General features: G+C 45.6%; 1 protein-coding gene across 1 annotated transcript; it reads left to right on the forward strand.

Annotated features, from left to right (window-relative positions):
* Nucleotides 1–3,592: 3,592 nt before the first annotated feature.
* On the forward strand, nt 3,593–34,812 carry TMEM260 (transmembrane protein 260; the record flags this gene model as incomplete). The annotated part of the gene is made up of 16 exons (XM_082760499.1): nt 3,593–3,719; nt 7,414–7,445; nt 8,196–8,347; nt 19,232–19,409; nt 21,328–21,441; nt 23,651–23,830; nt 25,841–25,881; nt 26,246–26,329; nt 26,708–26,825; nt 27,192–27,364; nt 28,359–28,530; nt 28,694–28,842; nt 29,785–29,961; nt 30,523–30,576; nt 30,984–31,074; nt 32,141–34,812. 16 exons carry the CDS (start codon nt 3,593–3,595, stop codon nt 32,411–32,413), a joined length of 2,115 nt encoding a protein of 704 aa, XP_082616625.1. The 3' UTR covers nt 32,414–34,812.
* Nucleotides 34,813–71,326: the final 36,514 nt, after the last annotated feature.

Here is a 71,326-nt window from a genome sequence, read left to right on the forward strand (position 1 = left end):
ACAGGCACGGTGACAGCCCCGTGACGGGGCTCAGGGGCTGCTTGCTGGAGCACACGTGCTGCTTCGTCCCGCCGGGACGTGGCTGCACCACGTCCAGCCGTCCCAGCCCTGCCGTGATTAAATATGGGCACAAGCCTGATCTTCCCAACCCCCTGAAAGCAAGAAGTCATAAAATGCAGCTTATTCGAGCCACTCAAGAACAAATAAAAGTATCATAATCTGCCCCTTCGTGCTTTGCAGGCAGTATATCGGCAGTGGAAACACTGCCAAACTTCTTGTTTAAATACTTACTGGTATGGCTAATGTTCCCCGTGAGGACGAGCTTTTCTTCCAGAAGGACACTGTTTACGATTAAGACAAGGGCTGGCTACTTTGCCATTAAAATTCTGTGCCAGTCCGGCGCTGACAATATTGAGGCTTTGCTAAATGTGTATACACGCAAGTTCATTAAATGGATGCTGACTGTTGTTACACAAGTACAGCAGTTGAGTGCTTTCTGTATTAACCTTATCACCTGATGGGCAAAAGAAAAGGTTTAACTAAAGCTTAGGACTAATTGAACAGTATTTCAGTATTTTCTTATGTAAAACTGGTTCTGGTCTATTGTTTTTATTTATTTGCAATAACTGTGCTCATTCAAGTTTGTAATGACACTGCCATGGGTGAAGAGAATTTGCTTTAAGTATTATTCTCCCTTTTCCTATCTCCTGCTTCCTCTAAACTGCGTCTCTCAGGGGGAAATCTGCAACAGAGCCCAATACAAAGACAACTCTCTAAGTACACAGCCACTTGCGGAGATAGGTTCTCCAGCTCTGTTGTTAAATTACTTTAGAAGTTCCTGTTTATTTTCTCTGCCTGCCTTGGGTATTTCCTGTCAGGCTGAGCGGAGCACAAACCAGGAGGAGATAGCAGAGACTAAGCCTCCCCCTGAAAGGCAGCAGGCGTCTCACCAGCTACACCCAGCTCTCCAAACCACCAGCACTTTCTTTGCTTACTTACCACTAGAGTATGCTCTCGTGCTGCAAGTTCCAGGTGATGGCTGGTTTATTTATTTATTTATTTTTTCCAATAAATCAAAAAGCTTTCAAAAATTCAAGAGCTTTTCGCTTCCCCTAGCGCTTTTCCCCCCAGGAATACTTTTTTTTTCTTTTATAATTTATTATTATTATTGTTATTATTGTTGTTGTTAATGTTAATATTATGTTTATTATTTTATTAATAATATATCGTTATTATATATTATTGTATTTATTATTGTTATTAATGCCTTTGAGCCTACCCTCAAGGCTTTGAGGAAACCCAGAGAGTTGTTGTGGATTGCTGTGGTGGGGTGGCTCTGACTTGGGTTTGGGCAACTCTCAACTTTTAGAGCATGAATGAAAATGGTTTAAAATACCTGCCTGGCTCATGCTACCCCTAAGAAAAAAACAGAAAGAAAAAAAAAAAAAAGAGGGTTTGCATGTCCTTCATGCCTTGGACAGCCCTCTGGGTTACACCTGGAGAAGACGAAGAAGTCAAATCTCACGAATTGATAGATTTCTGCTTACAGAAGAAAAATGTAAATGCACTCTTCAAAGTGTTGGTGCCAACACGAAGTGTGTCTGTAATCCTGCCCTTTGAAACGGCGGTAGTTAGTTATTCAATAAGATAAAGGCTGTTGTGAGCCTGCCCTACCATATTAGAGCAAAGTACTTTGTCACTGGCACCCTAAAAGTTCCAGTTTCTGCATGACAAAGATATAAAACAACTTGTAGGACAATTAAAGAATAGTTTGTCCTCACCATATTATTACCAGACATTGTTCCACGTTTCAATATTCACGTTTAAATTGCTACCTCCCCCCCTCAATATAATTGCAATCAGTCACGGTTAACATTGTCTTTGGACGCCTTTTCCAAGTCAAATACAAAGAAGGAAAAACGCCGCAAAGAAAAAAGCCGCGCTCTGGATAAAGAGCCTCGCCACCAGCCTGCAGACTGCGCACTTTGCTGCTAAAATTACATTTTAGCAGCCCCAACGGGTGCGGGAACAATGACCCCTCTCATTACCACAGTGACAATGGCTGGCTGAGGATCGCAACGTATCTTTTTCTTCTCCCCGATGAACCTCAGCCAAGGAGGCGAGGAACCTGCCAACGAGCCCAGTGCTTTGAGGCTCGCTCGGTGCCGAGCAGCTTCCCTCACAGCCCCATTTGTGCCCCAAATACCCCAAACCACCGGCTCCTCCAGGCAGCCCCGTTAGCTTCTGAGCGGTTTCTTTTGCCGTCTCTGTACGTGCCAGCCGCGGGGTGTAAAGGGGCCTTCTCTAAATTCCCCTAATACCTTTCTTGGTTTCAGTTCATGCCTTTTTTTCTTGTGTGTGCGTGTGCTGGTTATGTTTCAAAAGGGCCCTCCAGCACCAGCTTTTCCATTCCTCGAAATCTGATGTGCTGTTTTTTCAGTCGTGTCGACCTTTAATCCTGCCTTTTTTTTTTTTTTTTCAATAAATGCAAACCTCATTTTCTAACGTCCCCACTTAGATCTAATCCATAAGGCCGTTTATTATCCTCGTTACCCTCTTCTATACCTTTTTCATTTGTATTCAAAAGCCTCTCTTTAATCTGTCTCAATTCTCCAGGTATGGCCTCGCTGCTCTTTTGTACAATCCCATAATGATTTCTATGGATGCGTTTTAGCCTTCCATCGATAGGTCTCAGGAAGCTATTTACCTTCTTTAACTACTCCCACGGCGCGAGAGCAGTTTTAATTCCTTTTTTTTTTTTTTTTTTTTTTTTTTTAACATCCCACACAGTCCCCTTCAATCCTTTCCATCACCAGCACCTTGCGTAACCCCACTAGGGGCGTAAAGCTTTATTTATTTGTTTATTTGTTTATTTATTTATGTATTTATGTATTTGTTTGTTTATTTGTTTATTATTTACACAATACACATCTGTACTTCGAGCACTACATGTGGAAGGATGATTTAGGATTTACATGTTGTGGGGAGCCGTCGGGCATTGCGTGTGCCACTTTTCGCAGAGCCTGGCTGCTTTCACTCTGGATTTACATCAGTTGCAAGAGGAAGCCCTCACTGGGCTGCATGTGAGGAATTAATATTTAAAATTTAGTGCGTGGAGGGGCTGTTGGGGCAGGGCAGCGCCGGCTCCGCCTCAGGACAACCTCGAGCCCTGTGGCTGCCGTCGCCTGAGGCGATGGCGGCGCGGGGGCACGGCGCCTGAGGCGGCCCCGCCCTTCCCGCCCACAGGTGCTCCCCCCCCCGCGCCGCTCCGCCGTGGTTTCACCCCGCACCCCCCCAAAGCCGCGCGGTGGTCGCGCCCCGCCGCACGGCTCTCCCCGCCTTCCCGACCGTACCAAGCCTCCCCAGAGGGGGAAAAAGAGTGACAGAGCAAAGCCTACAGGAGCCCTCCAAGACTCTAACTGCCGCTTATTTCCCACCGCCTCTCTGTTAAAGACGTCTTTTGGAGGGCAGGCGGAGGGAGCGAGGAGGAGGAGAAGGCGAAGTGGCGACTCACCCCCCCCACGAGGGGTGCGGAGTGGTGCGGCCCGCCCGGCGCGGCCGAAGCCGGAAGTGGCGGGCGCGGGGGCGCCGCATGGGCGCGGGTGGTGGGGCCGGGTGTGGGGTCGGGGCCGCCGCTGCCGCCGCCGGGGCCCTGGGCGCTGCTGTGGCGGCCGTGTATGGGGCCACGCTGCCGGCAGGGCTGCCCGGAGGGGACGCGGGTAACGTACCCAGCGCCGCCTGCCCGCCCGGGGGGGATTTTGGGGTCGTTTCGGGTCGTTTTGTGTCGTTTTGGGGTCGGGGCGGCCCCGTGGGGAGGTGGGACTGAGGGTTTGGGGTCGGTCAGCGTGAGGGGAGGGAGGGCAGTGCTGTCAGCCCATAGGGGTGGTCGTCGTATAGGGGCTGGTGCCTTGCTGTCGCCCTGTAAGGGGGGGTCACCCTCTTATAGGGTCTGGTGCATTGCTGCCACCCCGTAAGGGTGGTCACCCTATAGGGGCTGGTGCCTTGCTGTCAGCCCGTAGAGATGCTCACCCCATTATAGGGTCTGGTGCACTGCTGTCATTGCATAGGGGTACTCACCCTATAGGGTCTGGTTCATTGCTGTCACCCCATAGGGATTCTCACTCCATTATAGGGTCTGGTTTGTTGCTGTCACCCCATAAGGGTGGTCACCCTATAGGGTCTGGTGCATTGCTGCCACTCCATAGGGATGCTCGCCCTGTTATGGGGTCTGGTGCATTGCATTTGCCCTGTAAGGGTGATCACCCTGTTTTAGGGTCTGGTTCATTGCTGTCACCCCATATTGATGGTCATCCTGTTACAGGGTCTGGTACATTGCTGTCATCCCATAGGGATGTTCACCCCATTATAGGGTCTGGTGCCTTGCTGTCATTCCATAAGGGTGGTCATCCTATAGGGCCTGGTTCATTCCTGTCACCCCATAACGGTGGTCACCCTCTTATAGGGTCTGGTGCTTTACAGTCACCCTATAGGGTTGCTAGTCAGACATGGTCTGGTGCCTTGCTGTCACCCCATAAAGGTGGTCACCCTATAGGGTCTGGTGCATTGCTGCCACTCCATAGGGATGCTCTCCTTGTTATGGGGTCTGGTACGTTGCTGTCATCCCATAGGGGTGATCACCCTGTTATAGGGTCTGGTGTATTGCTGTCACCCCATAGGGATGCTTGCACTATTATTGGGTTTGGTGCACTGCTGTCACCCCATTGACACTCACCATATGGGTTTGGTGCATTGCTGTCACCCCATTGAGATGCTCACCCTGTTATAGGGTCTGGTGCATTGGTTTTGCCCTGTAAGGGTGGTCACCCTCTTATAGGGTTTGGTGCTTTGCAGTCAACCTGTGGGGGTGCTCATCAGATAGGGTCTGGTACCCAGACCTATTGTCCCTCTTTCATATCATAAAGAGTTGAATGGGTCCCTTAAACCCCATCCCAGATCCCTTAAACCCCGTCTTGGATCTCTTAAACCCTCTCCCAGCTCTGTCCGTGTCTCATTTAGGATCCAAGCTGTTCATAAAATTCCTTATAAATAAATCAGCGGGATTTTAATGTTTTTTAAGGGCTGCCTTTGCTCCCTCTGGTCCCACCAGTTAGTACCTGACAATCAATACCTCACAGTTCCTACCCTTTTCCCTGTCTGGGTGCTCCCTGATGGGCAGCACGATCCCATTAAAGCACGTGGTGCCCCTGCCCGGAGCTGTCAGCCCTGTGCTGAGCCAGAAACCCAGGTTGAGTTTGGGTTTTTCCTCTGGGATGCCAAAAAACACCTCAAATGGGATGGAGCAGGGCGCAGCCTGTCCCAGTCCCTATTTTTTTGCGCTTTTTTCCAAGCCTGCTGCCTGAATTTCATCCATTCACTGGAGCTGGACAGAGGTGGGCTCATCCCAGCTTGGGCTTAATATGGCTTTTGGGGTTATTTCCCTCATTTCTCATGGTCTGAGCAGCCCCTGTGCAATACGAGGGGGACCCAGCCCTGGAGGAGCTCTGCCCGCGGGCATGGCTTTGGCGCTGGTGCCACCGAAATCACCGAAGCTTCTTGTGTGGGTAAAGAGGTGCTTCAGGATTTGCTGTGTCTGCTTTCAGGCAGGGAGCTCGTTATTTATTATTTTTTTTGAGCTATCTGTATGTTTTTAATTGTTTGCGGTAATCCTAAAATGTGAAAGGCAAAAGTTTCCATTGGCAGCTTCCTCCCGTTACTTTTACAATAAAGGAATGAGAGCGAGTTTTTGAGCTCGTTTGGGAACATCCACAAATGTTAAAACAGCTTAAAAAGGGATCAAATAAACTCAAGTTCAAAAAAAAAAAAAAAAGGGAAGGGGAAAAAAAAAAAAAAGCCTCTGATGTTTCAGACATCAGCTCCCAACCTCGCTGGGGATAAATCAGTTTTTGGGTGTTTTGGGGCCTGTTTGCAGAACGCCTGTACTGGGGGCTCGAGATGGACAGACAGAAACGTCAGCACGTGTCGGCTCCTGGGAAGCCGAATTTGGGGTTTTCTTCCTTAGCTCGGCCTTTTGGTGCGGGTTTGAGTAGGAAAAATTAGGGTGCCTTGGAAAGAGGGATGGGGCAGGGCATGTCCTGGAGTTGCTCTCGGGGATGGTACCCCCAAATGTCTCCAATTGGGGTCTGCCACCACAAGCCATGTCAGAGCCAGCTGAGCTCGGGGTGGCTTTCCCATTGTGTCTGCTTTTTGGGGGACTTTAGCAATGGGTTGAAACTTTTCCCTCAAATACAGGAGCTATAAAAGTAGCCAGCATTTGCAAGCCGGGTAAAATCCACCCTGGTGAGGTGTTCAAGCAGGAAGCCCTGGGGCTCCTTGCACGTTTGGGATGATAACTATGATTTTATAGGAGCAGCAGTTGGGGATTCACTGGTGTCTTCCTTTCAAAACTCATCATTTTTTGTAAGTCAAGACTGAAAATTAACGTAACATGCAGGAACTAAAATGCTGCTCATTCAGCAGCAAAACCACCAACTTCTTTTTGCAGCTCTACCATCCCGTGATGGGACGGAGCTGCCCCAAGCACCAGGGCACTTGTGGGATTAGGAGCAGCCAGATGAGGCTCCACGACGGCAGAAATGGGTCGTGCAATTTTAGGGCAGCAGCAGGTGAAGGGGGGACCTTTCCTCCTGGCGTTTCTGTTCTGCACCAGCCCTAATTATTTTATTTTTTTTGCCCGTTTTGCTGTGCCCATCCTTGAATGTGTTTGCGCCTGTCGAATATATTTAATAAAGCACCGCTGCAAAATGCTTCAGCGTGGAGCTCTCCGAAAACTCCAAGCATTCCCAGCTGCTGTCGAATGAAATAAAATGCAAAATCTGAGCGGTTTTGTGCAGCGGGGACCCTGACAGGTACAGAGCTGCTCACAGAGCGTCTGCTGCAGGGATTTCTGGAGCGCCAAGGAACAGCAGCAGCCCCATGTACACATTTGCAGGCACAGTGCTTCGTTTTGCCCCTTGTAAAAACACAAATCTGCATTTTTTTTTTTTTAATTATTTGAACGAGAAACAAGCCTGTTGTTAAGGAACAATGCTGGATGAGCGCTGCAAACGGCAGCGCTGGAGTTGTTGAATCAATTGGTTTTAAATCAAAACCACTCACACACACCCAGACGTCGGCGATTTGGGGATCTCGGGCCGTTCGTGCACCAGACCTACCTGTGCTTTCGCTTATCAGTTGGTAAAAAGTCTCGCGAAAACACACAAAAGATATTTTGCGCAGTGACATCAGAGGGAGAAAATATTCTTAGAAAATTTCATGCTGTTAAATCTCTGCAGATTTACAGTTTTATCCAGTCAAATTAATGCAAAACCCCAATGCAAGCATTTGGATTTTGAAAACTTTGGAGGAGTGTCATTTCCTAATAGTAATTATTGGTTTTACATTATTTTTTCACAGGGGAGCTGATCACAGCCGCATATGAGCTTGGAGTAAGTATTAGTTTTATTGTTTAATCAATGCTCTCATTAACAGTTTTAGGAATTAAGGAAGTTTAATTAAGCATGGAGTAAAGTAGATTAATTTATTTTCAAACCACAGTTTTTACTAACTTATAAGTACAGCACGCGACAATTTACTTCAAGTTTTAAATCCAATTAAACTAAATTATAAAGCAAAGGCTTTACTGTATATACAGTAGCTGGCTTATTATCAACCCAAATTTTGTATAAGCTGGGGAGAATAAAATAAATCGGGTTAACAATTTTAATAAGTTTTATTATTTAATAAACTTTATTATGGTGCATGATCCCTTTAGGCAAGACCTTAGGACTGTCAGCGTGGTGGTAATCCGATAGCAGTGTGGTCTTTCAACTTGCTAACCAATAAAATAGTTCCGAATCTGCCTTTTTTTTTTTTTTTTCTTTTCCCAAACAGCCTTTTGAATGACCCTAATATCCCGTGAACCCAAACAAGGAGCGGTTCGAGGCGCGGTAACGCGACGTGGCACCTCTTTCCGCTCAGCCGCTCGCTGTGGCGGAGCCAGCCAGGGAAGAAATATTTGCGGGGTGAAAATTGGCACGAAACCCCTTGATTGTTTTTCTTTTGGGGAGAAAAAAAAAAAAAAAACAGAACCCCGCTGTTGGTGGTGGGTCGATCGAGCTCGGTGGGGTGGCCGGTGCCGGGATGCCGCCGTCCCCGCGCCGTGCCGCGCTCAGCCCCGTGTCCCTCTGTGCCCGCAGGTCGCCCACCCTCCTGGCTACCCCCTGTTCACGCTGCTGGCCCGGCTGGCCCTGGGGCTGCTGCCCGGTGGGACCCCCGCATCCCGCATCAACCTCCTCGGCAGCGTGCTGGGAGCGGCGGCCGCCTCCCTGCTCTTTTACACGGCGCTCAGGTACGGTCCCCGGGGTGCCCCCGGGTGGTCCCCTCCGTCCGGGTGCTGCCCCCGCCGGAGCTGCTTCCTCCGCAGCAGTTTAATCTGGCTTTGACCTTCTTTCCATCACAAAAGCTTCCTCCTTTTTTCTTTTTTTTCTTTTTTTTTTTTTTTTTTAATAGTAATAGCGATAATAAAAAGTGCGCCCTTCCCTTTACAAAGACGTGACAGGTTGCTAGGGCTCGTTATCGCGCGGCGGCCGTCGGGCTAACTAAGCAGAACTAATGAAGTTTGTCGTTCTCCGAAGATGCAGATGGTCCGTTTGAATTAACAAGATGAGCTTCACCTACGGCTAAACCGGGAACTCCAGTTAATTGCAGCTCCTGGCCGAGGCAGGACCCTACGTGCAGCACCCCCGGACCCGGCCGTCTCCGCACCCCTGCCCCTGGGAGGCGCGCGCGGTCCTGGCCCGGGGTTTCGGTGACCCCCCGGGGGCTGCTTTGATGCTCGAGTCCTCGCCGCTCTTAACCTCCTCCTGACCCAGATCGGAGAGGATTATCGCAACCCGCACAAACAATTTCTGATGTTCTCTGACGTGGGGAGGAAGGGGGGGGACATAGGGCGCCTTTCCAGGCTGTTAGTGAAATCCGGAATTGTGTCGGGGGGCTGGGGATGCGGTCCTCAAGGACAAAGTGGGGTGTGCTGCTGGCTCGGGGAAAAGCCCTTTTCATCCTCCCAGCCAGCAGAGCCCCCTCAGGGAAGCCCCTCCAGGCAGTGGGTGCAGCTAGAAATAAAATCAGGACTCAAGGGGGGGCAGATCCTGTGCAGCCCGAGGGCCTCGAGCCCCCTTAAGCCCTTTGCGGGGTCTGTCCGTGTGCGTCTTCCCCAGCTAAAAGGGAGTTGCTCTTTGGGTCCCGTTGAGCACGCAGCAGCAGGTCTCGTGGACTGCTGCCTTGGAAGGGAACGATTTTACTTTTAGGGTCTGTGTGTAATTAAAGCAGCATCTTTTAATTCAACACCCCGTACTGCAAAGCGTATTTGGTGAGCTGGGCATCGTGGTGTGGTGCCGAGCCCAATATCAGAGCACAGTCTGGTTATATTCCAAACTCCTGCACGGAGCTGCTAAATCTCTTGAATATTTTGAATTACTGTGTGGTGATTTTTTTCTTTTTCAATTACAGTTGTTCCCACTATGACAGTCACTGTGCCCTGCTTTTTAGGTTCAAGTCGCACACGACAGTTCCCTACGTGCCCCTTTTGTGCTGGGCAAGGATGCGATCCTTGCGTTAGAGGAACGGGAACGCACTGGGGGAATGGCAAGCCAAGTTTGACACTTTTCTTTATGCTTCTAGAGGTTTTAATTTTATTTATTTTTTGGTTTTTAATTGGATTTGGAAGGTGTTCCTTCTGTCAAATATAAAACTTGCGTGGAAGACCAGCAATCCTGGGACTGGGAGGTGACAGAAGCTGTCAGGACTTGCAGAAAATTATTTATAGGTGTAAGGCAGAGACTGGCAATCAATTATTCAGCCTCGCACTGACTGATTTTTGAAATAAATTGTAAGGTGTTGCAGGTCACTTTTATCTACAAATTACAATGTTATGGTTCTCCTGTTAAACACCTTAAAATTGATTAATGTAAGACACTCATTTGGCAAAAAAAAAAGTTTCTTCTCTCTTGCCACTTGAAAAAAAAATCTTCCTGAAAGCCGTTTGCTGGCACTGCCTGCTTGGAAGCCTTAAATATCTGAAGGCAGCCCGTTTTGTTTTTAACCAGGATTGCACGAACCCACAAAGGCTCTAAACCAGGCTATCAAATCCTGCCGCATTTGGGTGTTTTAATTAAAATTTAGCTGCCGGGGTGACCCCTGAAAGCCCTTCAGTAGCAGAGGAAAAAAAAAAAAAAAAACGAGCGGCCGCTCCTTCTGCCGCGCGAGCGCTGGGGACGTTAATATGAAAATATGTAGATGTTAGGAGCACAAATAATTGATGAAGTACACATCCTTTGGGAGCAACACGGTTCAAGTGGCAAATCTCTCTCGTCAAACAATAGACACCCTTCAGAAGGGAGGAAGCCATCTCTATGGTAATGGGGCTCACAGTGCCCTATTGATTGAGTGGAAGAAGACATTATACAATGTCACTTGGGCTGTTACAATTTCATTTGTCGTCTGACCTGAACTTAACCTCTAAAACCTTTCTTTTCTGCCTGCAAACCCACCAGCCGGGCACGGGTGCTGTTTACCAGCGCGGCGGGGCGGGGAGGGGGATTTCTCCGCGTTTCCCAGCCTCTGCGTACAGTAAATCTCTTCCTTTTAGCCCATTTATTTTTTGTGCCCGGCGTTTAAGTGCCGTTTCCCGACTTTAGTCGCCGGTGGGTCAGGACAGTTTATTTTCCCTCTTAGTTATTGCAATTTAGGGCAAGGCTGCGCGTGCGGGATTAGGACCGAACGGCGCTCGGCGCGTTTATCCCTTAACCAGCTCTCTCCTCGCCCAGGTACTCGATGCTGGGATGCTCCGCGGGGTCAATAAGTAGCAGCCCTGGCTCCTGCTCCGTTCGTTTTTAAGCACAGCTCGTGCTTCTCAAAGCAAAGTTGCGTTGGACCTCAAAAAAAAAAAAAAGCCCCTTTTGTCAGTAATCCAGACTATCCCCGAACGAGCGCGTTGCTCCTTTTGAATTAGTTATCAAATATGGTTTTCCCCTCCGCGCGGTCTTAAGAAATCGCTTGTAATTATCGTAAAATGGCATTTACAAAGAGTTTGCTCAGGCTGCTTGTAACTGATGCAAATAATTCGTCTCCGCTTTGAAAGACGGGCGAGCGGCATTATGTTTGTAGGGCGCAGCGAGTGCGACTATATGATTGTTTCCTTAAACAAATATTTATTTGTTTTACTGTGGGAGGCAAAGCATAGCAAGTTTACAAAGTAAACCAATTATGTTCTTATAATATGATTGCCAAAGTGTAATTTTCTGCACAGATGATGCGTTCTTTGCATTCTCCATTGCGGAGAGAAATAGTTTGCTTTTCCCTGCTTTACGTGCAGTTTTTCCACCTTCCATAGCTTGGCTGGTTTGCTCCACGAAACCATACAAAGCTAAATTATTGCAGGTGCAGTGGTAGAGTAGGAGGTGGCATTTCCGAAGGACTTCTTGTAATTTTTTCCAGCTTTATTCTGAGTTGCATTTGGGATTTGAAAAGGAGAAAAATGCTGCGTGGAACGGAGCGCCTCGCTTCTCTTCTCTTGCTGTCCTGGGTATCGTGTTAAATTTGGGACCTTTATTGCGTTAAATTTGGGACCTTTATGGTACATATACAAAACAGAATATATCTAGCACATCACTGCCCCCCAAACCAGTCTGTAAGCAACAAGCTGGGGCTGTGGATGAGCCGTAGCCTGCTCTTCTCCCCCCCTAACACAGAGGAGCGGTGGGGATGTGTTTGGTGGAATGACGGCGGTGTTTTGGAAGCAGCACCTCGCCGTCCTGAGCCTCCTTGCTCTGGCATTGCCATTCCTGGAGCTCCCACGGGAAGGACTGGGTGTTTAGGAGGACGTGGCCCTTCCCAGAGGGAGCTCGTGGCTGAACGGAGGAAAAACCCCGCGTGGAAGTCGCCAGCTACCCCGCAGCCAGCGTTGTGCTCCCCTAAAACCGGCGCTGGAAAAAGTTTCCTGCTGCCTGTGGGGAACTCCTCGGCATCCTTGGGATCCGTCGGGGAGCTGCACGGGTTGTCACCGGTGGCTCAACTCGCTCTCTGGGCAGGCTTTGGGGGATTGCAGGGGTGTCGGTGCCGTTCCTCGGGCAGAGCGACCCCAGAGCATCCTCTGCAGGGACCCGGGCAGCTCGAAACGCCGCGGGAAGGGGATTACGGAGCAGGGCTGTGGGTGTTCATCGAGGGGGGAAAGCCTCGAGCACGCTCCGCTGCCCCCTTGGCTGTCGGCAAAGCGTGGGGAAATGGGAACTCAGGGCTTTGGGGAGCGAGGAATCTACTTAAGGGGCGTGTTTGGATTTTCCCGATTCCAGATTATTTTAGATTATTGCCATTGTAGCAAAACACAGTTTTGAAAGGAGCTCTGTGCGCGTAACAAGTAGTTACCAAGTTTTAGGAGGGAGAGAAGAATGGAAGGTACCGCGGCGTTAATTTGCTTTTAGACCAATATCTAGCGTGACCCCTGGCTAATTGATCGTATGTTTTTCTCCTCTCGTAGCCCTAAGAAAACGGCGTGGAGTTCAGCCTGTTCGAAGCCATTAGCAAATCTGTTCATTTGCATTTTGCTCTAAAGTACGCACATTCGGCTGAAATAACTGCTTCGTTTTGAAGGGGGGGGGGGGAGAAAAAGCAGGGCAAAAACTCTTTTTTTTTTTTTTTTTTTTTTAAAGACTGAAGAGTCTTTTCTGACAGCTAGTCAGAGTTAGAATTAGTTCAAGGAAATGTTAATAATGCACTGCCTGGCTTAATCCCTTTGATATCACCAGGTATCCTCCTGTTCATGGGTTAATTGCTTTAAAAGCGGAGGCAATATTCCGAGCGGTGGGCCGCTTCACCTTTTCACAGCTGTTACCATTGAGTGACAACTAAATCCCATGTGTAAGATGAGGAAGAGCTCAATCTCCAATTGGGAGAAAATTTATGTAAACCGCAATCCCTTCAGAATGTGCGGAAGTCACAGACTTTCTTGATTTACTCTGCTTTTCCCAGAAAGCTCTATTGTTCACTTCCCTAAGTCCCATCAACCCTTTGTAGCGGAATATCACAGCGGCAGCAGATAGCTTGAAATATATAAATGCTATCATAGCTCTGATTAATAGCGGCGCTTATGAGTCAAGTCTGATAACAGAGCAGCTCTCCACTCAATTTCAGATACCGCTAATGGAATCTGTCTCCTGCAATTGTAATGTGAGAAGGCCTAATTTGCCATGGAGCTTGGAGCTGTCACCAGCCGGGGATTGCGGGGTCAGATGGGAGCTGCCAGGTTTGTGCCCCGCAGCTTGTATCTCGCGCTTTGAATAGCGCAGCCCCCTGCCTGCCAGGGAGCTGATAGCCCGCCGGGGGGTTTATGCCACCCCGCACAATAGCGGAGGGCTGCATGGGCTGACTTGGTAATTGTGAAGCCAGCTCCAGTTTTTTTTTTTTTTCTATTTTTTTCTTTTTTTTTTTTTTTTAATTTTTTTTTTTGCCGCAGCTACCGCGGCTGCATAATTTCTAATAAGGGGTTTTAACAAATGTCAGATTAGGAAAAGTTTCTGCAATTACAAAAAAAACTTATAAAACATTTAAATTGCTAAAGCCGGTTCCTACTGAGAGGGTTTTTTTTTTTTTCTTTTTCTTTTTTTATTCTTTTTGGCTGCTGGAAGCAGGCACCGTTTATTATGAGCACCCGGGATCAAGCCTACCTATTTTCTAAGGATTTCTGAGTTTGTGAATCGAGCCTAACTCAACTACCCTTTCTGGTAAAAAAGACACGGGGAGAGAAGTTTCCTCCTGGATTTGGTGGCTGGAAGCACAGTTGTTTGCAGCTTGCCTTGCTAGGAAGTGCTGAGCACTCAGCGGGGCTTTTCCTAAATGCATTTATCTCGGTGTTACCCTACAGAGCCACAGTGCTGGTGTCCTTGCTACAAGCCCCAACTCCAAGAGGCTCTGTGCAATGGGGTGCCGGGAGGGACTGGGTCCCCATAGCCAAAATCCCCGCTGGATCAATGCTCTTTAGCCAATTCTGATCGTCCCCTTTTTTTAATTTGTGGCTTTCTTGCCTGTTTGGGTGTTAATATCTTCTGACGGCCACGAAGACTCAAGCGGGATGGGCGAGCCACGCTAAGCTCCTCACAGCCGCCTCCTCCTCCAGTGCTGGGGATGAAGGCTGCGGGCATGGTTTAAGTGCCCATGGAGCCCCCCAAGGTGCCCGAGGCAGCAGGAAAGCTGGGTCCCTGCTCCCTGCTGTCTCCCACTGGCTCTTCGGTGCTGGGAGCAGGAGGAACCAGCTTTGGGCAATGAGTGCTTGTGGCTAAGAGGCAGTGAACCCATAGGGAATGGGGCTTGGGGGGTAATTATCATCTCTTTGGTCCTCAACTTGTGTTTGGTCTTGGTTTTCTTTTTAAAAAGTAGTTCTATTTCAGCACCAATGCACAGACACACTCAGGAGAAGTCAGGTGAAAGGTCTTCGAAGTCCCTTCCTTCTTTAATCTGCATCAAAAAAGTATTTTTTTTTTAATAAACCAAACAAGTGAAACCACTTAAAAAAAATTTGAAATATTAAACCTGTAATGGTCTGGTCTATTATACCATGAAATAAACATATTCAAATGATATACCTTTGCTACAGCAGTGCAGAGGCAGAAGTTGCTGGTGATGCACCTGCAGCCTGTGCAAGTGCCACGGGAGCACCAACAGTCAGGGTCATCCGCTGCATGCACAGGGGGAAATGAATTGGGGAAAAAAAAAAAATTCATTGGAGCAGGTGTTTAAAAGCAGGAGAGTTGTTTCTTGAATCACTAAATTTTTTATTTTTTTTTTAAAAAAAGATTTTGCTACCTCTAAAGTTTTGGAGGAAAAAGAAGGAAGAAATAATCAGCTTATTTTACTAGGTACAGATAGGTGTTTCCAGTGTTTAATGCATTAGCTTCAAAGATACAACAAGCTTTGGTTAGCTGGCTTTTCTTCTGTATGAACCCAGTACACTGAAGATTGCATTTTACTAAAACATTTCAGTTAGGCTTCAGTTCTCATCCCTCTATAGCTTTATCCAAATCATTTAATAACTTCATGCAAATTATGAAATACAAAATGTCAGCTTTTATTTTCTAAATTAAAAAATAAAAATGCCGATCAAGTTGATCAGGTTGGTTAAATGCAGATGGATGTAACCCATGCTCTTGGCTAACAAAAAGTTTTATCAAAATTAGTACAGAGGCTAAATTTCGGATTGCATGTTGACATGTTTTAGTGTTTAGACACAAATCGGAAGCAAAAAACAATATTTAAATACCTTATTTGATTTTTCCTTGTTGATTTAACTCTTAACAACAAGCTGCAGCCTAAATACTGCCAACTACAGCAAGTTTGTGCTGCCCGTGCCCTTGGAGTTGAGGCCTGGGCACACGTTCTTTCACTCTGGTGCCTGAACAGGAAAACAAAATAATTTTTCTCGTCTTTTCCTTTTATGTTTAGGGATGTCATGGGAAAATACTTCCCACAAAGGGCTGTGTGACCTCTTCTTGGCTGACTGTTCTTGTCCCTTGTGAGTGCATTATAAGATGATGGGAGTTTCTGCCCATGTTCACAGGTTTATAGTTAGTTGACTGATAGGAAGGGACCTTCCTCCTGCTTGTATAATTTTATTTTATTATATTTTTTTGTTTTTTTTGAAGTGCTTCATGTGCTTCGTGCATGCCTTGCCCCAAACTGATCAGAAATGCAAGTCCCTTGGCTTCTCCTCCAAGTAAGATGAAGGAGGCCAGAAGGCAGGTTGTGTTCAAACTCTATACTTCACTGCTTATCAAAGCGGGCCTGACGACGTTAGCTGTAACATCCTTAGGAGAAATGATGGAGGCTTTCCCCCTGTTGCGTTGGCTGCAGACCTTTTCTTTCACGAGCCAGTTTCCGTGTGTGGAGGCTGTTCTGAAGGCAGGGTGGTGCTGCCTCAGTGCTTTCCTCTCGGGGACCCAGCCTTCCTCTGCCTAGCCCAAGTGCAGCCTCCTTCCAGCTGGATAGAGCCTTAGAATGGGGTTGTGCCCATGTTTTTCTCTTGTTCCTTGTTCCACAACCTACTCTCTTAACCAGTAAAATGTGCCTGTCTCCAAAGGAGTCATTAGGGATATGGTTTAGTGGGGACTGCTAGCGTTAGGTCAGAGGTTGGACTCGATGATCTTGAGGTCTCTTCCAACCTAGAAATTCTGTGATTCTGTGATTCTGTGATTGCCTGCTGGCTCCCTGATGTCCTTGATCCCTCTGTTTTTACCAACACTTTGTCACCAACAGCTTCTTCCGTGGCAGATTGCAGGGAAGCCTCCTGCTTTGCAAACACTTTCATCCTCTCAGTTTCATGCTTCTCGACTTATGGTCCAGTCCCTGCCCCTTTTCTTTCAGTTCTTCCCTTCTCTATTTCATTCCCATCTTTGGGCCTCTTCCATTCCATTTCGTGTCTTTCTGCCTTACATGACTTAGCACCCACCAGTGTCTCCTCCACCCTGGAAATGTTCTTTGCTCTGCAGTGGGCCTCTGTTGTCTCTGCCTGAGCTGATTGTCACCTCTTTGGACAACTTTTTGAGGGGTCTCTTGGCTCTACAACAAGAGAGGGGCAGCACAGTGCCACACCGTGCTGGAGGAGCCCGAGGGGCTACCAGGAGGTGGTTGTAATGGTGTGGGGAGGTCCAATTTTGGTCACGTTAGCCCAGCCTCAAGGCAGACCTGACTTAATTCAGGCCCAGCATCGTGTATCAGAGTCATGTGGGATTCATTTCTGCCGGTGCTGCTGCGTACTGTGAGCTGCTGCTTTGAGTAGACCTGCGTGAGGTGTTATTTTCTGCTGGTCAGGCCTTCATCCTTGTCTGGGGTTACCTGGTCTTATCAATCCCATTTCTCTGAATCAGCAGAGTTGTAAGTGCATTATTGCCATCTGGAAAAAACTTTGGTTCTCCAGACTGTGTTTGCCAAACTGCATTTCCCAGCTGCTGTTGTGATGATCTCAAAGAATTCAGCCTGTTCCTATTATTATTTTTTTTAAAGCACCTGCTATACTTGTAGGAGCTCAACAACACGCTTTCCCGAGGGTTTCCCAGGCAGTGCCAGCTCTTTTTAAGAAAAGACCTGTGGATGTGTCCAGTGCTGGATCCCGACCCTGTGCAGCTCGGCGGCTGGACGGGGAGCAGAGCTGCCCCCTGCCCACACAGCCGGGATAAGTCTTTAAGTTTGGGGTTGAGTAGCTTTTGCTTAATCCTCATTTCCTAAAACTTGAAGCGCAGGTTTGAGACTTTTTATCGAGAGGGCAGGCGCTCCTTAAGCTCATTTGAACTCTGGTAAGGCGCTCGAGTCTTTTCTGGGAAAGACAAGAAGACTTGGTAAACGATCAGGAGTTGTGCCTAGTAAGCTGCTTTTCATCCCAAGGAGTTTGGGGAAGTTGTTTTACCTTTTCTGCTTTATTTCGCTGCAAGAATTTCAGAGGGATTTACAAATTTTATTTCTTTCTGAGTAAAACTCAGTGCTGTTTAAAGGAGAAGGAAGACCTGTTGTGTTTCCCACCTCTCCTGGAGGTGATGGAGATGCTGAGCTGGCTTGGTAACAAAGCCAACGGAGCAGCATCAGTGCTCGTGAACACCTTCTCAATGAGGTTGTGCAACTTTGGGATACTGCTGGTAGAAAACCTGTAATAATTAACACCTTTAATCACTTGCGAGTTTGCTGAAGATTTTAAGCAATGCCAAAAACACTTCTATAGGGATTTCTGTATCACAGTACGTGGCTTTTATTTTGCTGAGTGCCTCGTGTAGTGAGCGACAGGTCTTCTCTTGGAGATTTTCGTGCTCAATGCCTAGACCTCTATTGACGAAGCTCAAGCACTGGAAGAGTCCACCATGGTGGTGAGGCATTAGGGAGCACCCGGGAGATGTGGTGGGGCATGGGGTTCATCAGTAGTCACTTTAATTTGCAATTGATTCTGCAGTTAATGGAGCAGCAGGGTGGCTTTCCCCAGGCCACTTGGGGTGTCCGATGTCAGGAGGAAGAATGGAGATCTGGTCATCCCACGCCATTATTTCCGTCCAGTCCTTCCCATCAACAATGCCTCCCATTTTTAATGGGTTAAAATGTCCAATTCTAGCTGCACAGGTCCTCCTGTGACATCTACAGAAATGTGCTGGCTTTTCAGTGTACTGAGAGAGCTTAGGTTGTTTCAGGAAAGCGGGAAGAAAAGTGTAACCAAGGAGAGGAGCCCTTGCTCAAGAGTGCTGTGCCAGCACCTCCCTCATCTGTGTGAAGGGGCTGTAGGTGTTGTTGACTTGTTCTCCATTTATCTCAGTTGTGTCCCATGAGGAACCCCATAAACAAGTCCTGTGTGGGCACCCAAGTGACAGGTTGTGGTGCCCTTCATGGTGTTCTTCAGGGCGACATCCCACGGGGGAGATCTCCCAAACCACCATGCTTTGAAAAAAAAAACAACAAAAGCAGAGCCAGAGCTGCCCTTAACACATCCAGAAGGGCAGAGCTATTATGGCAGAGCAGGTGCAATGGGTTTCCTGGGCTAAATCCCACCTCGTGGGCTCCCTGCCGATTTGGGAAGGCGGCTGCATCTGGTGCCATAGTCCATCGAGCTGGGGACAGCCCTCATTTTCCCCTCTCCCTGGCTCTGGTGGGCATCTCTCCATCCCGGGGCTGGGGGCACTGCAATCCTCACCCACCCCTGAGACACTCAAACGTTCCCCCCGGGAAAGCTCTGCTAATGCTGTCCGTCGTGAATAGCTCTAATCCACTCTTTATGCAGGGGCTCGATGAATTTAAGGCTGCACCGCTGCTCGCGTGTCCTCCAGCGGAGAGCATCCCTTTAGAGGCATGACTCTCTGGCTCGGCGTACCGTGACCCGCTGTGTCATTGCTCATCAAGGTTTCTGAACCGAATTGAATACTCTTTAAGTTTTTTTTTTTTGTGGTGTTTCAGGAGAAAAAGGCAGCCTGGCTCGCCAGCCGGTTGGTATTCAGCGCCTTGCGAATACACGGGACGGCTTGAGGTGCGCCCTCCCTAATTGCAATTCTCTGCAAGGAAATTATTAGGAGGATATTAACCATATAATGTTTTGGGAGGATGCTGGGTAGCAGTCAAAATTTCTGCTGCTACAGTATGTTTAAAAAAAAAAAAAAAAAGGACAATAAAGTAGGCTTTTTTGTTGGAAAAGAAGATTTCATGTTATCTGTGTTTGCAGGCTTTCTGGCTCATATGCTGGAGGAATCCTTGCTGCGGGGGTGTTTTCATTTTCTCGTCTAACATGGCAGTGGTCCATCACGGCGGAGGTTTTTAGCTTAAACAATCTGTTTGTGGGGCTGCTTATGGCTCTTACCGTGCATTTTGAGGAGGCATCCACTGCAAAAGAGAGATCAAAGGTAAAACATCTCAAGGAAAGTGAATAGTTCTTTTTTTTTTTTTTTTCAATTAGTCATCACGTGTCTGTTTAATTTCCTGTTCATTTAGTATTGATTTAGTTTACTTTACATAGGAAAGGCCAGATTTGGGGACTGGGTTCAGCACCTGTGCTTGGTGGTGTTGATTCCTGACCTGCCTGGACTCAGAAGTGCCAAAATTTAAGGATCTGTGTGCGTTCCTTAAGGGTTGAGGTGGGATGTGCTGGATCTGCTTTGGCTTTTTGTTGTTATACACACACGGGATAGAAGAGGAAAAAGCAAAATCATTCTCATCTAAACGTTTCAGTGCAAAGTTTAATTTTCTGCATCAAAGACTCAAACCAGGCTGTGGGTGTTCGAGGGTTTGTTGTCAGAACTGTGATGTTCCCGAGGGCAAATAGATGCATCATAAAGCAAAATTCATCAACTCAGAAACCCAGGTTTCTAATGAAACACGGAAACGACCAAATTTTCAATCAGTTCTGTGCAGTTCAATGTATATTCTCCTGAAATTAAATGTGTCCCTAAAATAATGCCACTATTAAATACAGAGACATTGAATTTCATGCCGTGTTCTCTACTTTGTAAACGGACTCGGCAGTCAAAAGGTGTTCTTGCTCACTGGCCTTGTTCTTTCTACTTTTATTTGCCTGAACACCTGATCTCCTCTCTTCTTACAGACTTGCCTGCTGTGACTCCTCTAAGTTGTGTGAATAAAAGGATTTTTGTCAGGCTAGCCTGGAATTTCAGGAGCACACAGTGGTAGTTTACTCAGCTTGGCAAATTCTCAAATAACGTGTTTTATCACTGGCTTATAGAGGCCTTGTTTCATCATCGGGCTTTGGTATTTTCTGGTCACTTCTGCCCCAAGACCCTGGGCTCCACAAAGATGGAGTTGGGGCATTTTCCGACCGGCTCCTGTGGTTGCTGTGCTCAATTTCCATTTGGATTTTCAGGTGAGGTTTTCAGGAGCAGTCAGTGAGCTTGTTTCCATGCTCTGGGTGGCCAGCATCACACGCCTCAAAGAGGCCAGACTACAGTGAATTGGCGACACTTTTTGTAAATCTGACTGTCTTTCAGACATTTTCAGGAGCTTGCTTGGTTCACCAATGTACTGGAAAAATTATTCAGGTGGTCCTGAGTCCTGCAGGGCAGCTCTGAAGCCCACAAAGTTTTTCTGAAGTTCTGGCAGGTGTTCCTGGGACAAAGCAGCATCCAGTGTTGAACACCGATTAAAAACTACATTATGATCCCATCGCCATGCCAAGGCAAGTGTTTGCACCTCACACACTTCATTGTCACCAGTGACTGAAATTAGCAGGGGCAGTGCTCTGGTGACTGATGGGTGGTCAGCTCCTGTCCAACGATGTCTGTGGGACCCAGGTGGCTTTTTGCCCGTTGAGGAGTGTGGACAGAGTGTGGCTCCAGGGTGTGACATGGACCACGTGGCCAGTGATGGAGAAGGAGGAGAAAGATTGAGCATGAGAAATGCCCTGCACCATGCTGCAGAGTCTGGATATATTACCTTTTTTTTATCAGAAAACTCTTTCAGAGATGCTCAGAAAGGATCTCAGACCACTGAGTGATGCTGCATTCAATTCCCTTGGCTTAGCAAGTTCGTGTAGCCCTGACTTTAGCCCACTGTGCCTGCAAAAGAGTAAAAAATCATTCCTGTTATGTAAAATAATGTCTCTGTACATAAAAGTGGCATTATTTTTTTTTTTGTGGCATAGAAATAATCTGAAGTAACCCGTGTTGTCCGTGTTAAATCGACCAGTGCTCACTGATGTGCTTTGCCTTCTCTAAGCGTGCTGTGGGCTGTGCTGAAGCTGCTTTGGCATCTGGGTGTTTTTGCAGGTGATAAAGAGTAACTGTGAGGTTTTGGTTTTCTCCCTTTCAGATCTCTAGACTCGGTGCCTTTTGCTGCGGGCTCAGCCTGTGCAACCAGCACACGATAGTGCTCTATGTGGCTTGTATCGTGCCCTGGGTTCTCTCCCGGCTGCTCAGGAAGACGGTACGTATTTTGCTGACCCATGCCTCTGTTTTAGCTTGTTTTAAGGCCGTTAATAATTCTTCTTTTCCAACCATTTGTTTATATGTTGATGTACGAACCGTGTTAGTAGGAATTCTGTCCAAACTCATCAGTCAACCACCTGAATTTACAGCCCATTGCAGTGTAGGGGCTTTGCTCACACCAGCGACCTGCCCGTGGCTCCTGGCACAGGAGCTCAGTGCCCTGGCTGCTTGTAAGTGCCCAGTACACAGCCACAAGGCCAATACTCTGAGCTAAAACTCCTCGGTGTGCAGGAGCTAAGTGTGTTCAGTGCAGGTACCTACCTGTTGGTGGGACGCCACAGGCGTGAGCAGCCTCTCCTGGCTGATGGCACTGCCTTTTGCATGGCTGGGGATGAGTTTTTGTGTGTTGATTCCCTGGTGGGACCACAAAACCCACTTCTGCTTTTTGCACATCATCTCATGATTGGTGTCAATAGTTGAAGACGTAGCCACAGTAGGTAGCATGGCAGGAAGGGTGCTGCAGGTGCTGATCTCTAGGAGGACTCCCCTTCAGCACCTCCCTGGGACGTGCCAGGCTTGGTGGCCTCCAGCTCTGATGCTGCCAGGGCTTGTGAGTCCTACAGGAGGTCATCTTTTGGGGAGAGCACCTGGCTTCTGCCAGCTGGAACAAAGACCAAAGCAAGGCTGACCTTCAGCGAAACTACAAGCACCGGAGCTGGTTGAATATCACAATCACAGAATGGTTGAGGTTGGAAGGGAGAGCTAGAGGTCATCTGATCCAACCCTCCACCTAGAAATATGTCCCTTTCATCTAGCAGAGATCCTTTCTCAGGGTGTCCCTCACTTTACACCTCCTTATTAAGCTTGTTAATTGTGTAAGAAGGTGAGAAGACATCTTGGCACATCTGGCTCAGGAAGGTGATGTGCATCCATCTGGATGAAGCCCCCGGTGATGTCCAGGTGCCCTGCAATGCTTTTGTCACCTGTAGGTGGTCTTCTGCAAGTGGCTGTGTTGGGCTGGATGCTGACGTGTTGCAGAAGCCCTGCTTTGCTCTGAAAAGGGCTGCACATCTTGGATGGGATGCACAGCTCAGAGCTGAGCCTGGAGTGAAACCCATCAGCTGCAATAGGGGCAGCTCAGACAAGCTTGGTCCAAGAGGTCAGCATCTCCAGCAAAAGCCTTCCTGACCTCATATTTCCCTTAACAAAATGATGGAAGTGCATTTGTGTTCTTTAAACAGAGAAACACAAATGTGTTTTTTCACAACCAGGGAGGCCTGGAGAGACATCCGTGATTTCCAGCAGGGAGAATGCTGTGCCAATATGGCATCACTGGGAAACACCTTACCTAGACACCAGCCCAGTAGACCCTGCTGCAGACCACCACCTAAAAAGAGGTTAATCGATCAAAAATGGTGGCTTCCAGTGAAACCAACAAAAAAGAGCCAGGCTTCTAAAACAATTTTTGACCGGCAACGTTACCGAGCTACTTTCTCTGCTCTGTAGGTCGTCGCTCTGAATGGGCTCTCTTCCACATCACCCCAAATTCTGAAGGGAGTGCTTTGATTGGCAGGATGGTGCCTGATGAGAAAGCAAGCGTGCAATATTCCGGGGTGGGATTTTCCAAAGCACTTAAAGGAGTTAGGCACACAAGTCCCTTTGAAAGTCTTGTCTTCCTGACCCCTTAGGCAGTCTTGAAAATCCCACCCCAAAAGTTGGCCTATCCAATTTAGCCAGCGTAATCACGATAAACTAAATGGCAAAACCGACTCCTGATGATGGTGGTGATGCGTGTAGTTGTACTAGAGCAGCATTTTTTTTTTTTTTTTGCCAGATGGAATACCAGCCAACTCTTAATCGCTGCAAAGTGGGTTATCTCAGCCTTGCAGTGCTTCAGCCATCTATGCATGTCATGCCATGATTTAAATGTGAAAGATGCAATGAGTATGATACTCATGAGTCCTAGCTAATATTATTTGCTTCACTTAAATTTCACCCTGCCATGCAAAGGAGATCAGTTTGATGCAGTTTCCTAGTAATCCACAAAATCGTAAGGTTTAACATAGCATTTTGTAGGGACTTACTATAAATTGAGAGATCAGCTCTGTGTAAATATATTTGATGTTTTTTCTTTATCTGTTCTTGAAGTTCCAGCACGATTAAACTAAAATAAACATTGTTATGCAATATGACATATTTTGGTGCAGGAATTGTCCCTAGGCCATTTGCTGAAGTTGGGTTTATGCTTCTTGGCTGGTTTGCTGCCTTATCTCTATCTGCCGGCTTCGTCCTACCTCAATCGAGCCCGTTGGACATGGGGAGACCAGACGACTTTTCAAGGATTTTTGACCCACTTTCTCAGGGAGGAATATGGGACGTTCAGTCTGGTAAATACGGGTCATTTTTTAAATGTCTTTCTTTTGAGATACGCAGTAGCAGGAGCTTTCTGTTCATGACATTAAATAGTTTGGCTAAGAAATGGAAAATGATTTATTTTTTAAATGTTTATTTCTGATTTTGACCTTCTGATCTGTCACAGTTTCTGGGCATGGATCAGATGGCTGATGTCTTAGTGGTGTGAGCTGTATTATTTACTGTATGCTGTACAGAAGTCTCATATTTATAAAAGCCCAAAGAGCAAGCCTTGCTAGAGGGAAATGATGACATCAGTTTTGTGTTTTCCTTGTTGTAAGACAAATAATTGTCTTCTGTTGATTATTTTATTTTAAATAGCTATTTAAAGACAATGCAAGCAGTTTTCATTGCTTCACCTTTAAAAGAGATTCCTCTAACTTACTTCAATATTTTATTGAAATATTTTATTGACATTGAATATTTTATCAAAATGAGTGGTAGGTTTGGGGGATCTCAGAATCCTCTGCTCCGGATTATTCTGCCTGCTTTGTGCTCTTGCAAAGGGAGGGGGTGTGATGTGATTCTGTAGGGTGTAGGGTTTGCATCTCTCTCCTCCAGCCCTAAATTAGATGTTTGGCTCTAGCCACCCAAAGAAAGCAATGCCCAGCACCCCTTCTTTCCATCCTGCTTTAGAGATTTCAGTGCGGAGGGCTGGGAGAAGAGAAAAAGGTGTGATTTATGTATCATGTCACTCCTTGGAGTCCTCAGCATCCTCAGAAATGAAGTCCTGTGCCTGCAGCAGCTGCCTCCAGCTGGTGACACACCATGAGCACCCCATTGCCATTCCAAGGAACGTTCCTACAGCCATCCCTGAGAGCCGTGTGGCTGTAGCATGCGAGGCAAAAGATTTGATAAATCCAACATCCACCCTCTGAAGGGCTTCGGAGACTTCCCCTGTTGTCCTGTTCCCAGCTGTCTCCCGAGAATTAGGTTCTGCTGGGCATGCAAATCCCTTAACTCCTGTCTCCATCAGATGTGATGAATTCAAGTTGATGTTCAGGCGGCTTAGGGCTGGACCGCGTGTAATCCTGCCCCGTAAATCACATTTACGATGAACTGGTCTGAAGCTGGAGCAGTAAATGCAGCAAAATCCAAGCGTTTGGTCCCGATGCCAGCTGGGCTAATGCCAGAGCCCTGCCTGGATGGACAGACAGGTCCTAGGGTGGGGCTTTGCTTTGTTTTAGGGGCAAGCAGGGTCAAAAAAAACCAGGGTGGCTGTGCTGGGGAGAGAGCATTTCCCTGCAGAGATCACAGCAGCAGGTGTGATGCCTGCTGGGGGTAGTGGGCTTGCACCCTGCTGGGGTTTTTGGGGCCAAACCACAGAAACCTCCCCCTCTAAGGTGAGGATCAGAAATGTCATCTCTGGCAAGGAAACCATCGTGGCTGCCATCAGCATCCAGCAAGGTGAGGCTTTGCAGGAGACAGAAAGCCAAGACATGGGAAGCAGGAGGTGGTTGGTGGTGCTCCACGGCCTGGGGGCTGGCTCTCCATCTTCTGACACTTCAATTAAAAAATAAATAAATAAATTCAAGTGACTGTTCAATTTTTATCAAGATTAAATACTCCTTCCAGACCTGCTGGATCCACTTTCCCTTATATCTGGTAGTCACCACTTCTCCAGCAAGCACCTAGGAAGGAGTTCCTCATCTCCACCACACACCACTTGTTTCCCAGGCTTGTGCCATGGAGTGCAGGTCTCTGCAATGAAAAAAAAAATCTCATATATCTCTACAGATCTGTGAGTGCAGAGGGGCCATGAGCAAGGCTGGTAAGCAGGCAGGAATTGAGGCCCATGTGCTTTTCTCTTTGTTTAAGCAATTCCTGTTCCCTGTGCCCACTCTGTGGCACCACCTGAAGGGGTTTTGGAGGAGCTCTGTATGCTGGAGGCTCTGCAAACTGAAAATGAAAAGCCTTTTCCTTGCCCCAGTGACACATTAGTCAGCATGTGGGCTTCTCATGGATTCTCTTTCTTTTTAATCCAGGCCAAGTCGGAGACTGGATCCAGTATGAGAGAGATGCTGGTGTGAGTAAAATCCTGAGTGTGCCTTGCAGTGGGGAGAAACCTGTCACCACCGCTGTGCTCTCAGCCCAGGTGGCTCCTCTCCTGCCTGTCCTCTCCTTCCAAAGCTGGGGCTGTGCATGTCCAGCACCAGGACAGTGCATGTCTGTCTGTCCTCCTATTGAGGGAACAGTGCTCGATCCCCTCCCCAGCAATTTTTTTCATCCAAAATCCTGGCATGTAAACCCAGCTTGTTCCCATTCCTGGTAGATTTAATCCCAGCAGCACAGGGATGCGTTACGCTGTCCTTCTGCCCTGCTCCTTGCTACTCTCAGAGTGTTGGCAGCGATTTTGGGGTGATGCAGACGTGCACTTCATTTCTCCACAGCTCCCAGCTGGCGCAGATGAGGTTGGAGCTCTCCCTCCCTGTCCTCGCCCTGGCACTCGTGGCCTGTCTCAGCGCAGCGCTGCCGTAAGTTGGAGGGGACTCTTTGCTCTGAGCCACTTTTCTTACTGGCTGGGTGTGAGCTTTGGCTGCTTTCTCTGCCTTGTGGCGTGTGGAGCTTCCCTGTGCAGAAATTCCAGCAGTTGTCCTGTTCTGGTTATTGATAAAGAGCAAAATAGCCCTGCACCTGGTTACGCTGAGACTTTGTAGACCACAGGCTTAAAAAGCTTGCAACCCAGATGGTTGTGTGCTTTGGAAAGGTTTCATAAATTGCAAAGGTAAAGACCCAGCAGCTGCTTGAATTAAATTCATTTAGGCATGCAGAGAGACAGTTACCTTCAAGTGCCTACAACTTTTTTCCTACTTTTTGATCACGCCACTAGAGCACTGTATTATTTTTCATAGGAGAAGGCAACAGAAGTCATCCGTGATCTGGCTCTTCGCTGGAATGCTGTGTGTTTATTCTCTCTTCTTTGCCTGGAGAGCAAATTTAGATGTTACAAAGCCTCTGTTTCTGGGCGTGGTAAGTTTCACTCTGAAAATCGCTCTGGGGTGTTAAATTTTGGAAGAAGCCTCCTTCAGGCTTTGTCGGCTGCTGTTGCATCCCCGGCTAATCAGGAACAGGTGGTTGTCGTGGAGCTGCACAGGGTGCGAGCATGCAGCTACATTTTCTGTTTCCTTATAGCTGGGAAAACAGAGATGTGGTCTCTGGGAATTTAGATGGATGATTTGTATTTAAAAGGAAGGAAAATAATAATAATAAAAAAACCCTCTGCGTATCTCTGTCTGCTCTTTAACTGTGAGCTTCTCAGCCCAGAGACCATCCTACCCTGAAAACCTGGACCTGCATCCCGTGGCAGGAGGTACATGCCCTGCGTTTGTGCCCTAGGTGGAGCGTTTCTGGATGCAGAGCAATGCTGTGGTGGCTGTGCTGGCAGGGCTGGGGCTGCCCATCCTCGTGTCCCTCGCCGGTGCCGTGCTGGAGGGTGGCCGGGCGCTGCCGTGGCTGGAGTGGCTTTCTGCTGTGGCTCTCGTTGGTGCTCAAATTTGGGCAAATTACAGGTAAGGAGTCCCCAGGGCTGTGGGATGCTGTGTGGTTGGGTGCTGCTGGAACCTGCACGAGTCCAGGTGCCCATTGAAGCAGCCGTGGTCATGGACTTGGGGTGTGGAGTCTGCCCCAGTCCCTTGTCTGAACACCCTCAGAACCACCAAGCACCAACCTCAGGCTGTAAGTCAGGGCTGAAGGAAGAAAATGATGTAGATACCTAAGCTTGTTTTGGAGGAAACCCATGAATCTGTGCATTATTGCCTAATGCTTACAGAACTGATTTTGTCCCAAGCAGTCACCTTCTCCTTCCCTTGCAGATTTCCTTCTACCCAGGACTTTCTCTTACTTTTTTTTTCTTCTTTGAGTTAGATCTGTATTGTAGGGCTTCCTTATTCCATAACCACACTGAAGGCTCTGCTGTGGTCTGGGTACAAACCAGAATAGTAGTAGGGATGCTCACGTAGAGGCTGATGAGCTGGTGAAGAGTACGGTGCATGGGCAGGAGAGCGTCCTGCTCTTGAGTGTACATGCTGGTGTGCATGCACATGATGGAGTACCAAAAAGGATCCCATCTCAAGAAATGTAAATCTTCTACCTGGTGCTACAAAAACATGGGTACTTATTGCCTAATTAAAAGCAATAAAAGGGTGAGGAGGGTTTCTAATATTTAGAGCCATTGTTGTAGTGGCAATTCCAGCTCCAACTAGTAAGTCTTTAGGTTTAGCCCAGGAAAAAGTCAGAATGAAGGTGAATGCATGCAATGATTGTGTATTTTGGCAAAAATGTCATGACATGCCTCTGATGATGGTGTCTGAGGCACTGTAGTCTTAAATGCTTCGTTTTTATATCTTTATTTTTTTCTGTAAATGGAGATGATGATGTTCAGCAGGATCTGACCACATGAACGGCTTCACCTGTGGATGCCAAATGCATAAAGTTATTCTGAACATGGGCAAAGCCACGCAGATGCCTAGTTGTAAGATGCTCTTTCTCATCTGTTCTCTTAAGCACCTGTGATCAGAGCACCAATTATATTGTTGACAACTTTGCGAGAAACCTGCTGTCCTCTATGCCGATGGGTGCAGTGGTCTTGCTCAGAGGAGATTTACCCGGGAATGCCCTTCGTTACCTTCATTATTGCGAAGGAGTGAGGCCAGATGTCACCTTAGTGGACCAGGAGGTACGTTCAGAAACTGATATTGAAAGCCATTGCTGAAATGGGAGGTGACCCTTACTATATAAATAGAGTTATTGCTCATGCAGAAACCATTTCTACAGCTGCTGGGTGTAAAATGGATGAAAACTGCTTCTTGTTCTAACTGTGGTAATGTTTTTGGTGATAGATGATGACTTATGAATGGTATTTACCCAAGCTGGCAAAGCATTTACCCGGTGTCTCTTTTCCTGGGAACCGCTGGAATCCTGTGGAAGGAGTGTTACCCGATGGGACACGAACTTTTAATCTCCATCGTTTCCTCAAAGTAAATAAACAGTAAGCATTTCTTTCGTATGTAACAGCTTTCCTAAAATCTTCAACCCTTTTTTCTTGAAATTGTTTATGGAACAGCCTGGTACTGCATCCTAAAGACCAATTTTCTCTGCTGACTTCCTCCCTGGTGGTGAGATTATTTTTACAATTAAAGCAAGTATCTCTGCAGAAGTAACTCCATCCAGATATAACATTCAGTATTGTTGAACAATATTATATCTTGTTGAGCAAGATAAAATATTCTTGTTGTATTGAGGTAGGTTTAGATTTTAGGAAGGAAAAATAAGGTGATTGGCAGAGAATTTTTACAATTTTTGTTTTGATTTCACCAACAATTCATCACAAAAAAAAAGAAACATTCCTATATACTCAAAATGATGATAGTTGGAGAGCAAATGACTGCAGCTTCTCCTTGGTGAGCGTTGTGGCCAAGTGATTAGCATAGAATGAATGTATTCCACGAATAATCATCATGTAAAAATAGCTTAGTAAGAGTGGAGAAAGGATTAGATACTCACATGAATAAGAATAGCATCTGCATTTAGACTAGCTGGGTTGAGCCTTGCGAGTGTGGGTAGGCAGAAGAGCACGGGCAAGTGCCATCAGGAAGAAATGGCCTTCTCCTCCTGCTTCTGGCATGTGTGTGAGGTCCAGCAGAGGGGAGAGAGGACATCTCCCTTGGGGTATCTCCTGTGCTGGCTGCACAGATGTGCAATATTGGATGGGGTCCTTATCTGCAGCGTGGGATCTGTTTTGCAGCTGGACCTGGAGACGTGCACCTTCCGACGTGAGATGGTTTGGGTGGGTGTCTGTGCCCCAGAAAATGTGTGGCTTAAGTCCTGCCCGTTGCAGCGATGTGGGGTGGGTGGCTTGCTTGAGCATGCGGGGTTGCCCAAGGTCTGTGGCGTGGCTTCACAATTCCCCTCTGTGTGTTTTTTTTGGCAGTAAGGAAGTGTTTGTCTGCATAGGTCTTCATGAAGGGGACTCCACCTGGAGAAGGAGTTACTCTCTTTGGCCGTGGGGTACTTGTGAAAAGTTGGTTCCTTCTGATGCTGTCTTTGACCCAGGAGAGTGGATTCGTCTCACAAGGAATCTCTATAACTGGACTGAAGACTATGGGAGGTAAGAGGCAGAGGAGCCTGTACCTTCCTGCTCGTTATTCTTCTGCCAGCAGTGTAACCACATCAGTGTTAGAGAAACTAAACATGAACCGTAATCATAATGTTTTGTGTTTTGGAACATAAAATAAATCTGCTTGTGATATTTTTGCTAGAGTTAGAATAAAGAGGACATTTCTAGTGAATTATAAGGTCCAATCCTTATTTAAAGCTTGATTGGGAGCCAAAAAACACTGAGAACGTGGGACATCTAAAGCTTTAAATGTCACAGACTGAGCTGTGATGGGTGGTAAAAACCATCTCTCACTTCGTGCCTAGCTGGGATGCTGTCAAACAACCAATTTGAGCACCAGAGGCTCCCCTGGTGCAGAGAGAGGAATAAAGTTTTATGAATGACTGAGCATCAGCTCAGTTCTCTGCTGTCACAGAGCCATAGGCTTCATGAGAGGTTTTCTTCTGCCTGGGAGGTCTGTAGCTGCTTGGGTTAGAAGGACTGATTGTGTGATGGGCTAAACACAGTGACGTGGATCTGATGGCTGGATTTTATTTTAATTTTCAATTTTAGTTTCAAGCCCTCTTCCTGGGAAGCTGTCGCCAACGAGGAGATGTGGCAAGCCAGGTGATGCTCCTTTGCTCCCCTCCAACAGCTGGTGGGCAATGCCAGCTCCTTGGCGTGGAAACACACACCAAAGTGGGCAGCTTGATGGTGCATGGCCTTACTTGGATCTAAACGAGCCAAGCTTCAGGAGGAAGAGATGGGCCAAATGAGATGAAGGGTGTATTGCCTCTGGCAAGCAATGGTTTTGTTCACCTGAAGGCTCTGCTCAAAGTATCGTGGAGGAACAGAGGTAGTTCAGACACACCGTGGAAAGAAATTGCAGTGGTGTTACTGATTTGAAAAAAGCTTGTGTGCTGTCCTGTACAATTAAAGGGCTTTATGGATGCACTGAAGATGTGTGTAATCATGAGATGTGAGCTGGTTATGTTAAGCAGTTTGTATAATGGACCTTTTTCTTGTTCTCCTAGGATGAAAACGGCTTTCTTTATATTTGACCTTGCAGAAACTGCCAGTGTGACTGCAGAAATGAAATCACAGCTTTACACGTTGGCATACACTGTAAGTCATGTATTTTGCTACGAATGCTCCCTGCAGTCTTCATCCTTTTTTATTGTTTTTAATTTCTTGACTACATGGGAATATCATGGTGTATCTATAGAGGTGGGTTGTCCTGTAATCTGTATTCTCTCTCATCCATCCAAACCAGGAGCGTAGCAGATTCAAAGAGATTTGTTCAGGGATATTATCCGTTCCTGCTTGCCCTCTCGGTCAGGGAAGATGCCAAAAGCTAACCAGTTGACACCCTCCTTTTGCTATAATTATGTTGTCTGTGCTGGGCTCCAAACCCATGCCAAGAGATTGCCTGTCCTGAAGTCCCCTCTATGCACTTGTCCTCTCTGTCATTACACAGTCATGCATCTGAGCCAGCAAGTGTAAAATCCGACAGTCTTCTCACTGCAAATTAATTCTGCTGCATTTCACAGCAAAGAATGACATACGTAAGCTGGTGGAGGTATCTCTATAAATATTGTACTGCCAGAGATGCCAGCAGATGCACAAAATGATCAGTGTGTGTCAGCAGAGAGGAGGAGTGTTTTATACCCCAGCAAACAGCCTACAAATAGTTTCCTTTAAACATTTGCCTATTATGTTGTGATTTTTGCTGTTCTGTTCTGCAGTGTTGTCAGCATTGTGCCTGATGTTGAGCTTGTGAATATTGCCACTCAAAAGACTGCTCAAGTCCTGTTGAAGATGTCCTTATTTCTTGAAATATTGAGTAAATGTTTTTTTCCAGAGGCAGCAGTGAAATCTTTTTCCCCAGCCCAGTGTAACCCTTCTCCTGGGGAAGGGCATAATGTGCCCGGGGGTTATTTCGGTCATCTGTAATGTTTCTAAACATACAGCTGCTCCACAAAAGGAACTGATTCAGCTCCCAGTTGGATTTTGGATTCATTCTGTCACACATCACACAGCAAACACAGAGTGAGGTTTCAGAAATCCTCTGACTCTGGGCGTAGACATCTAAATAGCATCTGTTCCTTTATGGGCAGTTTTGAAGCACTGTTAAAAGCTGTTGGTCCCCTTTGTTTGATTAATTTGCCCTTTTTTTTCCTCCCTGTAACAGTCATACAAAGAAATTGTCAACTCTCATCCAAATCATCCGGTGAACTGGCACAAAAACTACGCGATAGCCTGTGAGAGGATGTTGCGTCTCCACCAGGTGGACGTGGATCCCGAGGTGCTGCTCTCTGAAACTGTTAAACATTTCCTCCTGTACACCGAGAGAGCAGAAGACGATCCCCAGCGGCAGGATATCCTGCAGGCTGTGAAACACCTGAAGAAGGAGCTGCAGGGGCTGAGGAAAATGAAAGCTGATCTGAAGAGGCGAGCTGGATAGCGCCTGTTCCCCCCCCCCCCCCTCGCGCCTTCTGAAGCACCGAGATGTTTGAAGTTAGGAGCAAAAATTTGAGTTGGGCATCGACAACTTATAAAAGGCAGCAGAAAGAGCGGTAAAGAGGACATCAAGCAGGCTTGCCACCGCAGGAACGTACTGTTATTTGTTCTTTGATGGCCGTTGCCAAATGAACAGTTTGTATTGTTTTCTATGGGGAAGAAAGCTCATCACTAAATAAAATGCTGGCTTTCAAAGGAGAGTTTCCTTCTAAAGGAAACCTCTACTACTATGGAGAGCTTTTAATTTTGTTTATGAATACAGCATCCTTTATAGATGCAAGAAGTGTTTTTAGCTTTTTAATGTTTCTTCAGTCATTGAGCAAAGAGGCTTGTACAGACATTTTTCTTTAGTCTGTGCATTTTTATGGTCATGAGGCAGTGCAGTTAGGTAGGTTTCCATCAGGAGAAGTGTGTGGCCTTTGTGGGGGTGTGACCAGGTGCTGTTTCAGATATGCTCCATGCCCTGGCTGTGCCTCTACCATGGGGTGCTGCAGACATGACCCACTGGGGACACATGCAGCAGCTGGCATGTGATGGTGGGTGAAACAAATCCAGTTCTTCCTGCCTGGCTTTGTAGGGAGGGTTATTTTCATTACATTGGGGTTTTATGCTGTGTTAGACTTCATTGCACAAGTTTTCCTATAGCAGGTGATCTGTGTTTTCCTTTACAGACCACTGTGACTGTAGGCAGCACCATGGCATCTCCTAAAGACACCTTGGTGTTGACATCCCTCCTGCTTTTCAACATACCCCAAATGCCAAATAACTGAGATACCAAGAGCTCAGCTACTTATTTTCCCCAAAATGACATAAAATTCATAATGGAGATGATTCTTTAAAAGGCTTAAAAAACACCAAGCTGTGGTGGAAATGCGCGTTTGTCAAAATTTTCGTACTTTGCTCTGCCATTCTCTGAAATCTCAGTGCAGTGGTGTTAGGGGAGAGAAATTGCTGACAGTCCAGGACTGCATTTGGGTTAGGAAACTTTTCAGAGAAGGAAGGACTTCCATAAGGATCATGTTATCGAGCAAGATGTGCAAGCAAGATGTGCATGGGAGCGAGAGGTGCTGCACGGGGATGCTCTGTTGCAGGACTCAGTTTCTACTTTTGAGTGCTGTGTTTGTGCTCTCTGCCGTGCGTGCGTGTAGGTGCAGATTTAGGCTCATGCGGTTACTAATCCTAATAGATCCCTTTAAGAGTAGATGACTTTTTTTGTTGGCCCTCTACCTCATTGTAGGAAAACTTGAGCACTTTTCATTGAGTGCTGTATGTATAAAAACCAAGCTGCTGTCTAGGATTCTTGTATTTTTCTTCATTTTTCTCCCTTTCATTCTGATTTATTTTCACAGGGTGATTTCCATAGCAGTTCTCCCCTGTTCTCCTATAAACAATTCCTGTCCAAACAGTGGATGAGAAATGAGCAATAAAAAAAAATAAAACTCTGGGTTGCAAAGCCACAAAGCAGAGGGGAGAGTGAAGAAGAGCGGCGCAGGGCTGTCATTTTAACTCTTTGTGTTGCAATTGACTACATTTCAGGTCGACTGTGCCTCACTTAAATCTCTTCCTTTTTGTCAATTCCTGCAGAAGTGTTTGTACAGAGGGAGAGAACATCATACATTCCTCCATGCAGCTTTCTCAGGGCTGGCTTTCTTCTCACTTCTCAAAATCAGCCCTTCAGTCTAGCAGAAAAGCATTAGGAATCCAATTTTTGAATGCTTTTGTTACCTGCATTATTGAAAATCCTTTCAAGCAAATATATTGAGCCAAGGGTTTTCTTTATCTTGATTAGATGCCCCTCCTCAGCTGCATAGTCTTGAAATAATTGGAAGCTTTTGTGGATTCCACTATCTGCTCGGGAGAAAAGAGGGGCTCTACAAAGGTATCTAAGCCTGCAGTCTGCTTCAAGTAACGTATCGTGGCACATTGTAATAAGCAGTGACACAAACTGTGAGCAGAACTTTCCCACTATCAAATGCCTTCCCAGGTATGAAGAGCAGTAGGAACAGGATGTTTTTTTAGGGAACAAGACCAGAAATGCTTGCGACTATGCCATTCACCAGCACTGTGTCTGTATGAGTTGTGTGCGCATGCAACACGGGTGTCTGTGCTGGGTGTTCAGCTCGGAGGTATCACCGATGGTCGACTGCAAAGGTGAAAATGTTTAACAGAAGTTAGAAAATTCCTCCTGTGAATCTGTTTAGGTTAGATTTGCCTGTGCTCTTAGATGAACCAATTGCATGCATGTTTTTAAGCCTATTCGCTACAAGGCAGTGCTGAGGGATGCTGGCAGAAGTTTAATTTTTATCAGCTCCTCTTAGGTGGCACCCCTAAGTTTATCAAACAAGCAAAGCTGATTTGCTCTTCGTTAGTCTCAGTTGCATGAATTGGTTGCCAAGTAAACAGGATTTTGCATTTTCCTAATTACTTTCATATTTGTGTTTTACCTCTATTTGTTCTCTCGCAGAACTGGTCCTAATAATTAGTCAGACTCCTGCTGCCTAGACCTTAAAAAAAAAAATAAAGGGGGGGGGAGGAGGGAGACTTCAGAGGTTTTTTCCTCCCTTATAAATTCATTTTTGTTACAAGCATCTTTTATACATATTACTAAAGGGAGTGCACTAAGAAATGCAAATAATAGTTCTTTATTTTATTATGACAGTTAATTAATAGCAACCTGTTTTAATGAATAAAGTCACTCAGAGTCCTTCAGCACTTCCTAAGTAGAGGCCAGAATCTGTAGGGATTCTTTTTTCCCCCCCATTGTATAGCTCCTAGACTCGGCGCACTATATAGGGCCTGTATAGAAATGCTCGCTAATGAAGAGGGAGGGCGAGGAACTTGTCTGCATTCAAAGATCACTGGTGAGTCATTCAGCGAGAAAAGGCCCCTTGCTAGGAATAGTCACAGTTCCGCGGCATTGTGCTAGCAAAAGGGTTTGATCAAAGGTCTCCTGCGGAGCTTGCATGGTTTCCTTTCATACGACGACCATAATTAAAACCACTAATTCTCTTTTAAAATGCTGCAGGATGCCATGTAGGCATCTGTCTGGAGTGTCCTTTGTGCTGTCGGGAGCTGTTAAGGACCAGCGCCGAGGGCTTTTCAGCGACATGCCAGTCAGGAAGGTGATTCGACATAAGGGTGCCTCTGAAGGCTTGACAGGGCCTTGACTACACAATCCGAGCTGAATTTGCCCCTTGTCAGCTGCCAGTAAATAAATCTCAAAGGGGGAAAAGCTGAAGTTTCATTACCTGATCCCCGGGGCTTTGTTGGTTTTGGCATCGCCCAGGGGGAAGCCCTCGCCCCGTGGGGCTGGGGGGCTGGAGGTGGCCATTGGCCGCGTTGGGCGCGGGGCCGTTTGAAGACCGTCAATACTTGTAACAGTTCAGCTGTTGGGAAGACAAATAAATGGAAGAGCCCATTAATCCCCTTTGGGTACTCGGTGCCTTTTGCCCTTTTATCGCAGCCTTATTAGGTTCCTACTCATCTTGAACCAGGAGGAATGAATTGAGGTTGTTGAGCGCTAATTGGCAAAGACTTTTCATCGTGGGCCAAGAACTTTCCCTGACTTGAAAGTAACTTCGCCACGGGGAGGATCAGCGAATTCTTGCCTTGCCATTAAAACAAAACCCCCAAATCCCATCGGGATTCAGCGCGGTCTTTAAAAAGAAATAAAGAGAGGCAACTGCTAAATTGTTGGGCTTGGCCTTCGTCAAGATGTTGGTAACTTACATTTGCTGTTTAAGAGGGAGTTGAGGAACCAGATGCCGAGCAGGGCGATCTGTCCTGAAATGCAGCTGAAATGTGTCTGTCCTACATGTGTACACATGCGTTACCAAACTACTTGCAGGCCAGGCTTCCCAAAAGCAGCCTGGAAATGATCTGTAAGGTGGCACAGGCATTCCTGTTGGCTTGCAGCCACTTGGGTGTCAAGCAGAGCGCTGTTAGGGTTACCATATGCCCAGGGCCAATGCTGGCTGCCCTTGATTCATCCCTAGGTTTGGTAAGAAATGATTCATAGCGAGGAAATACTTCAGCATGGAGTCACTTGCACGTTCTTGTTATTTTTTAATGTCGAGTTTGGTAAATGGTTTGTTAATTTAAGTGTACTTATTGCCCTTTCTCCCCATCTCTCTCTTTGCACATCTGGACTGAAGAGCAAAACTCGGGAGGTCATGAACACATTTTATCCACGGAGTGTGACACCTCAGTGTTGTGACCACCTCAGCCTGGAGGACATCAGGCAGAGGTTTTAGAGCAGAAATCCCTATTGCTGTGTTCCCCAGCCTCCACATCGGGGGAACACATGAAAGAAGGCACCCATATTACAGGTGGCATCTCCAGGGGGTGCCGATGACTGCACCCTGGTGAAGCCACCCCAGTGTGGCCCACCCCAGGGGCCTGCAGGGTCGAGAGCTTGGCACAGCACTATGTGAGCAAACAGTGGCTAAAGCTCCTGCTCTGCTCATGGCACTGAATGAAGACATCATTGTCAGCACCCTGGGAAAGGCTGTTTGGTTTGGATCTGCCCGGCAAAGCCGGAGCGAGCACTCGCGGCGTTGCCCCTGCCAGGTTGCCACATGGAGCAGCCATGTTCATGGCCACCACAGGCCGTGCAGGGAGGACAGAGAACTTTGTGGTGGCACCGTGTCCTCCACACGTTGTCCCTTCTCCAAGAGCACTTCAATGCATTGCTGCAGGTCAGCTACAGCAGCAACTTTATGAATTTTGGGGGAAAAAAATGCATAGAAAGGGAAGAGGACCATGACTTATTTTGGGATGTTTTTGGGGTCTTTTGTTTATTGCTCTTCTTTGTCTTGGCCTTTGATTTAGCAGCAAAGCCTCTTAAATAGTGTAGAGTGTAAAAAGGACATCTGAAGAACTGCTGAACCTCCTCAGGGAATACCTGCTGCCTGTTTCAGACCAGAGGAAGGACTTGTGTGCCCAATTTTTTTCATTTTTTTCCTAAAGTTTGTTATTTCTCCCTTGCTGCCTCTTGGCACTTCTGTTGTATTCAAACCTGACATTTCAGTAATGGCCTGTTCAAAATGGAGTGAAAACAAAGAATGAGGATAAATTGGAATAATTTGCTTCAGATGAGTGGTGTTGGGGGAATTTGTGCTGGTAGCAGGCAGGTTGGAGGTAGTGCACTCCATCCAGCAAGACTTCTCAGCCTGTTCCTAATGAATCTGAGAATTTGCCTCCTGTTGGGCTCAATAAACTTGATGCAAACTTATTGAATATCGGTGAATTTGTGTTTGTAAATCCATGTTGTTCAAAGTATGGCACAAGTGGATTTTTCTGGTGAGTGGGGAAGAGACACAAGGGCCTCAAGGAAGATGAAGGGCAGCCTGGGTACTTGGTGCACACGAGTGTTGTCATTGCTGGCTAAAAAATGAGGGGATGAGGTACTTCTCAAGAGAGGTTCTCCATATGAGATTACCTCTTGTCAACACTTGGGAAAGAAAAACTAAGAGATTGATTTCAAGCTGTGAATTTGGAATTGGAAAAAAATAATAATAATAAAAAAAGGACTTTTTGTTGTTTGTTTTTGCTTTTAAAGAAAAAAGTCTTTATTTTGATCCTTAAAATTGAGTTAATTCAAATAGGCCGTGCAATTCTTGGATTTGAGTGAGTGTTGTAGATTGGTTTTGCTAGAAAAAAAAAAAAAAAGTCTATTTTTACAGGTAAGAGTGAACTATGCGTAATTCTGACTACAAGAATCCTCTTTTGGGGAGCCCAGGTGGGAGATCAGAGTTGCCTTTGGCACCATGCATCTACTTTGAAGTACTAAGGTATTCTTCTCACAACTTGTGCTGAATTTGTTCAATGTACCCACTTATCCATGACATCAACTCTTCTCCAAACCTACCTAATCCAGTTTTGCATCATGTGAAAATCAGAGTCGATAACATGATGTGAGGAAGGTCCAGCTTCTTCTTCACTTGCTTAATTTAGGACCATTCGGACAACTGTAGCCCTCAAATAAACTTAATTACAGAAAATGCAGGAAACACAAGAAACATGGGCAATTTGGCCAGGCATTTTGTCCTGTATTTCTGAAGGCAGTGTCCTATTGAGGTGCCCAATTGTATAGGTGACCTCGAATATAATTGAAAATATTAGATCTTACTGCGTTTTTAAATTCAGCAACAACATTTATATCATTCTAATTTTTCTTGTTGTCCCTGGCATTAAAAGTGTCTAGTTTTAAGGAACCCCAGTGACCCCTAAATACCCTTTTTTTCTCCCAACTGGGATCTAGCTTTTTACCATTTCCTTAATGTTTGCAGCTAGAAATGCAGCTTAAGTGGCATTATGCTAAGTAATTATTCTTACAGGATGTGAAATGAAACAAATTTTGCACAGCATGAAATTATTCCTGCCACGTATGGCGTTCGGTGGCAGATTTTCGAGTTTGGACCGTAAACAAGGCTCGGCGGCAAGGAAAGAGCACGGAGGGGAGGGGGCGGGGAGGAAAACACCACCAAAGGTAAGTCCTTGTAGCAAAAATATTTTTGGCTGGATCAAATATTAAACCTGCTACTACAAATTTCACGCTTTGCATTCCTAAAGCAGATGCCAAGTGATGATGCCAAAAATTAATTGGAAATAATATTGCTTGCCTTGTGTGCCGTATCCAGCAGAGGGCACAACGGATAAGAAATGCGCCCGGTGCCGAATTCGCCCGCCGCTGATAAGGCTGTTTGTAATTGCTTCGGTAAAAATATGTAGCAACATGCTTGTGTGCTTATTTACATCTGGGGATGTGCTCTGGAATGGAGGGTTTAGATTTACAACCATCCCCCCCATGCCCCATCAATACATAGGAGACTTTCGTGTTTTGCCCGCTTTCTGTTTTCGAGGGAAAAGTGATAAATTGCTGGGTTTGCTGGTTGAAGTACTGTGAACTGTTTTGGTGTTCGGAGGTTATCTCGAATTAAAAATTCAAGCCTTGACTACTAATAGGGAGGTGATGCATCGTGCAGTGCAGTGTTCTGCTGGCAATAATTTTCATGGGTACATAAAAGGTCATTACAGAGTGAAAAAAAATGGATATAAAGCTAAGAAAATGAAGGTTATCCCTTTGATTCATTGAGAAATGTGAGTTGCTTGTTTATATATTACCAAATGTTAATTGGGAAGAAAAAGCTTCCCATTACTTTAATGTAATATAGACTAAAGAATCTATGATTACGTTAGGCAGGAGATAAATGAGAAAAAGACATAAAAGCAGTCTAAAACAAGAAAAAATTAAAAATCCACTATTTGTATTCAGTGAATTTTGCAATTAGCATAACGGACTAGGAAGTTGGTGCACAGCATTGCTTTCACTAGAGCAAGATTTGTAGTTGTTCTCCTTAAGTGCAGCCCTTTGTATTCAGCAAACACATCAATCAGTAGCAAATACAGCTTAAATCATCTGTCTAATTAGGGAAGGATTTTTTTTCATAAATGATACAGATCAGAAAAAAACGTCAGCATATACTTCCTATCCAAACCTCGTTTGGACAGCCCAATACTTTAAATTACCACCACAATTTCCAGCCCCCTTCGTATAAGTACAGATGTGGATGTGGGCAGGAAAGAGAGGAAAACGTGTGCTAAAACAAATGTAACGTTGCAGTCTTTCTCCAATGACTGGAAATTATCATTTCATGCTGTTTCCTACCAGTTCCACACTATATAAATAGATGCTGCCTTGGAACAAGTCAACATTTGATGCAAACAACCTCACAGCTCAATCTGTACAAGGAAAAAAAAAAAGTCTGTTTTCATGTTCTAGTCTCTCCCTATCTTCTTTCAGGGTTATTGTTTAAATCAACACTTTCCAACTGTGTAGATTTTAGCTGGAGGTTTTTTTGCTTGCTTGTTTGTTTTGGAGGGGAGGGGGTTGTAATTTCCCAACGTATGGGAGATAAATGAGATGTTTAAAGCGCCTCAGTGGAGTGGCATAAAAGCTGGGAAATCAGAGAGATTGTAAATCTATGTTTGTTTTAGAAATAAAATAAAATAAATCAAGGAAGAGCAGGTTAGAGCTGCTAAAACCGAGCTGATTAAGAGCAGCAGTTACATAAAAAGCAGCTAGAGTCCATATTGTAAGTATTATTGCAGCCATGAGAAATGCAGCTCCAAAGCTTTTAAGGGTTGGTGTGGCTTTTTTTTTTTTTTTTTTTAGTGAATTAAGTACTGATGAAAGGTATGGGATTGACAGCTTTGCAAACTCAGTGCTGCTGTTTAATCACATAACCCATGGTAGTGCCTACAAGACCCACAGGAGCAAGTTGTCCTGGCCTTCTGCTGCCTCTGTTTTTAGGATCGGGGGTGATCCCTGAGTTATCCAACTTGGGCTGCTGTGCTCTGAGATCTACTTGGAGATGTCTGCTGCAAGGAGCAAGCAGCCGAGAACTCTTGCAACCCCATATCACACTGTGCAACAACCATTGGGTTGGCGAGGTTGTCCCTCAGCCCACAAATGCCTTCCACACCTTCTGCTGAGCTTGAGAGTGGCGAGAATTGGAAAGCCACAGCTCTGATGAGGCAGAGGGGAGGCAAGCAGGGAAGCAGTGGGGGCTGCTGTTTTGGTGTGACTGGCCTGGGACCCCCAGAATTGGAGGTGCAGGGTCCGAGGAGGAGGCAAAACTGCTCTTGCTTTTTCCTTTGGTGGAGTTTTAACTGATATACTGGGACTTTGCAGCATGCAAGCTTCCCTATTAGCTGGCTGGCAGGTGTCTCTTTGCCTTTTTCTAAAGGAAGAAAAACCTTTAGTTTGTCTGCTTCCTCCACAGGGGACCTTCCCTCTCTGCAGCTCTTCTTCTACCACCCATAACCCAGGTAAGTGTCCCAGCACCTGGGGTGTCCATCTCCCTCCAAGCATCCAGGCTGGTGCAATGGCAGTGGGCACTGCTGTCACTCACACCACAATGACAAAGAGGGATTCCCACAGGGAATTCTGGAAATTGCTGGGTTTGGAAGGAAGTCTGAGGTCACTTAGATTTGGTCATCCTTTCTGCTCTTGAAACATTTCCTTGTGATGCTCCATTCAGCCAGCAGTGGAACAGTTTGCATCCTTTGGAGCACTGTTTCAGCATTTGGTTTCACAAGCTTCATCCTTCTAGTTCTGTTTTAAAATATTTTGTCCTTCTCCAAAATGAGAAGTCATAAGTTTTGATAACAAAAAAAAAAATCAGACCTTAATTCTAAAAATACACATTCATAGTATTTAAATGCTTGCTCTTAAGTGCTTGCTCTTTTTTTTTTTTTTGGTCATTCCTGATTCATTTTTTTGTGGCTGAAATGTCCTGAAATCTACCTGAATACAGCAGTGGTTTTGGTGTCTTAGGATTACTTTTGATTCAGCCAGTGGCTATTCAACAATGCCTCGTGTACTTTTACCCACCACTTCAAACATGATTTGAGGTCCGTGCTGGGGCAGACAGATGTATTTCCCAGTCCTTTATTAATAGAGCAGAGAAATACAAAAAATGTAAGAAGATTAAGAAAAGGAGTTTATTTGCCTTATGGGCTTCTCCAGGACCACGAGCACCATGCTGGGAGTGATGGAGAGGGGCATCTACAGTGTAGGAAATCCCACACGAGGTGGCGAACCCTTCTGCAGCTGTGATTTGCATTTCCTGACCACTAGCAAATAATGCTGTTAGCTCCCTCGGCGTCCAAGGTTGTGAAATACCAGGCCTTCTCCAGCATCTGTATAGCTAAATACTGAAACGTGAGTGAAACAGCATTTTAGAGCTCAGGCCTGCTAGTATTTTCCACACAAAACCAACATGCAGCATCAGCTGGCAGCTGCCTAGAAGAAAAGATATGAACAGAGACAGCAGGAATAAGTTGCAGCGGACCAATCAGGCTGTCTACAAGCAAAGAAAATAAGCACAATTACCGATTTCTTTGGCCTTATTCTCAACCGCTGTGTGCCACGACAAACCTTGTAGTAACTTGGTGTGGGCTTGGCAGCTCTGTGAGGCACAAAAAGCCTCCCCCCTCTCTGCTGTTTTGGTGTGGTGGCCTCAAGAAGCCACCTCTGCCACGTGTGGGGCTGCCCACGTCTCAGTGCCACTGAGACCTCGAGAGGAAACATCTCAGCGAATGTGTGAGGAAGGTATAATCACCATCAGCAACGAGGTGAGGGTGATTTTTGAGAGCCTCTGAGCAAACCTCAAGGGTGTCAGAGGGGACACGGAGCCAAAGCATGGAGGGGATGGTTAATGGTTGGACTTGACGGTCTTAGGGCTCTTCACCAACCTAAATGTTTCTGTGCTGGGCTTAAACACAAAAAAACCTGGCTGGGGTGTGCTTAGAGCATGAAGTGCTGGGTGCTGAGGGACCTGGTTGGGGCAGGCCGCTCCGTGCTCCTTCCCTCGCCTCAGTTCTGAAGATGGAGGGTGCTGGAGGATGGACAACGTGCAGGATGGACTCGTCTTGGCTCAGGGCTCAGTGGTTCCCCTGGTGCCCATGTGTCCTTTCCATTTGTCCTGTGGCAGGGGAGGAATCCCCACCTTCCCCTGGGCACACAGGGACAGCGAGGCCTTGTCTGCCGTGAGGGCCAGCCACCATATCCCCCTTCCCTTCAGTTTCAAATGGGTCTGGAGCAGGTTGGAAGAGCCATCCAGGTCTCCCAAACCTTTTTGGGGCCAACTTGGCCACACGTGCTGGAAACCTTGGAGCGTGGGACGGCCGGTTATCCTGATTTTGGCATGACTGTGGGACAAGAGGGAGGGCTGTAAGCAGGCAGAAGGCATGCACCAGCGCTGCTTGCCGTTCGGCCCCTGCTTTTAAGTCCCTGACACATAATCTTGGTCCTGATTTGGTCTCCACCTCATCTGGCTTGTGTAAGCTGCTTCCCGTGACCTTTCCTCAGCGAAGGGAAGGAGGGGGAGCGATGGGGGCATGTGAATAGAGCCAGACCCTCCTGCCAGCGGGCAGAGGGTGCTCTTGCCTAGCATATCCCACTCCCTCCGGATAGCTGGGGCCGTTCCCCTATAAACCATCCCCTTCCCACCCGCTCGGGCCCAGGGATGCCCGAGCATCCCCAGCGTGCTGGCGATGGATCTGCTTCATTAATATTCCTGCTCGGGCGGGTGGGTGGAGGGAGCGCCGCATCTAACCTACTTTATTCAAATAGAAAATGTGTGTGGCGGAGTGAGAGGGAGATACAGGCTCTGCCATAATTCCAGATTTAATTGGAAATTTAGTAAATCTGCTAAAATATTTAGTGGTTTCAATTTTTTCCCCTTCTTCTGTAAGAAACAAAGGATCCCGGTTTATCATGTGTCTTTCAACAACTTTAATTTCATTTGTAGATTAAGGATGGAAGTAGCATTTCCACTCGATTGCATACTGGGCATTAAGAAGACAAAAACGTTCATTGTTTGCCCGAACTCGGAGGCTTTTTTTTTTTCTTTTTTTTTTTTTTTTTTTTTCAGACATTAAGCTGTAGGTGGCATTCTTTATACCTGACATCAGGATGCTCTTGTCAGCTGTTCGGTTGACAGGATTTGCTGCCGACCTGTCGGAGGTGCGTGAAGCAGTGCAAACAAGGGAGGGCTTCTGCCAGGTGATAGGGACGGGTGCTGGCAGGAGTGGGACAGCCTCATCGCAGCCCACCAGGACGTGGCTGATGGCCAGATTGGTAAATTGTAGGTTTTTTGAGCAAGCATCTTGAGGGAATTAAAGAGGGAAGGTTTGGTGGCCTTTCCCATAAGATATTCAAAAGTAAGGAAGTGGTCGGTGTGACAGGTTTTTTCCCAAACCATGCATTTCTTATGACTTTTTGGGTGCCAAAGGGTTTCGTGGTCACTTTGGCCTTCTTTGGTGCAGAGGTGTGGTTGGACTTGGATCCTGGATGGGGCACCCATTTTGCCATGAGGATGTTTGGCACCTGTGCAGGATGGAGTGGCTATGCTAATAACTCCACATCCATCTATAATTAGACAAATGAGTTCCTGTTCTGGCCTTAAATGTCCACCTTTGCTTTAAACAGCCACCAAGTTTTGCTGGTTTTGTGGCTTTTTTTCCCCCAACATAAAGCAGCAGGAGCTGGACCTGTGTCTTGGGCCAGAGCAGGGCTGGACAGGGTGGTTTTACTGGTTTTATTATTTTATTTTTATTTTTTAGATGATCCTTTGTTTATATTTTCTCTTGAAAATAGCCCAGTCTCTTCTGAAGCCATCGTTTTGTAATTCTCTCAACTACTTAATGTAGTGCAAGCTCACCACAAAAGCTTCTCAAGAAATCAAGGCTTTTGTGAACGCCAGGCGAAAGGAAGAAAATTGTCGCCTAACCTTTCAGCCATCCTCATTTTCAGGAGAGCAAAGGACATTCTCTGGAGACACAGAGTTTTTTTTTTATCCACGGCAGTTAAATCAGATTTATTAACATGCCATGTTATGAAGCTGGGAAGTAACATTTGTTTTCCTGATTTTTTAGGGAATTTATCCTGCAGTCATTAAAGTGGATTTTAAACCACCATTTAATGTTTTGTTATTTTTCTAGTTTTTTATTTTTTTTAGCGTCCAGTGTTAATCCTGCAATTGGAAACCACTGTGGATAAAAGTACTGTGTAACTTGCTTCCAGAACAAATAAGGTACAGCAGCTAATTTTAGTTTTAGGTTTCAAGGAGGGGGAGAGGAAGAGGGCAATACAGCACCTTCTCTTTATGCTGTGAGACAGCCTTCAAGTGTGAAAGCAAAAATTCCCAAGCTGAGATCTAGTGAATGTAGAAAAGGTTCATTTTCAAAATTGCAACAGCCTGTACTTAGGTGATATTAGAAGACACCATGACAGTAAAGTAGTTTTATGCATAGCGGCTTAGCTAACATTTTGAGAACTAGTTTAGTGAAGCTATCAGGTTTAAAAATACCAAGCCACAAAGTTTTAATGAAACTATGCTTGGATCAAAGTACCATAAAGAGCATCCAAGAACTGCTTAAAAGATCCTTGAGTGGAAATTAGAATGGATCGTCAGGATTTATTCTGTAAAGCCTGTCTATTTTGACCTTTTTTCAGTCTCATATTAAGGCTGCTGAAAGTGTGTTTTGTTTGGCTAATGCTTGGGACTTGCTGTAGCTATTAGGTCTGTTAAACTGAGGCTGCCTCTAAAGTTTTAGTATGCATTAATTGACTGATAAGGACTTGGGAATCAAATGGCTGAAGGAAAGGGCTATCATAGATTTTTTTTTTTCCTTTGCTTTATTTCTCTTTGCACTTCATTTACATCCCAAGCCCTATTGGTGATCCAGATTTGAATAAAGCCACAGCTTAAGCAGCGATTAGATCTCAATAGCTTGGATTTTCAATGAAATTGTGGCATCGTCTTTTACCATACGTATTTAGTAAGAGGTGTGAAAACTGACACCTGGTGCAACTTTATCTTTTAAAGCACTGTTTCGGTTTATGCATATACGTACGCACGCACTCATAGCGTTTGCAGACACGCATAGATATATGTATATATAAAATCCTGCTGAAATTAGGGTATTAGTTGATAGGCCTTTGACTCTGTCAATGTCAGGGGTTAGTGGGAAACAAAGACGAGGCTAAGCAAAGCTTTGCAAGAATGGAAAGAGATAAGAAGACCTTCCCCCTTCTTCAGGTTGATTTTTTAAGCATGTCATCCAAATGTTCAAAGCAATGATCCTGTAAACGCTATTAGAAGAAGAAAGCCATCAAGAATATATAATGCAGTGAGGGTTATTTTTTTTTCATTCTGATGTTATTATCATTACTGTTATTATTATTATTTGGAAGCAATATGTTTAAAGTTCACCTGCTAATCCTTAAGCTGTTGATATGACGATGTCAAAAATGATGGGATTTGGTGATTCTCATTATTGTTATGTATTGTTCTTCACTAGCATTCCATATTAATATTTATAAATGCCAGGAAAAGTAGTCTTTTTATAGACATGAGAGCTCCCAAACTCCATTTTTATTTTCTTTTTAACAAATAAACGTTGCATCCAATATAGATGATTACTTTTTGGAACAAAAATGATTTTCCAAGCAATCCACTTGATGCTGATGGTGAGTTTTTTAAACTTAATTTTCTGTAAGCAAGATGATGACCTGTAGATGTGATCTTTCCTTACCAACATTCATAAGACTGCTCGTTCAAATTAGAATAAATACTGATTGCAGTGAGTGTGATCAAACTGACAGGAATGTAGAAGTGGGCTTGAAATCCTTCCAAAAGGTACTTCAAGCAGCAGTGAACTAAAGCCAATGGCTAGAAAGGAATTCAGCGATGCTTGGTCACCTTCTTAATTTGAAGCCCTGCATTTCTAGGGGTCCCGTTGTTCTCCTGAGTGAATTGTCCCAGAGGTGAAGCCTGGAGGACCAGTCCCCTCCCCTGGGTGAGTTTCCCTTTGGGACTTTGTACCAAAAAAAGAACAAATGTGTGCCCTGCAAGCAACCCAGGCCCAGACTGCTTTTGAAAGTCATCTTTAAAACACTTGCAATGACAGCAGCAATCACCTGGCCCAGCTTAAGAGATTTTCCTGAAATCACCTGCGCTGTGTGAGGCAGAAATGTTCTGTAAATGATGAACATCTTCAAGGCTGTATTTGGCTGGTATAGCCACCCCAGCAGCTGGAGGGTTCACGAGCATCTCTCTGCCCTGACTTCATCTCTGCATTAAAAAGAGACAATCTCCTTTTTGCATCTCTCTGTTTTTTGACACGGATCTTTGCATGAGTTTCTTTGGTGCTCTTGCTGGGTTTGAGACTGGGGACGTCAGGAACCGGGGACAGCTTTGAACTTGAGGCAGGAATGAGGAGTGGAGATGGTCACAGGCAGCAGGATTTAGCCTGGCATGATGTGGGCTGAAGGGGACGTGGCTGCTGGCTGTGCACACGCTGGTTGTGAGAGGGGTGAGACTGGTTAGCTTTGATGGACTGCGCTGCTGCAAATACAGAGAGACATGAGCTGATGAGGAATATATTCAGGCTGGATATCAGAAGAGAGTTTGAGACTCTCAGACAACTGAGATTTGGGAATGGCCTTGGGGCAAGCGCTCCAGTTCATTTGAAGTTGATGCTCGTTCAGCCTGTGAAATGGGATTGTATGCCTTGGTTGCCGGGGAAAGTGACGGGAAGGGCTTGGTGATTAAAGGGGGCTCTTCTTGTCCTCAGATGGGTTTTAGGATGTCTTAGTTTCCTTTTTGGTGCTGGAGGTGCTTCCCAGAAAGTCCTGGAGACGCTGTCGTGTTTTGAGCATCACAGCAATTTACGCCGTGTTTCAGCCTTTCTGCAAGCAATTCTAGCAACCATGCCTTTGAATCCCCTTCCTTGAACAGTGATCCCTAATGTAACATCGCAGATATTACGAAAGACCATTTTTATCATTTTATATTTTGTACTTGAAGTATATGGTCGAGCAGCTGCATATTCTACTTCATTTAAGACAAATTGACTCTTGGTTTGGGTAAGGGAGCGCACAACAGGGCTGCAAACGGGGGTCTGGGTTTGATAGCCCAAAGGGTTGGTTCCCACTTGATGCTTATTTTCTGCTGCAGGCTCACAGGAAGATGTTCTCTCCTTTTTCTTGTGCCTTTGAGCATCTCAGCTCCTCCTAAGCCACCCACATGTGGGAGTCCTGCAGATCTTTTGCTTCCTAAAGAGGCTGGGTTTTCACAGAGGCTTATATGCTACAGTGTGCTATATGCAGACACAGATACCCTGAGCCTGAAGGATTTCTTTCTTAACTGGGTTCCCTGTTATTTAGATGTCTGTAACATCAGTGTGTCTTGCCCACAGCCTTCGGTAGACGAAATAATGGATTTATCAATGCTGGGCACTTTGAAGCAGGCATCGTACTTTTCATACCTGTTGGGATGTTTTGGACCAGTCACTGTGGTGCAGGCATTCAGTTTCCAGATGCTGCTTGGTTGTTGACAGCCTTTTTGAAGATAAGGACTCAAGAACTCCTCTGTACACAAGGATTTGGTTTGAGCAGATCTCAATGTACCTGTAAAACCAGCAGATGCTCAGGTAGATGCAGTTGCAGCGCACTGAGGAACTTGAACAAGGTGGAACAGACCTTTGCAGTGGTGCTGTTGTCTTTGTGCTTTGAAAGCTGGAGGTCAAATGCATCTCTGAAATGGAGAAACCCTCTCCAAGAACACACAGAAAGGTATTTTTCCTCCCTTTGCACTCTGGAGCTCTGTGTGTCTGTAGGACCGACCTTCCATATGTTGGTGGTGGTGGATGCAGCCATTCCTCACTGAAATCCAGCATTCGCAGCAGGTGGTTTGCTTCCCTAAGAGAGGACAGTGATGCATGGGATGCATTTTGCCATCTCACTTCTGCAAGGACAGTTGTTGGCTCCCTCCATCCCATGCATCCATCCCATCCCAGCAGCTTTGTGACAGATACTGCCCATACCCTTCTTCTTGTCCTTTTCTGCTGTTTTGAAAGGGTGTTTTTTAGCCCAGAAAAGACATGGTAGCTCTCAGACATTTCTCAGAGAAGAATCTGAGGATTTCCTGCAGGTGCTTTTCTTCCAAGGGACACCTCTGTCACTGCTCTGCTAGCAGAGGAGCTTTGGAAGTCACCCAACCATCTTGTTGTTGCTCATGGCCTGACGGCGACTGTGTGTGCTGCAGGGTGACAGGGAGGACATGGGTGTAGCATGGGGGAAAAGAAGGGAAAGAAAGCTGACATGAGTGGGGGGACAGAGGGAGCCGATGGCCGCATTGCTCAGCAGAAGGCTCATTCCCATCCCAACAGGGCCAAAGGGAAGGGGAGGGCTTGGGAAGCCTTTCCCTGGGGAAAAACGGTGCCCTGCTTGGGCAACTTTTCCTCTTGCTTTCTGTGCTTATCGCTTGTTCTGCCTGTTCACGGGAGAGACTCAAGCAAAACAGAGGGCTTTGTGCTCCTCCCGGCCTGCCCTAACGAGAGGGGAGTTTCGGGGCTGGCAGTGGGGAGGGTGCGCTCACACACCATGGCAAGGGGACGTGCACCGCCAGGCTGCAGCCGCACGGCCCGGCTGGGAAACAGAGGGCAAAAACAAAAAGGGAATTCTGTGTTTCGTCCTAAATGAGAGCTTCTCAAAGAGGACACCAGGAAATACTTTCTGTCTGTGGGGGTGTTGAAACCCTAAACTGGCTCCAAAGGATGCTGGATTCCCTCTTCAGCAGAGGTTCTGTGCAGCATCTCCCAGGGATGCTCTAGAAATGTTTCTGCCTCGCAGGCATCAGTCCCCTTCAATCCTACTTGTTTTATGGTTGGGATCCCCAAAACCTCAATGCACAGATTGCTGAAGCCTGGAGGGGAAGCACAATTACATACTTACTCTCTTCTTATTCTCAGTAGTTGCCCAAGTCAGCAATCTTGTTGATCCAAGCCAGCGTCCATCATCTGATCCGGAATGATTATTATTAACTAGATAAGGCCATCAATTCTGGCAAATAAAGTCATGTTTGAAATCAGAATCACTTCAGGTGCAGGTGAAGCTGACAGTTCAGTCCATAGCAAGGCATCTTGAATTGGTCCTACAAAAAGACCAATGTCATTTTTCTGCTGGCGGTTTGAACTTGAGTGGGTTGGATGGTTGCCTCAAACACATTTTACTCTCGCTGTTGACAATAGACATTTCAAAGGAAACAATGAGTATTTCTTGGAAGAAAATTTGCTTGAAAAAAAAAAAAAAGAAAGAAAAAAAAAATCTCAGAGCCATTTGCTGAGCTTTCATCATCACACTTGGGAGAAGAAAGGAAATTGGCCGTACGCTGCCTGTGAACAAAGTGCTTTTCACGCCCTTGTTGAAATCCACCCATGTTTGGCCAAGTTATCAGCCTTGTGCATGTTCTTTAGAGGTTTGCTGAAATTTGGCTGCCTCATTTCTCTGAAGGCATGGTCTGCACAACACCCGCTCTGGCCCAAGGCTCTTGAATGGGAGAGGGACTTTTTTTTTTCATTTCCCCAGAAGGTGCCCTACTTAACTCCCTTGCATTGATTGAGCACATCCAAGGTTAGCCAGGGAGCGAATTACCAAAGGGGCTAACCACTTTGTTCCACGTGAGCAAACTGCTCTCGTTTTCCTTCTCAAGTTTATTTGCGCGTGTGTGCAATACACGGGAAAATAGTATCTTGGATAAAATCCCGCTGATTACAAATCTAGGTTACGAATGAACTTTAAATGAGCGTTGAAGTTGCAATATTGAGCACTCAGTGTCTGAGGAGCTCTCAGATGCACGCTGCCTTTGCAGGCTTAATTTGCCTTCCTACTGCCTATGGCTTATGATAATTTTTAATTACCCAATCACACGATATCTTTTCCCACAGGATCCTTGCTCCTTTGCCACACAGGTTGGACAAAGATCTTTTAACAGGTACCCAGTTAGTTTTTCTTTTCATGCTTAGCCATCACATTGTCCAAAGCCAGGAATAAATACAGGTCTACTAATTAAAAGCAGCAAAATAATTTCATTTCTGATTTATGCTGTAGCATAAGTAGGGCCCACCATGGGAGCAGGGAAGAGAGAAGGCAGCCGTAAAATCTGACTTTGACCAGGTTCTTAGCAACCATTTGTGCTGTAGATGGCCTCGACACTGTTTGCCTTTAATCGTTTAACTTTTTATAAGACTGGAATAACAATACACCGCTATCTGTCGGGAAAAAGTCAACCTCTTTCTTGCTTGAGAAGTGTTGCGATACAACGGTGATGTGGTCCTGTATAAACCGAGATAGGCAGCACAACTCTGTATTTAATACATGCCCGGCACACAAATAAAATGTGAAAAATGTTTCATTTTGGTCTTTAAGTAACAGAGAGAGGGGAGGAGGAGGAAGCGGGAAGCTTAGAATTGGAAAGCGATAGCTTTAGCAATGCGGCGCAATGATTGAAAACGGCATCTTCCACACACCCAATTAAAATTCATACCTTTTAACCTTCGCTGCCATCTGAGATCTGTATCATTAAGACTGATTCAACAAGATGCCTTGATATTCTAAATTATTTGTATGCCTGGTATTCCAAATAAACATTTGTGAAATTCATTTCAAAAGATGTTAACACTCATGAAACCCATGTGCCCCAGAGGGATTATATAAATTTCCATGTCAAATATTTGAAGCAAAGCACTTGTACAGAAACAGTGTTTTTTGTGTTTTGATGCCTTTCATTTCCATAAACTAGATTACTTTCTGAAATTACTTTCACACAGAGAACAGTTTCTATTGAATTCCAGTCAGTGAGCTCCTTGGAGTGTGATGTGAATAAAATATTACTGGGTTATGTAGCTTCCAGGATGCATATGCATCCATGCTGTAGGAGCAGGGCAAACCAAGTTTGGATTTTATCTTGAAGTGGGTCCGCACACAGCGATTTACTGTCTTAGCCTAATTGCTCAACAACTATTTCATTTAGAGCCTAACGAGGAAGCTCTCTAGATTTCTGTCTCCAGCCCCTCTACCTGGCTAACAATGACATGATCTCCCCTCGGTAAGCAGAGATTTGCTGGCAGGCAGCAGTTCCTGGCTGTCGGTGCTTCTTGAACAGGAAAGTTTTATCTGCTTCTTGCAAACACCGGTTCTGCCAAAAATTCACGCGCGCGCATACACACAAAAATAGATCTGAGCAAACATTGCCTCCATTGTGCTGGATTTGCCAGCCCGGCGAAATGATCAAATACCAGGTATTTAAGTGGGAGATGGAAGGAAAATTTTGCCGAGGGTGTAGGGGAGGGAAGCAGCTGTGAGATTAAATGTTTTTACATAAAGGACGTGTACAATCTCCATTGTTGTATAATATCCCTCATGCGGGTGTCTTAGGTTAGCTTCTGGACGTAGTTCTAGAAAAAACGGTGAAATGCTAACTTTGGGGAAATATCTGGGGTTCAGCTGTGGCTTCTGCAGCAAACCCTGTGAGTGCACCTTGGTAAGAGCCCAGCTCAAGGTGAGTGGCCTCTGAGCAGCCAGGAGAAACATCTCACTGCTCTGATTCATACCGTGTTTTGTAGCTTTTCTGTGTACAGGGCTTTTTTTTTTTTTTTTTTTTTTTTTTTGTAGCTGTTCTGTGTACGGGGCTGCCTCGTTTAGCTTAGTGGAAATTTCACATGTGGAAATTCAGGAGTCGAGTCGTTGCAGCCAAGGCTGAACGCTGGGACCGAGCTGTTCTCTCCTGCTGTGGCAGCTGTCCCTCTGCCCAAAAAGCAGATGCACTCCCTGGCTTGTGGTATGTAAAGATTCATTTGCAAACCAGTTAGCATTCAGTTTGCTTGCCTCGTGGCAGTCCTGGGGTCCTGTCCTCTCACCAGCAGTGAGCAACAGATTCCCTTACTCGAGACTGGAAGCACAGAATTGTTGTGGGTGGCTGTTATGGGTGCAGAAGAACAGGTAGCTTGTGTGTGCCAGGCTGGGTTTTGCAAATACCATGGCCAAAATAAGCGTGCTGCACTGAGCTCAGATGCAAGAGTCCTCCTGAGGAAGGAAATTTGCCTTCAGCTTGTGAGAGGTGGGTGAGGAAGGAGTGAGCTACAGGACAGGCAGAGCAGAAGCCTGTTCTGTTACAAATTGGTGTCCTTTGCAAAACCAAAATTACAAAGATCTTTTTCTGCCCTTTGATGACATATCCTTCTCTCTGTTGCCTCAGTGCTCAGAGACATGGACTCCAGACCACCACAGGCTCGGGACAGCAGCATCTTATTTCCCTATTCATCACCTCCTGTTTTCTCTTCCCGTCTTGGCTGTGCTCAAATGCTTCATAAAGAGATCGGAGGTGAGCAGATGCTGGTGCATCCCACAGCTGAGACCAGCTGAATACAACACACCCAGTTTTATGATGTTTTAAACCTTTGGGTAGGTATGGCTGTTGTGTAGCAAAAAACTCAATTAAAAAAAAAAAATCAGATGTGCTCAAAGAAGCAGGCTGAGAGCAGCGGTGCTGAAAAGCAGAGCCTCCATAGAAACATCCCAGAAAACATCAGGCTTGATTTCCCTCTGAAGTCCCTGTGTATAGGTCTAAATCTATGCTGGGAATGTGCAAGGTTTGCTATGCACACAAGCCAAGTGGGTGGTTGCCTCCACAGAGGGGAACAAGATGTTCGTGGCCCTGCTGTCTGCTTGGCTTGGGCAGAGGCTGCTGAGGGAGGAGGGCGAGAAAGAGAACAGGAGCAGGAAATCCAGCTCTCAGGTGTCTCCTGGCTCTGCTCCTCCTTCTGCTCCTCCCTGTGGCTGCAGTCATTTGGCTCTGGAAGCAAAACCTGCTTTGCCTGAGCAGCAGTGAGGCCCGTATTGCTCAGAAGAAACATCAGCCAGGATGCGGCTGCCGGCTCCCCTGTGTGTAACTTGGTGAGAGAAGGTGGAGGGATGCAGCACGTTTCCCTTCAGGAGAGTGGGTGAAAAGCTCCCATTTTACCTGTAGCCCGCAGGGCATTTTGCAACCACCTGGGTTTGTCCCTTTTTGGGCTGGAAGACTTTTTTTACCTCCTCATCCTTATCCAACAAGGACATCTGACTCGGTCAGGACAAGACGCAGCTTTGCTCTTGCTCAGGCATCGGTCCACAAACTCCCAGCAAATCATTCCTCCTTACACAGGGGTGGAGATGCAGGGAGCAGTGGGAAAGAATATAGGGCCGAGAGTTTTGGTGAGGGAATACCTTAAATACAGCCTCCCTAGCCTTTCAGTTGCTCACCTGAAGCAGCTGCAGAGAGAGGATTTTTTCACTGGTTAGTGAAAGATAAAAAGCTGATTCCCAGCAATTGCCAAAGAACATCAGACTAAGAACTAAATAGGGTAAAAAGAAATGGGCTGCAATATATGCTCAGTCTTTGGTGCATTTCTTTAATGCCAGTCTTTAGGGGCAGACTTTGCAAAAATCCCCAATTATTTTAGCTGGTTAATCTGGTCCAAAGTAGGCTGTTGGCCAGCCTGTATGCTCTACGTATGATCTGGCTTAGCTAATCTGATCAATTCCAGTTTATTCTCTGGGTAGGTCCTGCAAATCCAGGACTATTTTAATTAGAGAAGCTGGGCAGCGACAGTTTATTGGGCAGCGGAGGTAAATTCGCAAGTCCTTGGGTCAGCGCTCACCAGAGATGCAGGTCATTTGGGTTAACGAGTTGCCACTGCCCTAAATGATGGCTTTTCCTTCATCTCACTGCTGTTAGACTGTTTATAGCCTTTTTTTTTTTTTTTTAATTAATTAATTTATTTATTTTTTATTTAACAGAAAAACAGACCTGAGAATATTACTGACTTCAATCTTGACCTGTCGTTCTACCACAAAGCACCCTTTGCTTAGTCCTTTCTGTTCCCCATCCCTGGTTATGCTGGCTCTAGCGCCTCTTTGAGCTTAAATACAAAATGAGCATTGATTTCCGAGAGAGAGGATTTGGATGCTTAGTTTTTCTCTTGTTATTTCTTTTGCAGCGGAGCCTGCCGAGATAAAGCTTCCAGCCTGTAGGTACTGTATCAGCCTTGCAGAGGAGAGCTTGGGCCATGAAGATCTGTGCTCGGGGGAGATAGGATGGATGGAAAAAACCCACGGGCCATGCTTGCTCGAGGGGGAAGGTGACTGAAGAGCCACCAAGCGCTCAGCATGAGGCAGCAGAGCTGGGATGCTCTGCCTTCAGCCACCCCCTCTTCCTCATCACAGAGCAGGCAGCTTTTGTTGCACACACTATAGTAAGGGCCAAGCATGCAAAATACGGCCTCTCCAATCCCATTTGTCATTCTTTCTATCTGATGAACTTCACGCCATTAAAATTGAGGACGAGGTGCACGGAACCTGCCGATTTCCATTGCAGATCGTTTGTCGGAAAGCAAAGGCTTCTGTTCTTTTTCTTCAAAAGGATAAGCGAAATGTGCCTACCTTGGGACAAGAGACCATAAATGAAGCTGAAATAATGGGAGATCACTCAAAAATTCTCCACGCTTTGGAAATATTTCTACTCACATTTGTAACGCTGACGAAAGGAGAGTTTTATGTAAGGAACAGGCTGCAGGATAAGGACATCGATGTCTTAGTCCTATCTCTGCTCTAAACATCTTGGGAGAAAAAAAAAAAAGGTGAAAAAAATGTCCTTGCCGACCTCTGTTTCCTCTCCAGTGAGATGAAATTCCCTGTCTCCCACTCCAGCAGAGCCACTCGGAGACAGCTCGTGAAAGGCATTTCAGTCGGTGTGTACGCAGTGCTGCTGAATGCACAGAAGAGTGGCCTGGTTTAGAAAGAAAAAGAGAAATATTAGAACAGGATTCCCAAAGAAAGGGAAGCAGAAATGCCGTGCAGAGCTCTGGGAGCTGCAATTCCCCAAGCACAGAGCTGATGTCCTTGCACAAAGGGTGTAGGGGAGCATCTCAGGCCCCATTGCTGCCCCCAAGGTGGGGTGTGGAGCCGGGCCCGCTCCCCAGCACACCTCCGACTGCATTTTAAGGACGGCCAAAAGTGAGCCCCGCCAGGGTTTGTTTTTCTCTCCTGACTTTGTCCCAGTGCTGGGGTATTTTGCTGATGTGGTGGAGGACAGTAACACCTTGATGGGCCCCATCTGTTCCAGGGAGGAGAGTACAGCTGAATGCTTCGAGGGTGCCGGGGTGCAGCTTGGGAACGCTCCTTGCCTTATCCATGGTGAAGCAGTTGGCATCAGCCAAGCTCCCTGGCACCCGGAGGGGGGAAATCCTGAGGTAAATTCGAGTAGACGTGATGTTAGAAAAGAACTAACCGTTAGGGCAAGTCGGGGTCGCCAGGTCTCCCAGCAGGGACAGGTGCCTGCCACTCCGCGCATGGCCGGCAGCCAAGGACTTAGCGGTGGGACTCATGCCAGTCACGCATGAAGAGCAGACACAAGGCTGGGTCTGGAGACAATGAGTAGTTTCCTCCGCTCTCCCTGCCTCTCCCGTGCATGCTTATGTGTGAAAGTGGGGCAGCTGAAGCCCGGGGTGCTACGTGGCATCTCCAGGGCCAGTAGTGCTGGTGCTGAGGGTGCTGGAAGATGCTGTGAAGTCAGCAGTGACCCTTCACAGCGCTGCTGCAGCCCAGAGAATATTCTGCGTGCTCCTGTCTGGACGAAGGCGTGGGGGCAACAGGAGGAGGGCGAAGACGGGCTTCCAAAGCCAGGACTGATTCCTTGGGCTGCGTGCAGCTATCTGCACGGACAGACCGGTATTTGCATATGCAAGTATCCAGCTGTGCATTCAATCGCTTGCTATGCCGAAGCAAACGCAGGCGTGTGCATGTTTTAATGGATCCTGCTCAGTGCCCGCTCGCTGGAATCACGGTTGCTGCATCCGACGAACTCTGAGTCCAAACATCGCGGAAAGTATCTGCAAATCTGGCTGGCACGTCATGTGGTAACTGGAAGCTTTTGGTCTAGCCTTGTATTTTTGAGGCTGTTTGCTTTCTATCCCCTGAGCTTTAGACTGTAATTTTAGCAGAAATTACTGATTTTTATTTTTATTGCCATATAACACACAGCACCTGTGCGAGCTCTCTGCAAGTCATGCCCTATGTCCTTCAGAATGGTACAGGCCAAAAAAAAAAAAAAAAAAAAAAGGCAACTGTTCAAATCACAGTCAAAGAGAAAAAAAATTCTCTGATACCATCACTTTTCCCTCTTTATGCCTTCCTTTCTCTCATCTGCTAAATGAGATGTTTCCACAGTTTCATTCAACACAGGATGGCAGTGGTAGAGCTTGGCAGCCATGGGAGCAAATGACTTACAACCAAAGGACAGTTTGAAAGGCAAATATGCGAATTTCTGGCAATCCAGAGCCTGTCAGTGGTCCTTTCCAACTTGTGACTAAGGAGCATTAGCCAGTCCCCTAAATAAAATGCATTTTGCTTTAGCATAGCAGCTGACCATGCTGACTTCTGTCATCTCTTACATCTTCTCCTATTTTCTTTTGCATTTTCCATGTGTGTTGTTCTGCTGATCCCAGTTCTGAGGGGAAGCGTAGCGATACAGCTGCTGTGCATTTCTTTGTTATTTCCTTTCCTGCCTTGGCACCTGTAGCCACTGTAACTAAGCACTTTACAGTAATCTTAAAAGCCTTCCAAAAATACTGTGACTCATTAAAACTGACTCAATAATAAAATCAATGGCAGCCTTCTATCCCTTCTGGAAAACTCATCTGCCCTGCAGTTCCAGACAAAAATAAACTAGATAGTTTTAGGGTATTTTTTCCCCAAAGCTTGACTGAGGAAACAAATAAATGTCTTATGTGATGTCAGGGCCATCAGCCTTGAATTTTTAGGTGTTATCCCTGTGTACACATGTATGGTTTCTGTGCGTCCTCACTATTGTCAATCCTAAATCCAAAATTATGGAGTTTGAGAAAAACACTGAGCCAGTGCTGTAGCAAATATTTAATAAAAGGGAGTGATAGGGAACAGCTTTGTCACAGCAGCATTTACTAGACAAAGAGCTGCAGTCTCTGCGGGTGGAACGTGCATAACCACATGCGTCATCCGTAAGTGTGCTTGCTCCAGGCAAAGGCACAAGCCTTGAAAGCATCAGGACAACTGGATGGTGCTTTTTGCTCTACTTCTACTCTATCCTATGACCTGTGGGGTGAGCATAAGCCAGCTGCTAGTAATGTGCCTACACAGCATGGTGAGGATGAGGAACAAGAGTAATCACTATATTTTGTGACCTACACACGCCTCTGTCCATGTTGCCAAGCAGTCGGTGAGGCACAAAGCATCTGCAGCACGCTAAGAAAGAGCTGGTCTTATGGTGTCTGCTGATGGACTTAGACGTGGCAAGCTTAGCTCTGCCGGGATCCAGCTGGTCTGCCCACACAGATGCACGGCGTTCCCCATCTGCAAGAAGGGGTGGGCACAGCCTGGATCTGCCTCTGAGCAGAAAAAGCAGCCCCCACGTGTGCTTACCTGGTGCTGTAGCCACTACTCAGATCTGCACACCTGCGTTCCTCAGCAAAACAGGATCTCACTGCTCACCTCCTTAGCAAAGATCTCTGAGATCAACAGAAAAAATGTTCTGTCTAAGAGCTAGAGATTATCTGGTTTAGAGTGTCTCTTTCTGCAGTCCAGAGGGGATGGAGCTATTTTATTTTATTTTATTTTTTTGTGCAAGGAAGAAACCAGAAGATTATTTTTTTCTTCGGTGTCCTAAAACTCCTCAGGGCTGCTTATCTCCAATTGTGCTTGTCAAATATGCCCTTCCGCTATGCACTCTTCAGGGGAATGCATTTAAGAGCTTAGAAGATCCAGCCAGGAGAGGGGAGCAGTGCCCATATGACTTACGTAACAAATGCACGCACCGTGAGACGATACAGTGAGACAATGGTAGGCTGAGAAAGACTACCCTTACTACTCATAAAACCAAAATATAAGGCTTAAAAGCCTCTTAGAAAGCTCTTCAGTCCATCTCTCTGTTCCAGTATCCAATAAAACCTAAATCACTTCTGCTAGCTATTTCTATAACCCATTCTTAAAGATCACTTTAAAAGAACCCGTAGCACCATTATTCTAGTTCACTGCTTTGCAATTCTCACACTGCAAAGGTTTTCCTACTAGTTCAGCTTTTCCTTTGCATCTTAAACCTGTTGCTCCTTGTTCTACCCTCCTTGTAAAAGGACAGCAAATTGGTCCCTCCTACAGACTGCACAAAAATGCCTTGCATAGCACTGAGATAATATCAGTCACAAAGCTGAATTCCAAAAGGTTTGTAAATTAGCACTTAAACACAGAGATCTGGTCCTGTAAGAAAAAGAGTTTGTTTTGTCCTCTTTAAATTTGTAGCTACTGCTAAACATGGGCTTTAACTTCCTTCCCATCTCCCCAAACACTAGATGATTTACTGTGTCAGCCAGCAGGCACATCCTCTGCTGGTCTAAGTCTACCATCCTTGTCTTCAGTGCAGCTGATGAAGGCAAGATCCAGGCTGGCTTCTGGAGCTGCAAAATCCTCCTGAAAACTTGAGCACAGAGCGATGTCTTGATCCAACAGTAAACTCAGGTGCTGAGGCTGCCAATGGTTTCCATTACTGCTGCAGGCTGTAAGCAATTAGAAAATGCCTACCACCAAAATGAGCATTTTCAGTAGTAAACTTTGTGACATGAAGACAAATGCAGAAATCATAAGACCTAATTACATCTAATTGCCAATCCATGGGAAACGCTCTAGTAAACTGGCACTCTGCAAAGGGAGGAGACAAGCGGCATTGTTTTAAAACACAAATTTACCAAACGTATAATTAGCTAAATACCCACACACTCTTCTAGCTGCTTGTTTTATTCTGAATCAGAGCTCCTCTGAGCGCTGAACATCGAGAAGGCATCCTCAAATGGCAAGCCTTTCTTCGTTAGAAGGGCTTTAAAGGACCACAATTAGCAAGTAGAGATCAAATCTAAATACTGAAGCTGGAGACCATAGCACAGAACTGGGAATCGAAGCCAGCGTATCTGAGGCCTCACAGTTGTTCCAAATATCTTAGTAGGAGAATAAAAAATGTGCACAGGTCACATTTTTAATCCTTTTATGATTTCCTCTGCAGTTGTCTTGATTCACTCCTCTTACTTACATATCCTTCTCTTACTTATGAACACTTCCATCCTCCTCTTACAATCCTTTTCCTCAGCCAAAACATAAAAAAGACTTTTTTTTTTTTTTTTTCCCTAAGAATAATGTTGGGGAAGCCAAGATAGCAGGCATCTATTTTTTATTTTATTTTATTTTTTTTAGGGTAACAGCTGGGTAGAGCTGTCTCTGTAGCATTCACCCACTGTGGACTGTGCTCTGCCAGCCCTGCTCTGTGCTGGCATATAGTTTCCTTGCAGTATGTGTGCTAATCTAAGTTTTATAGTATATTGAAATTATAACAATATAGGTTATAATATATGCTATTAATAATGCTGTTATTAAATAATAACACTTCTGCCCTCCAGGCACTGTCCCCTCAGCCGGGAGGCTGCAGCAGCAGAAGACACACACAAAATGGCTGCTGCTGCTGCCCCCAGCCCTGAGGGGAGGCCTCACCACAGCCGCCTGAGGGGGAAAAGCCATCAACCAGGGCCTTTCCTCACCCAGGACAGACCCCGCTGTGCAAGGAGCCATGCTGACTGCAGGGGAAGGAGGGAGGGAAGGACAGGAGAGGACTAGGCCCTGGCTGGGAGAACAGACTGCAATGGTGGGGGCTTACATCCCCATCTGCACAGGCACATCTCTGGCTTCTTCCACGGTACAGCCTCAGTGCCTCAGTTTCCCCACCTGTGAGGAAAATTATATGTTATTTCCCAAGTATGTGGAGGTCTGCAAGTGACAAATACAGCCCCAAAAGCACCACAGCAAGCAATGCATGGGCTGCCTCCCCATCTCTCCTCATTTTCGTGTCCCTCTCTTTTCTCTTCAGTTCAACCATAGGAAGCAAGTGGTAATGCTCCCCTGGGTGTGCTACCACCAAAAGCAGGTGAAAGCAGTGAAATTAGGGCTGAATGCCTTCCTTTAATAAATAAATAAATATATATCTTTGCAACCCCATTCTCTGAATGGCACACAGTTACATCTGGCTGGTTTTGCTCATTTTCAGTTTAATGTAAATACCAGCCCTAGAAATCATTTAGGTAGCATGCATATGCTAATAATTTGCAGCTGAGTTCTTTTTTTTTCTTTCTTTTTTTTTACTTTAAACAATAATATTGATATTTTCAAACACTGCATGCCAAACACTGAAATTGAATTAAGCATTGTTTAAAATAACAATAATATAAATTTGTTTTAAATGAATTTAGTGTCATTTCATTGTTTGAAATGTAATGTGGGAAAATATTACTGCCGGGGCAAGAGTAAATATCTAAGTCTATTAATTTTATTGAAGGAGTGGATAGATCCACATGAACTATTTCTGTGTGTGTTTGGTTAATATTTTATTGAAAATTGGTGTTAGCTCTAACTAATGAAAATCCAAACTCACTTCACATATGAAGGTGTAAAATGCATCCAACAACTTAATAACCCATTAACTGCACTGGATTTTTTAATGTTAAAATAGAAGAAGAAAAAAAAAAAGGAAAAAAAAAGAAGATAGGTGTCCCTAAGAGGTGTATAAAAAGCAGAAATCAGCCAATACGGTTGACCCTTATACTGAATTAACAGGGAAGGATAAGGAGAACATGAAACTGAGATCCCTCATTTTCTAGTAGTTGCCACCACCAGATGTTTGAAAGGCCTGGGTATGATACAAATGTGTACTTCTTAAATATAGTGCTTTTCATGCATAGCATTAGAGCATTTTACAAATGGCAGTGCAGTTAGCTCCATTTTACAGGTGGTGAAACTGAGCACAGAGAAGGGGTGTTATTTGCCTGGGCTCACCCTGTCAATGGCCAGGGGTAGAGACAGAAACAAATCCCCGTCTCTTGACAGCTAATCCAGTGCCTAAGCCAAGATGGTCTCCTGCTTCAGGAAAATGCTTCCTTTGTAGGTAGCACTTGAGCACATGTTAAAGTCAAGGGGACTTAAACGTCTGCTCGAAGTTAAGCCTATACTTAAGTACTTTCCAAACAGAGGGTAAACTTAAACCCATGTTAAAGCGCTTTCCTGAATCCAGGCAAAATCTGTCCAAAGCGCTTGATTCTTCTAACTGCCATAATTAATGGTGTGGAGAAGTTGAAATCTGGAGATTCCTGTCTCTTTCCATCTCTTTCTTTGTTTTGTTTCGTTTTTGTTTTCCCCAGGTTTTTCAAAGAGAACAGGAGGTAAGCAGGCTGCTTTCATTTTTTTAGCACTCCTAATTCTAGTTCTGCCTGTCCTTCTTATCTTGATGAAATTTCAGTGTTTCTTTATTATTACTTTTTCATTGTGGATCCTGCTATGCTTGAGACTTCCATGCTTCTTTACGTAATTATCAAATCTCAAATCTGTGTAACATGAATAAATGTGTTTATTAGGAGAGGACCAAACTGCTGTAACAACAGAGTGAAAAATAACAGGAAGCCTAAAACACTATCATGTTAGGTTTGTTGACTTTAGCAAAAACACGTCCTCACTGCTGTGTGACTGTGTATTTCTGAAGTTATGAAATTGCAGTCATGGCAGATCAGAGCACGTATCTTGTTTGACAGAAGTGAGGATGAATATCAAAGTGGTATTCTTCCTTCCAGCAAATTAAAACTGCAGGGTTTTACGCAATGCTCCACTCAAGAATCCCATCAGAAGGCAACTTATTTCTGTGTAACACCGATAACAGTTCAGTCATGCCAGTGCAAACTTGAAGAGAGACGCATAGCTTCAATCACACAGGCAGAGAATTTGATCTGTGGGATGATCATGGTGCAGAAGAGTTGTTACCTGCTAACCTAGGTTCAGAATTTCAGCTGGTGCTTGAGGTGTTGCCTAGGCATCAGTTGATAATTACAAAAAGCAAGTCTATATATCAGAACGCAGATAGGCGACGCTTCTCACGTTCCCTGTTACTGCAAAACTACCCAGAGCTGGGAAGACAGCTTGTGTGTGCAGCCATTCAGGATTCATCTTGCCCATAACTGAGTAGCTATGAAGGGTGGAGGTAGTAACACTAGCGTAATATGTGGAATTAATGGTCTCAGCCCTCCTGTAAGAAAGGAAAAGGGGGAGTCCCCAGAAACAGTGAGCAGTAACTCATGTTGGTGTCTGAAGCAGGTAAAATTAGGAGGGCAGGACAACTCAAAGGTTTGGAGGTGTAAAATGATGGGGATTTCCTTTAAGCAAGGTGTAGAAGTTACTTGGAACTTGTGTTGCTCACCAGTGAGAAAAACCTGTCAGGAGGAGTTTTAGACCTCAGCAGATTAATAGTAACCTTGAAAATGGTATCTGGAGTAAAATGGAGTATACAGGGAATGGATGAAAGGATAGACCAGGCATGTCTTGAAGGTTAGGAGAGGAAGGTCTAAAGCTGGGGTGTGAAACTGAGATGATCTTGTAAAATAGTGAAAAGAAACAATAAAAGGGTCGCTACCCATATGAATGGAAAGAGAAAGAATTAATGGGTTTACCATGCAGTAAGCATGGGTTAGGGAGCAGTGTGTGTCATCCAGACATTGAAGGGACGCTGTCTCAGCTGTCCTTAAGGATGAAGATGGCTAAAGGGAACAGGTGAATGGAACTGGGGAGAGTCACATGCAATGCAGAACTCAAACTGCTTCATGCGTTCAGGTCTGTAAGGATTAGATCAGGCCCGAAGAGAGACATGACACATGATATCACTGTCCCCGTAGCAAAGGTACTAAATAAACCATTCAGAGCCTGAGTACTCTGCCCCGAGCATTTGACTGAAGAGTAGTAAGCACGGTACCTGTAATCATGGATGGAACAGCTGTTGAAAAGTGATTAGGGAAACTCCTGGCCCTATCTCAGTACTGTGAAATGCTTTAAGAACAGCTTTTGAAATAACTGAGTACATAAAGGCACAGGAGAAGTGGGATAAATACAAGATGGGTTTGTGAAAGATAGATTGTGCCTTGGAGAGCTTTCACTGAGCAGAAATCAAGGCCAGTGTGATGCCCCAGTCTAGCTGGGCTCCTCTTAAGCATTGAATATATTGTGCTGTACAGGGAATTTGTGGTGGAGAAGATGAGGATTAAAACCTGTGTTCTGTTGTGTGGAAAGAGTAGTCCAAGGAGCATGGATGGAAATGTCTTAGGAAGGAGAAAAAGGAAACTGGAAAGTGTTTTTGGAGTTGCTTGAGCTAATGAAACACACTGCTGATTGGGAGCACTGTTGATTCAGATCGACTTAGAGAATTTGTGCATTGTGAAGAACAAAGTCAGTGCACATGGGAACCAATAACAGAAGTTGCTGCCCTAAGGGATGGTCTCCTCAGCTTGGAAGACAGATGTAGTGAAAGCATTGGGAGCACTAGATGCTTGGGGAAGGAAGATTGACCACTCTGCAACCTGGCTGTGAACAGAAAAAACCCATCCCTAGAGCATATGCATTTTATTGTAGAACTACAGTAGCGTTACTATCGTTGTATGAGACACCAAGGAAAACCTGTGTGGGACAGTTGTGGTTACCCATGTTTAAGAATGGCAGGGTTACTGGGGTGACTGGGGAAATGGAGAACCAATTTTATGAAAGAAGGCTGAAAGAGCAGGGCTTGTTCAGCCTAATAACACGAAGGCTGAGGAGAGATAGGCCTGCTCTCCAGAAATGCATCAGGGGGGTAAACACTAGGGAGGGGATAAGAGCTATATAAGCTGAAATGCTGGCACAAGAACAAATAGGCAGGAACTGGCTCTGAATAAATCAAGGCTGGAAGTTAGAAGGAAGCTTTTTACCGTCAGAGGAAGGGGCTCTGCAACAGACCCCACCAGTGTAACAGGGACAAAAAACTCAATGGTTTTAAGGTGCTGTTGATAAATGGATGAAATCTGTGCGGTTTTATTCTCTGTGATGTAAAGAACCAGATGTGGTGACTTAGGATGGCCCTTCAAGTTCTACAGTGGTGTTAACATCCTAAGACACGTAGAAGATAATGTATGGTGCAATTATTATGTTAGGCTCTCTGCACCTTCAGCAAACTCTGGTCACCTTGCTATAGCAGCACAAGGGGAAGGTAGAGAAGGGCAGGAATGAGTTCTTAGTCACTGCTAAATCCAGTGTAACTACACAGTTAGTCACTGTGAGCAATGGTGCTTGTGCTGGGCTGTAACCCAATATTATTTATGTTCATCAGTACCAGCTTCCTGCATAATGTGCAGTGCCCATCCTCAGATCTGTATCTCTTCTCGTGACTGCTTAGCAGGAACTGAAGCCCACCAGTTGGCAAAGCATCCGAAAATTGACACCTGAAATACTGTATTCTGCTGGTAAATCCAGCAGGTAATCTAAGCAGGGTAGAAATGGATGTTACTACAAAAGTCTGCAGCAAGATTGTGACATATTTAACTCCAAATTTCCCTGTACCCTGTAGATGTTCCTAAGTACCCTATAGATATTTTTACCCCCTCAGAGATTGTTTTTCAGAAAAAACGCTCCTGAGTCTGCACAAGTTTTGCAATCTTTTGTATTCTAAAATGATCAGTTAAAACCCAAAGTTTGCAGGAGGTAAAGATAATCTGATGCAAAGCACCTGAAGGTCACAGAGCCCGAATATAAGGTCACCAAGGGATCTCCAGGTTCATGTCATCAGGTGGAAGAATAATGATAGATGTGTTTTGACAATGTTTATGTTTAATTTAACAATTAACACTGGCCTCACCTATTGATCTTTAAGCAAACATTCGTTATGGTGCACAATGACATTGCAGTTAGCAACTTCGGATTGCATTAGTGGCTGTTTCAGCTGAGCTGCATTAAGAAATGCTAATTGCAACAGGCTTGAGGAAGGAAAACTGAAACAAAAGGGCATCTAAAGATCTTTGGTGAATGTTCCTGGTCTGGGCAGTGATGCCTTTAGCAGGGATCTTAGAGGGTAAACAGCACTTTTCTCTTTCCCACCTGGGTGCTACGTAGTGAAGTCTTATCTCCTTGCTGGCTCTGACTGAGATTGATCCTCTTTTAATTTACCAAACACATCATTTAAACCACTTTCACACTGATGTGAACACTACCAATCTTTAACTTTCATTATTCTAGTGTACAAGAGTGACTGTGTGCTGGGAGAGAGCACTGAGGACCCTGACCAGGCAAGCTCTGTAAGAAACTCAAAGTACGACATCCCTCGAGTCTATGGACGGAGCAGCACTATCTGCAGGGTCCTGAATAAATTCTCAGAACTACAGCAGAGCTCAGAGGTGAGTCTGAAGCCACTTGCTGCTTCCATCCCTGAATGTGCATGTCTGCCTCTTCCCTTGTGCCTGCTCCTCCAGAGTCCTCGCAGCTCTGCAATGAATTGTAGCTCAACCCCGTGGATAATTGATTTCTGAGCATACCAACCAATATGAAGGGCAAGGAGGAAAAATGCAGCCCTGTCCTTTATTGACAGCAATGCACTCACAGATTGTTTTAAACCAGCCCTGAAGCCGTACCTGGAGGCTGCGCTCTATGTTGTGCTTCACAGGTTCAACGCAAGAGGAACTACCTGGGCAGATTTTGGGGGAAGGAAACAGGGGTTTGGCAAAGGGCAGGGGGAATTAAACTGCAGAACCAAGGTGATGCATCCAGTCATATGTGAAGTTGGTGGTGTTGGCAAGAGACAACCAGATCCCACTGTTTAGCAGCCTCAGCTTGGTGAGAGTATCCTAAAAGTCCTAACCATTTAGAAAATGATGTGTACTGGTTATATCTGCTCTGGACTCATGATGGCAAGTGATTGAGTTAGGATTTCTTGGCAAGTTACCTCTCATCAGAAGCACCGCAGTGATAGTTTTTATGAAAGAAATGGAGCTTTACAAGATTGTGCAGAAGGCTTGGAGGTAGTGTAGTGACTGGGGAGTGGGACAATGTGTGATAAATCAAAGGGACTGGCTTTTGGACAGGGTGGAGGAGAAGGAGAGGAGCTAGAAAGAGAGGGAAGTCAAGTAGGTAAGAGAAGAGGTGATCAGAATAGGAATAGATATTTTAGCAAGGGAATGATAGAGGAAAGAGCTGACTTGAAAACCTTCTCTGGAAGCTTCCCGATGTACTATTTTTGTAGCCTTCCCTGACCCTTTTTTGTTGTGTCCTCAATTATTTGGGGTAAGCATTGTCCCTATCTTTGTTAGCTCATCTATACGTGCATGCAACCTAATGACATGGGTGAGCTACTTAATCCTAGTCTGTCAGTGTCATCCAGGATTAATTTACTCCCTGTTCAGCACTGACTGTCACTTGGATGAGTGTCTCCTGCACCATTTATTTCCTTCTGCTCTTTTCTTCCCCTTTGGCCGTGCCTTTGGCAAGGGGCCCTACGGCTGAAATGCCCTCTGTGACATTCCACCAGATTCCCCCATCCACGCTAAACAGTACAGACGTGCCTGCTTTGTCTGCTACCTCCATCTTAATGCTTTATCTGCTTACACAGTTAGTGTCTCCCCCCCTCCCCATTACTGACCTTGTGGATTAATGTATAGTACGGGACCGTAAGCTTTCTTGAAGGCTGGGTGAATTGTGTCCTCAGCTCCCCATCTGTCGCCATCGTCTCTTATTGCCTTCTGCACAGTGACACAGACACAGCTGAGACTTCATAGGAAGCAGATGAAAGAGCTGGTTGGTGGTGGGTTTTTTGTTGTTGTTGTTTTTCTTTCCTCTTTCTTTGTTTTTGACCTGGAGTTTCCAGTTCGGCAACTGGTCTCTGCTAGTGCCTTCCTTTTGGGTGTCTAGTTTAATCAAGGGATTGCAAAGTCTGAATATTAATCAACTCTATTTAAAGAGGTTAGAGACAGGAGATGTATAACTGTGACAACGTAGAAACCTGGATTTAATCATTGGTGTCCTGGTTGCGTGGCTGAAATGTAAAGGCTAAATATTTTGTAACAGAGCAGAGAACAGAAGATGAGACTGCAGGATGAATGAGCTTCAAGTTCTGAGGATTTGGGGGTCTCCTCCACAGCTAAATTACAGAAATTTAAATTGCACAGATATCAGGAGTCTGCCTTGGCCAGATGCAACCCCCTGGTAACAAGGCACAGAAAACAAGCTCATCCTCTGGCAAGAAAGGTGGAGCATCCCACGGAATCACACTGTTAATTGCAACCACCAGAGCAGGTATCCCAGCACAGGGTGTCTTTTATAAGGGAAGGTTTGTGGGATGGGGAAAAGCAGTTAGTGCCCAGACTCATTGTCAAGGAATCAAGAGAAGGTAGCCCCAAGGAGTGGTGTTTATTCACACTGCATGCGTGGGGCACTTTCTGGTGGCTTGTGGTTGTTTTTCCTGATGTCACAGTTTCTCCACAGAGCACTTGCTGAAGGTTTGCAGAGAGCTGGCCTCTCTCTTTCCTTTCCAGCCCTTACCAGTGAAAAGCTGCCTGAAAATACATTTAGCATTTTCCTTGCAGACAGCTTTGTAGCATGACTAGCATGTGCTTTGGTGCAGAGAATTACATACTGCTCTTCCTGAATGTTAACTTTTCCACTTTGCTCTGCACATACACTGGTATTTTCCCCCTGCACAGACACAACCTACAGCTCTACATGCTATAAATTCCACAACTGGGTTGTTCTCCCCACCTATGTTTGTTGTGTTATTGCATGTTTTGCTTCTAGAAATGGGCAGGAAAGTGATTTGCTATCATGGTTTCATCTGATTGAATGGAAACGGTAACAGAAGTGCCCAGGAGTCAGCCAGCCTCATCCAGACCTGGTACAAATTGGCTTGGTTTGTTTTGAAGCCCGTGGAGTTGAGGTGTGCCGGGAGTATTGTCACTCTGCTAAGAGATAGAAGATGCCATTAAAGCCGTCGTACTGTACTGCTAAGTGAAGGAAGTGCAAGAATTGAGTTCAAACACAAAACTCCTTGTCATCCATCCCTCTCACTGATTAAATATGTAATTCTGTATATGGCTTCAGGCTCTCCAGTACCAAAAGGACACCAACTGGAGTGAGTCCAGCTGAGGCCATCAAGGAGCCTGCAGCACAGGATGTGCACAGAGAGACTGGGAGTGCTGGGTTTGTTCAGCTGGAGGGAGGGAAAGCTGAGGGGGGATCTACAGGCTGGCTTCAATGAATTAATCATCATTCAGAAGACGGAGACAGATTGTTCTTGGAGGTGAAGGACAAGAGACACCAGTCACAAATTGTGTCATAGAAAATTCCAGTTAGGTGTTAAGAAAACTTTTCCCCATGAGGGTACACTGGAACAGGGGATTGGGAAGGTTGTGGGAGCTCCATCTTTGCAGATGTACAATGCTGGATAAGTCCTTGAGGTACCTGATCCAAAACTTGAAGTTAGTCCTGCTTTGAGTGCATGTATGGGAAGGGCTTTGAAAAGTCACTTCATTTTTCTTCAATTCACTGATTATCTCACTCCCTGCCTCTGTTCTGGAGTCTTCAACTGTGTGCTCCTGTGACCAAGGTGACAGAGGAGCCAGCTGTGTGCACGGTGGAAAGCAGTGGGCCATCTATGTCTGAGAAGGGCATTTGGTTTCTGCCCATCTTTTATTTTAATTCAGGCACAGACGTAGAAAGCAATGGCTTTGTAATAAAGAAGTGACCTCTCAATAGAGATCTCTTACTGTTCACTGAAAAACCGGATTTCTGTCCCATGGGAAATTCTGGTATTTTCATATTTGTTTTCATCTCAAATTGGAACACATAGTTCCTAAAAAGAATTGATTTGCAAATGTCAGAGCATTTCATGTTGACATTTTGAGCTAAAATGAAAGAGTTTTGCTTGAATCAGGTCATCATTCACGTTCTGCCTGAACAGCCCCTTGCTCACAGGAGCTGTAGCTTTGCTTCCCGTGATCCCAGACAATCCTACCACTGCCTAAACTGCTTCTACCATAATGTGCCCTTATTTCTTCATGCAGCTGAGTTGCTTGGAGGAATCACAAGTCTCCCAGAGCGCAGTGTGCTGGCTGAGGCAGATGCAGAACAAAACAAGAACCATTGGTTTTCTCTTTGGAACGTTTCTGGCAAACATTTTTTCCCGGTGTGGGAAATCCTGCTTTGCACAAAATGTCATTTCCTGAAGGGAAAGTAGTTTGTTTCCCCTTCTTTCTAAGGGAAAACGTTCAGTCAGTTTAATGTGCAACAAATATGTTTGCACACACGTGTATGAAGGTGTTTCTTTTTGACTTGAACAAATGTTGCAGCCACATTCATTTCCAACACATGAGCTCAGACTTCCCTCCGTTCGTTTCAGTGGAGCTAATCCAGCCGCAGTGGCAGAGATAGAACTAAATTTGGACCAAAGAGGAGATTTATTGATTTTAATAATAACACAAGGATGGAGCCACAGCTGGTAGGAAACCAGGAAATCAGTGGAATTTGGATGGCTTACACCTGCCAAGGATCAGCCCCAAAAATATTAATAGCTAACTACCTGTAGTGCTTACAAATGTACTTACAGTCCATTTCCAGTGCTGCCTTGGGCAGAAGATAGCACATTTGCAGCCTTATTTAGTCTGGCAAGGAGGGTTTTTCACGCTTTCTGCTCTGTTAGCAGCATCCATGGTAGACCTCCTCTCCTGTTCCTTTTCTTCCCAGCCAAGACTGTCTAAAGCCTCTGCAGTATCAGCCTGCAGATCTTCTCTTGTTCCTGTGCTCTAAACCACGTGCTCTGCGAAGTCAGTGTGAGCTGCACGCAAGCATCTGAGGACAGAATTTGGGCTTAAAATTTGTAGCCCATTAGGAGCATGCTAATTGCCTAGGGTGACACCCAGCTGACAGCTGGTTTGATGGTAACTACGTCCTCATTCCTGTTTAAAATTCTGTCTCCTAAATAAATGAGTGATGGGATCGATAGCCTTGCTCTGTTAACAGGAGTGCTGCGATGCACCACTGTGACTTTGACTTCACTATTTTCTTTGCCAACTAATTATGACAAAAATGACATATCAGGTGATCTTTGCTTGTTCCTGAGACACTTTTAACACCATCTCTAAGGCTCTTTTCCCAGAACCCATGGCTTTTGTCATTTGCTTCTCTGATTTCCTGTTCATTACATTTGTTGACAAGTGCTCAGATGAATTCATCTAAGTTGTGTCCTTGCTGTTTCCTCGCCATTTCCTCTTGCATGCCAGGGTTGGGTATTTAAAAATATAGCTCACTTGATTGCTTGCACAAATGTTTGCTGATGAAGGTATCTACACAGTGAGAAAATGTCAATCAACTTAATTGCATGTGCAAATTCCACTCTGCATGTGTAAATACAGGATCTGTGTGCAGTTGAAGTGTCTATACTGAGAAATTGGGCTTTGCTACCTTTTTAAATACTTTCATTAAGAAAAGTTTTTTTGTTTTGTTTTTGTTTTTTTTTTGCTCTGTGATGTTTTTCACCTTCTGATGTTTGGACCTCACCGAGATTTGAAGCCCCTTAAA

This window comes from Aythya marila (assembly GCF_965140915.1).
Source record: "Aythya marila genome assembly, chromosome: 5".
NCBI classification, from domain to species: domain Eukaryota; kingdom Metazoa; phylum Chordata; class Aves; order Anseriformes; family Anatidae; genus Aythya; species Aythya marila.